The sequence below is a fragment of the Callorhinus ursinus genome, unplaced genomic scaffold, assembly GCF_003265705.2.
Source record: "Callorhinus ursinus isolate GAN/ISIS: 27379988/994484 unplaced genomic scaffold, GSC_fseal_2.0 scaffold2, whole genome shotgun sequence".
Taxonomy (NCBI): domain Eukaryota; kingdom Metazoa; phylum Chordata; class Mammalia; order Carnivora; family Otariidae; genus Callorhinus; species Callorhinus ursinus.
The window spans coordinates 103,923,891-103,989,491 of record NW_027397064.1 but is presented as its reverse complement, the minus strand read 5'-3'; the positions used below and the strand labels follow the sequence as shown (position 1 = coordinate 103,989,491).

General features: G+C 36.2%; 1 long non-coding RNA gene and 1 pseudogene across 2 annotated transcripts; one reads left to right on the top strand and one right to left on the bottom strand.

Moving 5' to 3' along the window:
• The first annotated feature begins 12,591 nt into the window (after positions 1 to 12,591).
• On the top strand, positions 12,592 to 12,715 carry LOC112813175 (U4 spliceosomal RNA; annotated as a pseudogene).
• Positions 12,716 to 29,030: 16,315 nt separating this feature from the next.
• Positions 29,031 to 54,065, bottom strand: LOC141374895 (uncharacterized). 2 transcript variants are annotated; one of them, XR_012382084.1, is made up of 3 exons: positions 54,021 to 54,065; positions 44,714 to 44,815; positions 29,031 to 29,257 (listed from the first exon to the last, which is right to left on the bottom strand). It is a non-coding gene; the product is annotated as an uncharacterized lncRNA (long non-coding RNA). The 2 variants fall into 2 exon arrangements; XR_012382083.1 differs by lacking the exon at positions 29,031 to 29,257 and adding an exon at positions 42,616 to 42,662.
• Between the last annotated feature and the right edge of the window lie 11,536 nt (positions 54,066 to 65,601).

Below are 65,601 nucleotides of genomic sequence, written 5' to 3'. Positions count from 1 at the left end.
GCCAAAAATAAGGATAACTACTATGAAGTGTTACTATATGACTCTAAAAATGAAAAATAAATTTTTTATAAAAGAGATTGGTAAGATGTTGGTTGAAAAAGGGAAAAAGAAAAATTCAAAAAAAAATAGTTAAAAAAATTAACTTTGAAAGACTAATGAATCATGGTAAAAAAAAAAGCCATGTATTCTATGTGCAGTATTCCCCTAGTGCTGGAGTTCTGCCATTCTCATTGATCAGTAAACTTGGTCTTGGCTGGGTGTTCATGCCGATCTTCTGGGGGAGGGCCTGTTGCTGTTGTTCCCATATGTCTTTGCCAGAGGCGGAATTGCCCCACCCTTGCAGATCCGGGCTAAGTAATCTGCTCGGGTTTGCTCTCGGGAGCTTTCGTTCCCTGAAAGCTTTCTGTACTGCTTTGGGGGATGAGAGTGAAAATGGCGGCCTCCGAATCTCCACCCGGGAAGAGCCAAGAACTCAGGGCCCCACTCCTCAGTGCACCCCCAGAGAAAAGCAGTCAGTCACTCCTGTCTCCCTGGTCTCTGACTGCTCTCGGTGCTCACCCAGCCTGTGGCTGAGCATTTCTGTCTCTGGCACCCGTCAGTGTGGAGTCTGGGGGAGGAAGGGGAGTCTCCCCAGATCTGCCACTTGTTGGGTCTCTGCTGGAGGATCAGTGGCCCGACTGTGCCGTGGATCACATTTTATGGCAACTCTGAGCTGAGAGCCCGCGCATCGGCTCCGTCTCTGCAGCCGGCTTCCCTGCTCCGATACCTGGGGGCTCTGCCACATTCAGGCACCCCCAGTCTTTCTGTGACCCCGAGGGTCCTGAGACCACACTGTCCCATGAGGGTTCCACTCCCCGCTTAGCCACTGGAGCGACGTCCCTCAGCGGAGACAATTTCTAAAAGTTCCAATTTTGTGCTCCGCGGCTCTATCACTTGCCAGAACTGGCTGACAGAGGCCCCCTCCCCAGCCATCTATCCTCCTGAATATTGCCTTGTATTCACATCTCCACACATCCTACCTTCCAGAAAGTGGTCACTTTTCTGTTCAGAGAGTTGTTATTCTTTTCTTTGATCTCCTGTTGAGTTCATAGATGTTCAGAATGGTTTGATCTCTATTCAGCTGAATTCCTGAAACCAGACAAAATCCAGGTCTCCTACTCCCCCGCCATCTTGCTCTGCCCACCCTGACTTTTCTTTATAACCTTAACTACTCTCATTTCAACTTAGAGTCTAAAAGCTTAGAGCTCATTGTTTTGGACTGTTTGACTTCTCTTTTCTCCTGATGGGTTGACAGTCACAGATCTTAGAGCCAGTTGATATGCTTTAACAAATCAACATCAACAAAATGGCTTGGAGGTCCTTTGGTCCGCTACCTGGAGTTCTGTCCCAGGCATGATGTTGATTGACTCTGGACTTTTAGGAAATTGAAACTTAGTACTCATGGTCTCCACATCAGGTCAGCCCATGTGAATCATACACTGATCATCTTCTCTTCTTTCAGTAAATGGAAGATTACCTTTCCTGGCTTGGCTGCTACATTTTCACAAAATTAGTTCTCTTTTTTCACTTATTAATATCCTTGACTAGAAATCTCATCTTTTTTCTAATACTAGGGTGGGGGGCAAGGAATGGGGATGACAGGGCTTCCTTCCTGCCCCCAAACTGCTATCTCCAGTCCTTTTTGGGACAACATTGCCACGCACATATCTTTGCTCCTGAGTCTACTCTGTATCCACCTTATGTCCACCTCTGAATTTGAGTTCTCTGCTTATTTTCCATAGACACACTTCTGAGAGTTGGTACTAAGCTCTTACCAAGACCTTTTTTAATGTCTATTGCTCACCTCTTCATTCATTGCTACTTCTCAATATTGAGGGAAGAGGAAAGGAGAGAAAATAACAGTTGGGCATACACCAACTGCCAGACACTGGTCTTCACATGCATTATTTGTTTTAAACCTTATCACAACTCTAGCTGTTAACTGTCAACTGTCACCCCTTCCCCTATTTTTGTCACTTGCTGAGAGATTATATTCTCTACTGCATCCCCAGTGCCTACCAAAGTGGCTAGAACATAGTAGAATCAGTGACTATACGCAGTATGATAAGTTTATAGAACATTTAATCTTGAGAAGTAATACTTGGTAAATCCCTGTAGTTCTGAAGTGATATGGCAACTGTATATATTCTAGCATATTTCTGATACTTAACAGTCAAAGTTACCTGTAAATTAAGCTAAAAATGGTGCTTCTCAAGTGCTTTTCATGATATTCCATTTTGCTGCCCTGTTGGGTGGCAAATGATTCCATGATACAATAAGATTGGGTAACACTGAGTTCAATAAAATCAAACATATTCATTTATTGCAGGATGTCTCAGACCCTTTATTTTGCTAGATTGTATGTTATACTCTAAGAGACAACATATTTTCCATATTCTCTTGACTTCAGGGCATTATCTGGAATTAGTGTCCCTTAGAACACAAATTAGAAAAGTCTGCTTTAGTGAATGTATGAAGATCTAGTTCAGTGGAAACTATAATGTACAGGAAAGGACTTAAATCATTGCTGAAGTTGATCTAACTCTCGAAAAAGATGCCACAGGCACAAACTGTACTCAATCTTCCAATCTTAGACTGCCATTGGTGAGCATAATAGAATAACTTTCATTAAATTCCTAATTTTATCAAAACTATCTGGATTGTTTGCAGAGCTAAATCTGCAGCCAGGATATGCCTATGGTTTTCTAATTCAACAATGAGTGAGCATGGTGGGTGGTAGACAGGGAATGATTAACAAGCAGTTTGAATAACAAAACTAAATATAGTTCCTGTTTTTTTTATTTTATTTAAGTAATAATTCCCTTCTGTTTCTTTATAATGAATTCTTTATTCCCCCAAAAGTCAATCCTCAATTCTGATGTTTTTAAAAAGAAAATATATGCCTTCTCTCAGGTTGAAATTGTCAAAAGTTTTTGTTATTAAAGAAAAAACTACCAATGTTATCTATTAAACACTGATTATTATAAAATGATATCAAGAACTGATATCACTTGTGGGTTTAAGTGTTTTTCCTCTAAAAGAACAATATCTTACCTGGTAAGCCAATTACTTTTGCTCACCTATAAATAGAGGGTGTGGTTTAGACACTTTACATATAATCTTATAAAATCTAGAATGCATTATTCTAGAGGTTGTGACTTACCTACATTGACACAACTTTTCAGTGATAAAGTAATAAGCTATATGCAGATATATTCTAGAGACATCCATATTCATACATCTGCAATAAAAATAAAGTGATGGCTAGAACTATAGCAATAATGGAGTGCAATTATGGTTAATAGGGAGGATCATCTATACTATCCCTTTATTCTTTTTTTTTAAAAGATTTTATTTATTTGAGAGATAGAATGAGATAGAGAGAGAGCATGAGAGTGGGGAGGGTCAGAGGGAGAAGCAGTCTCCCTGCTGAGCAGGGAGCCCGATGTGGGACTCAATCCCGGGACTCCAGGATCATGACCTGAGCCGAAGGCAGTCGCCCAACCAAATGAGCTACCCAGGCACCCTATACTATCCCCTTATTCTTTTACAATCATCCATCATTCAGCCAGCTATGCTTTGAAATAGTGATTCTAAAATTTGGGAGTGTATTAAAATCATCATATGCCCTTGTTAAAAATTCAGATTCTTAGGGCTTGAAACAAAAATTTCTGATTCTATGGTTCTGGGAAACATTTCGATAATAACATCATATGCTTCAGATGCCAAAAGTCACTCACAATTTTAATGGAATGTGTAGACAGATCATCAAGAGTCTCAAGTTTTACATAGTAATAAAACAATGTCACGAACACTTCAAACATTAAATGGAATAATGTTTATGAGATTCTTATGTGTATATGGCACATAGTATGGTGCCATAGAGACACTATAACAAAAGTTAGTTTTGTACTGTTCAAGTATGTATTGACCACTGGCTATGAGACCAGCACTTTTTCTGGACCTCTTAGAGATACAGGTGAAATATAGACATAATATAGCCTTTTGCAGAATTTTCAGTTTTGGGAGGGAGGCAGGAGGGCTGCAGACGGATGTGCTTTTTTCTTCCACTGTTTTCCACATACCTCTTAAGGCAATTCCTTTCTTCTAATGGTTTTGACCAAAGACCATGCTATCACTTTATTTTTTTAATGAAGATATATTTACTTACTTTAGAGAGAGCATGTGAGTGGGAGGAGGGGCAAAGGGAGAGAGGGAATCTCAAACAGACTCCCCATTGAGGGTGGAGCCCTATGCAGGGCTGATCTCAGGATCCTGAGATCATGACCTTCGTCAAAACCAAGAGTCAAATGCTCAAATGACTGAGACACTCAGTTGCCCTGACAAATATACCTTGCTGTCGCTCTTGACACTGTCCTTTTTCTCATATTCTATGTTGAGTATATCTGCACTATATCCAGAATCTGACCCGTTTTAGTCCTTCCACTGTCCCCACCCTTATCATAACTAGAGTTCTTGCTCCCTGTAGTCTGCTCTCACAAGGCAGCCAGAACCACCATATTAAAACCTATCAGCTGTCAGGCGACACCACCTCTCTGCTCAGTTTCCTCCACTCTTCTCATGTGACCCAGAAATAAAGCCAAAGCCACTAATTTTTTAACTGTCTGTCCCCACTCCCTCTCTGAAGTCATCTTCAGGTTTCCCCAGCTCCCTGTGCTCCAACCACACCATTTTCTTTGCTGTCTTTAGATGAGGTCTGGCTAACCCCAGTGCTATAGCATTGTCTTTTCTCTGGAATGTTCTCTCTGACACATGAATGGCTCATTCTTTCATCCTCTTAAAAGTATGGGCTCACTGTCAGTTTTTAGGGAGTCACTCGCTGATTACCTTATTTAAAATTGTAATCCCTCTGTGTCTGACACTCCTTGTCTTTTCCCCTGCTTTATCTCCCTTCCCCAGTAATTACCATTTATATTAAATACTATATGGTTTACTTCTTTATCTCACTGGGGTTATTTCCTCTCCCTCTCCCCTACAGAATATAAGCAAAGGAGAGTAGGGATGATTTTGTCTGTTCAATTTAGTGATGTATCACTAGCACATAACAACAGAACTAAACACACATAGTTATCAGACTAAATATATGAAGGGAGAAATACATGAATGTCAATAAATAAGTGAATTATAATAAATAAAATAAATGAATTATGAAAAATAATTGCATTTATTGGTGGTCAATATTTTCCAGATACTATACTCAACAGTTTATATACATTATTTCTTTTAATCTTGACAATAATCCTTTGAGCTGAGTATCACAAAGTAGGTATTTATAGATGAGAATCAATCTCAAACATGTTAAGTATCTTCTGTAATAGAAAGTCGTGAAGCGGGTATTTGAAAGGAGACTCATCTGGTTCCAATGCATATGCTGGCTTTTCTGGAGGAAGTTACTCGATATCCTTGGAAATAACCTAGTCAGATCATATAGTCATGGATAGGCAAGGTCAAAATCTTCTGGTCTAGTAAATTTCTTTAATTGACTTTAACAGAAGTTACATGATTGAACCAAAATATCGGTGTTTAGGTCATATTCATGAAACCTTATGTATTTTTAGATAATATTGCCAAAGAAGTTTTATTAACTGCTAATTTTCCACATTGCTACATCTTGTGGAGTGTGAAAAGTGTATTAACAAATCTGTATCTCCATTTAGTGTTAATTAAAAGAGTAGAGATTAACCTCATGGAAGACTGTTGTAGAAACTTGTCATTGCATCACTAGGCAATAACTGTGCTTGATTGATTAAAATGTAAGTATTAATCTGTATCTATTTAATGTTTCTCATAATATATCATTAAGGACCTGTAAGATATGGCATGTGAAGCTTGTGTAGATTTGCCTGTTCATATTTGCCCAACCCATATGGCAATATTCTAATCGACCAATTTTCAGATATTCTGGGTTCATTCTCACTAATATATCTTTGTATTAATTATCTCCCACTTGAAGTTCCTGACCCTTTCCTTGAATGTCCATCCAAATCTAGGGTCTTCCAAGGTTCAGTTAATACCGTCTCATTATCTAGAAACTTCCTTTGTTGTTGTTTTAGTTAACATTAACATCTTTCTTCTTTATTATCAGTTACATATAATATTTCCCCGCCTCAGTTTGCCTTCCATTCATTCACACTTATTCATCAAAATTATTGAGTTCCTACTCTGTATGAAGCTCAGAATTGTCTCAGATGCCAGCATGAATATGACACAATCCCCACCTATATAAATTGTACAGCTGTTGGGCAGGTGTTTAATTTTCTTCAGTTAATCATTGTTTGGACATCTACAACACTTTATATTATTTTATTCAGTATGTAAAGTGAATAAAATAAAATATATTTCTTGACCTTCGGGAGTTAACAACCTAATGAGAAAGAAAGACACCTATGATCACAGTCTGATTCAGTTAGTACTATTGAAATACATAAGACTGATGTCAAGAGCAGAGAAGAACACATGACACATTTTGGGAAGGGTGGGCCAAGAAAAGGAAGAGAGGGTGATACCTGAGTTGAATTTTAAAGCAATCATTAGAGTAAACCCAACTAAGGCTGATAGAGGTGGGATATTTCACAGGCTGAGAGACAGGCTGGTCTTTGGTTTTTATGTTTTTCCCCCTCCAACCATAAGAGATATTAAGCTCTCAATGAAGAGAGAGCTTAATAATGGTCTATCTCAAATGGTAGCACAATGCAAGTCTTACTGTTAAGTACTCAATCACTATTTTCTGAGTGACTGCTTTAAATGATTAATAAAAGTGTTATTTATGTAAGGGAAAACTATGTACTAGCCTTAGCTTTTTGAAAACACAACTAACAAAACTAAAGCTATACTTCCTGTCCCTATGTAGGCAAAAACAGAAAGAAAAAAATATCTTCTTCTATTGTGTTAACATATATTCTGGAAAGAATGAGAGAAGAAACTACTAAGTCAATGTGATATTTGTTGTCTAAGTTTCTGACTATTTAAAAAATTCTTCTGGGGCACTTGGGTGGCTCAGTTGGTTAAGTGGCTGCCTTCGGCTCAGATCATGATCCTGGGGTCCTGGGATCGAGCCCCACGTCCGGCTCCCTGCTCAGCAGAGAGCCTCCTTCTCCCTCTCCCTCTGCCTGCCACTATGCCTAATTGGGCTCTCTATCTCTCTGTCAAATAAATAAAAAAATCTTTAAAAAAATAAAAAATTCTTCTAACCTTGATTTAAAGTTTTGTTTTCTCTATTTAGTGACACCATATGTGAGCTGATTTCTTTGCAGTGATGCTTTCCTGTCACCTGTGGTTTTCTCCTAGTAGGGTCAATTGCATGTAACCTTCTGAGAATACACGGGGACAGGGAAATGAATCTATTCCCAAACACATTTGGCAGCACAAAGCCTTGAAAAAGACTCCAGGATAAGAACATGTCCCTAAAATACCTCACCATTATGTTATAGTCCTTTTACTTTTTCTGTTTGGCTTCAGTTTCTGCCACATGCTGTCGAGTTAGGAGGCAGAAAGTCTGGTTCTGGCTAAGGAGCTAATTAGTTGTGTAGCCCTTAGCAAGTCACTTGACCTCCCCAGGTCTCAGCAAATCTTTATCTATAAAAGGAAGAATAAGTTGCTAAGATTCTGATTAGGAAACTATATAAAAATTTCTCTAGAAGATATTCCTAGTCTTCTCATTCCCTTGTGTTCTCAGACTGTCTGTTTTGCTTAGGTGTTAGGTGTACCAGGAATCTCAGTGAGAATAATGCCATTTACTTCTTTCAGACTCCTTTCAAGTATCTTTTCCTTTAGAAGGCCTTTAGGACTCTCTGTCTACTGTAATTTTCCTTCTTGGTGTTTCCTTCAAGACATTTTATGTGTGGCTGTCCTTGTGTTGTATTGATGTGTCTGTCTCTATATGATACCCTCACTTCTGTTGTAAATGCCTTCACATGGGAACTCTGACTCTTCATCATATCCCATATATGCATAACCAGTAGCTTCTTAGTAAATATTTCATAGGTGAACAAATGAATGATATAGTATTTCCTACACTTTGAACATATATTACATGCACTATAATATCTCTCCAATACATTAAAGAAGAAATATTTTATTACATTTCCAGTTAGTTCCATTTTCAACTTCAGTATCCTAATATTGCATTATTGCTAAGTTAGATACTTATTTTTTTCTCTCCAACTATGTTTAACATGGGAGATTGGTCACTAATCAGTATAAATGTGTCTATTATCAAATTTCATATCAAAACTATGCCAGTTGAGCCGAGTTCTGTGGATTTTAGAAGAATATACATATTTTGTTGCTTTCTTTTTTTTTCCCAGAAGACTCTATGGTTGATGAGAGAGAAGCAACAAAGCTCTTCTTAAACCAACTCTCTGGTATGTCATATACCCACATCTTTGTTGTGTGTGTGTGTGTGTGTGTGTGTGCACATGCATGCACGTGTGTGTGTCTCCCCTACTGGTGTTTGAGTTCCATTAGAGCCTGTGTGATCATTATATATTCAAAAATAATAAAAATAACAATATTAAGATCCAACAAGAAACCAAATACTGAGTGTTCTTCATAAATGAAATAAATCATATAATCATAGGCCAATCTAATTCATTTTCAGAAATCTAGTTAAGAGAAAAAGTCAACTTGGATTAATTGGCTTAATGGCACAGGAGGAATTAGAGGCTCCCATTGGTACCTCACTGGTTTATGCTGACAGTATGTTTTAAAATAAAGTGTATTACTAGAAAATTGAGGTATAGTAAGAACAATAGATCAGGAGAGGATTGTCATTAAAAAGATAGTTTGCTTACTCACAGATCCCAAGGGCAGGAGTGAATATCATGGCATGGGGGTGGAAGGGGGTCATGGAGCAAAAGGGGAATCACCAGGATTGGTATAAGGCAGAAGAAAAAGGGAGAACTGTGATTAAGAGCTTTAGTTGTGATTTATGCAGGAAAAACAGGTAAGGCAGTGTAAGCAGTTTTAGCATTGGCTAATTTGAATAATTTCAACAGGCTTTCTGAAGCCTGGCAGCTGTCCCCTGTTGTCTGGTACCTAGTATAAGTGTATAGTGGCTGGAGTTTGAGAGCCTGATAAAGGAGGTGGTTGGGGTGTGAATTCTGGATTGGTTGATTTTGTATTTGAAAATTATGGCCTTGAGAGGAGGGCTCCTGAGGAGGAAGAGAGCCATAAGGGAGACAGGAAGTCAAGGGCAGGAAACTGAGGCATATTATCATGTTGTCCCAGACCAAGTGTATCCAGCATATCCATGTACGGCAGATGTTAAAACATCATTTTTACAGAAGCTAGAAACATGATCAACACACTGCTGTCCGAAGTGAATGCAAGTTGGCTGAAGGGCAACAAAGACATAATACCCAGACTCTCAACCAAAAGTTTCCCTTTACATTGGCTTGATGGCCATGATGAGCACCTAAAATTTTTCATTTTATACTTTTTTTTGATTCACAAAACTATATACAGTGAAGAGAAAGAAAGAAACATAATTGTATTTTGACTTCTTACCTAATTTAATTCTCCCATTTCTGAGACATATAGAATAAATTTGACTAATGAAGACACTAAAGTGCAGAATAGTTAAATGATTTACCCCAAATTCATACAATAAACAGCTAATAGAACTTAACTCAAAAGCTTGTTTTTCTATAGGATTTTACCTCCTACATTCTGCTTTTGCAATCAAAAGGATAACATATGTTCTCTTAGCATGCAGAACATTCTCCGCCTTCCATGAGTAGTGTGTTTAGAGTGCGATTTTAAATGAAATGTAGGATTCAAAGGAGTTTAAAATATGAATATCATTCACAAAGAATATAGAGTCCATCTGGGAGACAAAGTATATATGTGACTGTTATTGTTAAGTCATCTGTTTACTTACATACTGTAGAAAAGTAAACCTGTATATCATCTTGAAGTTAGTGCCCAGAATTTCTCTTTCTTTTAGAAATATTATTAAATGATGCTTGGGGGAGCAGATAAAATCTAGGAGCCTAAGTTATCTCTAGTTTAGACAAAAGAACAAAGATTCATATATGAACAAATTATCCAACTAGAAATGGGTACTGAAGCCTGGGGATTAGAAGAGAGGATTGAAACATGGGGAGGAGAGAACATGCAAGAATCTATACTTCGAATTTGGGAAATGACAGTGAAATTTTCATTGAAGTATAATTGACATGTGGTATTATATTAGTATTAGGTATACAGCATAGTGAAATGACAGCTATATACATTACAAAATGACCACCCTTATAAGTCTAGTTACCCTCTGTAACATACAAAATTAATACAAAATTATTATCTATATCCCCCATGCTACACATTACATCCCATGACTAATTTATTTTATAACTAAAAGTTTGTACCTCTAACCTCTTCACTCATTTCACCCACCCTCCAACCTCTTCTCAGGAAACTATCAGTCTGTTCCCCCTGTCAATGTTTCTGTTCTTGTTTTGTTTTGCTTGTTTGTTTTGTTTTATATATTCCATATGTAAATAAAATCATGTGCTATTTTTCTTTCTGTGTATGACTTATTTCACTTAGCACAATACACTCTAAGTCCATCCATATTGTCACAAATGCAAGATTTCATACATTTTTTGTGGCTGAGTAATATAACATTCCATATATATAAATGAAATATATATGTATTTTTTTCATTGTTTTTTTTTGTAGTTCTTCATTCCTTTATTCTTCTCTTGCTCTCTTCCTTTGCAGTTTAATGACTTTCTTTAGTGTTATGTTTAGATTTCTTTCTTATTTTTTTGTGTATCTATTATAGGTTTTTGGTTTGTATTACCATGAAGTTCATATATAATATCACATTATATATATATGCATATATATACACACATATATAATATAGCATAATAGCATATATAATATAATATATAAATATAAAATATATAACATGTAGTGTATTTAATATATATTAATATTATATATATAATATATATAATACAATCAGTCTATTTTAAGTTGAACCACATTATAAAAGCACTGCTTTTTACTCCCCTGTGCACATTTCATGTTTTTGATGTCATATTTTACATCTCTTTATTTTGTATATCCTTTACTTATCATAGTTATAGTTGATTTCACTATATTTGCCTTTAGCATTCATGCTAGCTATATAAGTGGTTAGATCCAATACATTTACTATATATTTACTTTACCAGTGAGATTCTTTTCTTTCATATATTTTCTGGTTATATCCTTTTCTTTGTAGCTTAAAAAAAATTCCTTTAACAATTCTTATAAGGTGGGTGCCTGGATGGCTCAGTTGGTTAAGTGATTACCTTCAGCTCAGATCATGATCCTGGAGCCCCAGGACTGAGTCCTTGCAAAGTCACAACTGAAAAAATCTGCTGATAGTCTTGCAGGGTTTCCCGTGTATTAGTTATTTTTCTCTTGCTACTTATAAGGTTTTTTTCTTTATCTTTATCTTTTGACATTTTAATTATAATATGTCTTGGTGTGGATCTCTTTGGATTCATCTTGCTTAGTACTCTCTCTGGACTTTCTGAAGCTAGATGTCTATTTCCTTCCTTGGGCTAGGAAAGCTTTTAGCCATTATTTCTTCAAATAAGATTTCTGCCCATTTCTCTCTCTCCTCTCCTCTGAGACTCCTATAAAGTAAATGTTAATACACTTGATGATGTCCCACCAATCCCTTAAGATATTATTGTTATTGTTATTATTAATTTCTTTTTCCTGTTCTATTTGAGTGATTTCCATTACCCTGTCTTCTAGGTCACTGATCCATTCTATTGTATCATTTAGGTGCTATTGGGAACATATTTCTTTATTTCTTCATTTTGCTTGATTCTCCGTGTTTCTGTGTATTATGTGAAACAGCTCTCTCTCTTTGTCTTGAAGGAATGGCTCTGTGTAAAATATATTCCTTATCATTTAACCTTTCCATAGTGCTTGGTTTTCTCTTGTGTTCACTCTGCTTGTTTACAACTTGTGCGGTCCAGCAATAAAATTCTCCCTAGTGATTTGAGTTGGATACTCGAGGGGAGTCCTCTATGTGGGCTGATGAACTTGTTGGCTCTGTTGAGATTGCATGAGCAGCATGGGGAGGCAGGACTTCTCACCTGCTATATCTATCCATTGGGGCTGCATGAGTGGTGTGTGGTGGGGAAGGACATGTCTCTTCACTTGCTGTGCCAGTTGGAGCAGCACAAGCAGCAAGGGGGTGTGGATTTGCTCACTCTCCATGCCTGAAATACTGCATCAGTGGTGGGGGGAGCAGGAGGATTCACCTGCTGCTGTTAGGTCATTAGAGTGAAGGTGCAAAAATGGTGCCCACCAACCTCAGTGCTGGTAATGTAGAGGGGGCCCAGAAATACGTCATCTACCATAGTTCTGTTTCTGGAGAGTCCCAACAGACTTCTGCCCCTATGGCAGTTTAGCAAGTGATTCTTCTTTACTTACAGTCTAGGCTCTTTTCAAACTGCTGCTTTTTGTCTTGGGTCCTGATGGAAATGGGTCTGCACACAAGCCCTTAAAGAGCAGAAACTTAGCTTTGAGCAGTGGCAGTATCATAGCCAATGAGGTTTATCCAAGGCACGATTATTGCTAATTGAAAGAGCAGAAACTTCATTCTCTACAGCTCTTGAATGTAATCTTCATAGCTTTCCAAAGCCAGATGTTTTGGGGGCTTGTAAGAACTGAGGGTTGGAGTGCCTGGTGTGGTGTTACTCTGTAGAAGAAACTCCATTTATATATGTTTGTTTTTTGAGATTCTTACAAATTGTGGGTTGCTACCTCAGGGGTGGAGTTGTGAGTACAAATGTTTCTCTGCTTCTCCTACCTATCTCAGTGTGGTCCTTCCATCCTTTGTTGTAGAACAGGTGTTCGGAAAGTTCTCAAGTTCTTTTTGAAGTAAATTTTCCATATATAGCTGTGTATTTGTTGTGTCCACTGGAGTTGCTGAGCTCAGGATTTTCCTATTCCACCATCTTAAACCACCTTTAAGGGTGATTTTTTTAATCATAGAAATGTCTAATATTGAATTTACTGCAATATAATCTCTTCACATCACTAAGTTTTGAGTAGTTCAGTGGCAGTCAAAAGAAAAAGCCTAACAGCAGGGCTGATTGAAAAGGGGCCACTGGGACTATAACCTTGAGTTGACACTTTAGTAATGTATTCAGGAGGAAAAAAAAACTCAGAATCAGAATAAACATAAAACTATCATATTGCTGGGGATATATAGAAATTAGGAACATTTCAACGGGGAATAAAATGAGAGTGTGAAGAATGCGCTATAGGCTATAACAATGTGGAAATTAACATCGGAGTTAATCTATCTCACTATAACCTTAACAATATGCTTCACAAATTCTATAATGAATTTTGAATGTTTATCAGATAAATTAAGTCCTTCAGTGGTGTTCTGCCTTGTCAAGTTTCTCCAAAACCTAAACATTAGATGAAAAGAAATATTCAGATTACAATATGGAAATCTAGGGCATCTCAGCAGCCCAGAGATTGCATGAGCAGCATGGGGAGGCAGGACTTCTCACTGATTCCAGAGCTGGTCTGTAAATATCTCTATCCTTCTACACTAAAGCAAATATCAATTGCTCAGAAAATCTTCATGCTTATCTCTACTAGACTCGAGGGTCTGCCAGACCATGCTGTATGTGCAGTCATTGCTGAACCCTCACTGCCAAGCAGAATGGTAGATGCCTGGCAAAAGAGCCAATGCCAAATGGTGACTGAACTGAATTATGTTGGGGTTGGGTAGACTTGACAAAGTGACCAGATTAAAGGGGGCAGTCAGAGGTAGAATTAAATTCTTTCTGAGTTAGCTAAATATAAACACCCAACACTTGTTCTTCTTCTGTGAAACTGTTGTTCAAAGGACCACTTTGAAGTTTATTCAAAAACAGGCCAGGGGTGCCTGGGTGGCTCAGTAGGCTAAGCATTGGATCCTTTGTTTCAGTTCAACTCCTGATCGCAGTTGAGCCCCACGTTTGGCTCCATGTTCAATGGGGAGTCTGCTGAGATTCTCTCTCCCTTTCCTTCTGCCTCTCCTTCCGAATGATAAATAAATAAATATTTAAACAAACAAAAAACAAAACAGACCAGACTCTCTGTTCTTTGAAACTTTAACTTTTAAATTTAATTTAATTTAAATAAACAATTACAATCATTACCAAATATCACTTATGACTGTAATTTTAAATGATTTCTATTTTCCTGCTTTTTTGTATGCCTGAAGATGTTTTCTTTCAAAGTTGGAAAACAGCCACCTCTTAGAATCTTAGCAGATTGGCAGGAAAGAACTTCACTAATGAATAGGGGCATGTTGTAACCTTGGGATCAACTCTGGGTGAAGGCTTAAGATTGTCTCATGTATTTTTTCCAGAATCGTCTTGTGTAGAACTGTGTGTGCTTTACAAACAATCCCTCATGTACACAGTGGCTTTTAAAGATCTTAATTTCCCAAAGTCTAACTTCAATTCCTTCTCAGGGCCTTACGCGTTTGATTGTATTTCTCTAGTCACAGTCTCTTGTTTCAGGTTTCTTCAGGTATTTATAGTCCTCCTGAAGCTGTCACAGATGGTGTTGTCAATCTCTTCTTTCCGTGGACTTTCCCAGCCTGAAATCTGAGCTGTGTTGCCTTTCCTCATCTAAGCTCCCAGTCAGGCAAAACAAACAAGTCCCTAAGGCACACCATGGAAAGTTTAGATTTTTGAAAATAAACTCTTCTCTGCTCCTTCCTGTCTAAGAGAGGGAACCAGGAATTGGGCTTCTTCTTCATCATACCACAGGAGGGAGGGCATGTGCTAAGAGTGAATAAAATTTCCACAAACTTTCCTATCATTTGTATGTAGCCATTTTCTTTCTTTCTTTTTTTTAAGATTTTATTTATTTATTTGACAGAGAGATAGAGAGAAGCACAAGTAGGCAGAGCAGAAGGAGGAGGGAAAGGGAGAAGCAGGCTCTCCACTGAGCAAGGAGCCAGATGCGGGGCTCGATCCCAGGACCCTGGGATCATGACGTGCACTGAAGGCAGACGCTTAATGACTGAGCCACCCAGGTGCCCCTGTACCATTTTCTTTTTAAAAAATATTTTATTTATTTATTTTTAAAGAAAGAGAGAGAAAGTGCATGAGCAAGGGGAGGGGCAGAGAGAGAGAGAGAATCTTAAGCAAATTTGCACTGATCATGGGGCCCTATGTGGAACTTGATTTCAGGACCCTGAGATCATGACCTGAGCTGAAATCAAGAGTAAACCAGGTGATGGGTATTAAGGAGGGCATGTGTTATGGTGAGCACTGGGTGTTATACGCAACTAATGAATCGTTGAACACTACATCAAGACTAATGATGTAATGTATGGTGATTAACATAACATAATAAAAAAAAACTAATGATGTACTATATGTTAGCTAACTGAACATAATAAAAAAATTGAAAAAAGTTATTTATCTAGGTAACAAAAGTATAGTATCTGGAAAAAAAGGTAGGTTTCAATCAATTAGGAACTATTTTTTAAATAAGTTAGTAAATGAAGAGGAAGAGCAATACTGTGAGAAAGTCATGCAGCAGTGAAGTCTTAAAGAAGAAAAACTAGGATTGGCAGGTAGATCAGGACTTCAATAAGGGATCAGGGAAGGCTTCAGGAAGAAGTCTTGAAGAGTGAAAGATAATTTTTATTGGCAGATTTGTCAGAGGGGCTTTCAGTTAAGAAAAAGAAGACAGGGAAATCTATTTTTAAGGGAAGAATTTGCACAAAAACGTTAAGTATATTATGAATTAGCATATATATGAACATTATTGTGTGCTTTAGGAGACATTGAAATTTTAAACTCTTTTAATCCTTAGAAGAAGCCTATGAAGTAGGTACTATTCCAATTTCATAGTTAAGAAACTGAGGGAGAGAGGTGCACCTAGGTGGCTCAGTTGTTAAGCATCTGCCTTCAGCTCAGGTCATAATCCCAGGGTCCTGGGGATCAAGCCCCGCATCTGGCTCCCTGCTCGGTGGGAAGCCTGCTTCTCCCTCTCCCACTCCCCCTGCTTGTGTTCCCTCTCTCGCTGTGTCTCTCTCTGTCAAATAAATAAATAAAATCTTTAAAAAAAAGAAACTGAGGCAGAAAGAGTCTAAGTAACTGGCCAAAATTACACAGTAAGTATGGAGTGGCTGGGATTTGAATCCACAATCATTAAAAAAAAAAAAGTCTCCAGAAACCATCTCTGAAGAAACACAGGCATCACACTTGCTAGAAAAATACTGTAAAACAACTGCTTTAGTATGCTTAAATAGCTAAAGAAATACATTGATAAAGAATCAAAGAAAATCATGAAAATTACATAAGAAAACAGATGTCAACAAAAAGATAAATATTATTTGAAAAAAGGAGATGAATAGAAATTCTGGAACTGAAAAATACAATAACAATTTAAACATTCATGAGGGAGGGATCAAATAGGCTGAAGAAAGAATAAGAAAAACTGGGGATAGGACAATTAAAATTACTAAGTCTCAGAAAAGAAAAAAAAAGAAAAAGAACAGTAATATGGGATGAAGTGATTGTGAGTTATGATCAAGTCAACCAATACATACATTATGGTAGGAGGAGAACAGAGACAGATAGGGGCAGAGACTATTTGAATGTAATAGCTAGAAACATCCCAAATTTGAGGGGAGACATGAATCTTCAAATCCAAGAAGCTCAATGAAATTCAAGATAAACCCAGAGACCACACAGAAACATACTAAAATCAAACAGTTTGAGATACAAAGCAAAGAGAGAATCTTGAAAGGTACAATAGTAGTAACTTGTCACTTAAAAAAGTGATGTTTAAGAAACATCAGCAGATTTCTCAACAAAATCCTTGGAAGCCAGAAGGCATTGAGGTGATCTATGTTAAGTGAGTTAAAGAAAAAACTATCAACCTAGAATTCTGTATCTGCCAAAACTGTCCTTCAAACATAGAAATTAAAGCATTTTAAAAATATAAAAGTTGAAGGTTTTCATTACCACTACACTTGAGCTACTAGAAGTACTAAATGTAGTCCTTCAAGTTGAAATGAAATGAAACTAGACTGTTAGTCACGTGAAAATATGAATTCTCTGTTAAAGGTATACATACATGGACAAATATAAAAACCAGTAAAATCATAATTTTGATTTATGACTCCACAATTTATCTTATACAAAATTTTAAAGACAAATGCGTATAGAATACTGTAAAATCTCTATTAATGGGTGCATATGTATAATGATGTAGTTTGTGACATCAATATCATAAAGTGCAGGGGAGTTTGAACTGTCAGTAAAGTTTTTATATGCAATTAACTTAATTTGGTATCAATTTAAAATAGAGATTAAAAACTTTAGAATGTCATATGAAATCTATATGCCAATCTTTATGATATAAATAATATATCTATAGACTATATGCAAAAAGAATGAAAAGGGAATCAAAATATGTCACTACAAAAAATTTAAGCAAATAAGAAAGCAGTAATAGAGGAAATGTAGGGTAAGAAGCTAAAAGACACACACAGAGCAAATAACAAATATCAAAAGTAAGTTCATTCCCTATCAGCAGTAATTTTAAATGTAAATGGATTAAATTCTCTAATCAAAAGATGTAACTGGATGGATGAATAAAAAATAAGACCCAACTACAAGCTGTCTGCAAGAGTCTAACTTTAGATCTAAGGACATGCATAGGTTGAAACTGAAAAAATGAAAAAAAAGCTCCATGCAAATATTAATTAAAAGAGCAGGGATGGCTATACTAACATCAGACAAAAGAGTCTCTTGGTCAAAAACTGTAGCAAGAGACAGAGAAAGACATTATTTAATGTTAAAATTTGTAAATTAACTAAGAAAATATAGCAATTAAAATCGTACTTATACTAAAAATTAGAGTTCCAAAATATATGAAGTAAACCCTGACAGAATTGAAGAGATAAATAGACAGCTCTACAATAATAGAAAATGACTTCAATACCCTACTTTCAATAATGGATAGACCAACCAGACAGAGTATCAATGAAAACATGTGACACAATATTGTGTACAACATAGTGTCATGTTTATCTGAGTTTAGAAGAAAATATCCACCTAAGTATTAACAATGACTATACTATATAAATTTCTGTTTTCCATGTTTTCTGCAGTGAATGTATATTATTTATGAAATGAACAAAACTGATGTTAAAAAATAAGTATATAGAGGGCGCCTGGGTGGCTCAGTCATTAAGCATCTGCCTTTGGCTCAGGCCATGATCCCAGGGTCCTGGGATCAAGTCCCACATTGGGCTCCCTGCTCGGCGGGAAGCCTGCTTCTCCCTCTCCCACTCCCCCTGCTTGTGTTCCTGCTCTCGCTGTCTCTGTCTCTGTCAAATAAATAAATAAAATCTTAAAAAAAATAAGGATATAGAAGACTTAACACTACAACCAATTAAAACTAATAGCATTTGACAAAATTCAATACCCTATCCTAATTTTTAAAAAAAGCCATACAAACCAACCAACCAAACAAACAAAAACTACTCAATACACCATGAATAAAAGGAAACCTCCTTAACATGATATAGGGAATTTTTGCAAAATCCCACAGTCATCAGAGTTGAAAGATGTTTTCCCTAAGATCAAGAACAATGTTAAGTGTGACTACTTTTGAGTTCTATTTGATATAGTACTAGATATTATAACCAGATCATTTAGGCAAAAAAATAAATAAATAAATAAATAAATTCAAATTGGAAAGGAAGAAGTAAAATTATCTCAGTTTGCAAATACATAATCTTATAGGCAGAAAACTCTAAATGTTCTACACACACACACACACACACACACACAACTGGAAAAAAATAATAAATGAATTCTGTGAAATTCAACACAAAAAATTCAGTTTCATTTTTATACACTAACAGTGAACAATCTGAAAATGAAATTAAGAAAACGATTACATTCATAAGAGCTTCAATAGGAATAAAATACTTAGAAGTAAACTTAACCAAGGAGCATACTTATACACTGAAATCTATAAAATGTTCCTGAAAAAAATTTAAGGTAAACACTAAATGGAAAGACATCTTATGTTCATGGGTTGAAACACTTAATATTGTTAAGATGTCAATAGTACCCAAATGAACAAATTCGATACTAAACCTATCAAAAATTATATATTTTTTGCAAGAATAGAAATATCCATCTTAAAATTCATATAAAGTCTCAAGGAATCCTAGGTAGCCAAAACAATCTTGAAAAAGAGCAAAGTTGGAGGCCTCACACCTCCTGATTTATATACTTACTACAAAGCTATGGTCATCAAAAGGGTGCAGTGCTAGAATAAAAAAGACATATAGACCAATGGAATAGAATAGATTGCCCAGAAATAAAGCCTTACATTTATGGGCAAGTGATTCTCATCAAGAGTTCTAAGACCATTCAATGGGAAAAGAACATCTTTTTAAATAAATGGTGTGGGGAAAACTGGATATCCACATGCAAAAAAAAAATAGGATGAGTCTTTACACTATACACAAAATGGCTTAAAGACATAAATGTAAAAACGAAAATTCTAAAACCATCAGACAAAAACAGGGAAATCTTTATGACACTGGATATGGTAACAATGTCTTGGATATGACAATAAAGGCACAGACAACAAAAGAAAAAAATAGACAAATTGGACCTCATCAAAATGTAAAACTTTTGCACATCAAAAGACAATATAAACCGATTAAAAAGGCAACTCCTAGAATTTGAGAAGACATTTAAAAATCACGTCTTTTAGGAATTAATATCCAGCATACACATAGAACTTCTAAAACTCAACAGAACAACAAAATTCAAAAGTGGGCAAAGGACTCAGATAACAATTTGTCCAAAGAAGATATATTAGTGGCTGATAAGCACATTAGAAGATGCTCCATATCCCTGCTCATTAGGGAAATGTAAATCAAAACCACAGCAAGATACCACTTCACACCCACTGGGATGGATGGTTATTATAAGACCAAAAAGAAGAGAAAATAAGTTTTGTTGAGTGTGTGTAGTATTTGGAAATGTTGCCTACAGCTGGTAGGAATGTAAAATGTTGCAGCTGCTATGGAAAACTGTGTGGTGGTTTTTCATAAAATTAAACATAGAATTAACATATTACTCAGTAATTTCATTTTGAGGCTTGTACCTAAAATAGTTAAGAGTATGGATTCAAAAAGATAGTTGTACACTCATGTTTATAGCAGCATTATTCTCAGTAGTCGAAAGGTAGAAACAACCCAGGTATTCATCAACATGTGAACTGATAAACAAAATGTGGTATATAAAACAATGGATTTTATTTAGCCTTAAAATTAAAAAAAAAAATCTAATGCATTCTACAACATCAATGAACCTTAAGGATATCATGCTAAGTGAAATCAACCAATCACAATGGTACAATAATTCCTCTTATTTGAGATATCTAAAGTAATAAAAACCATATAGAGAGAAAGTAGAATGGTGCTTGTCAGGGGCAAGAGAAAGGAACAATGAGTTGTTAGTGTTTAATGGGTACAGAGTTTCAGTTAGAGAAGATAAAAAAAATTCTGGAAATAGATGGTGGTGATGGTTGCTAAAAAAATGTGAACGTACTTAATGCCTGTGAACAATTAAAAATGGAAAACCTAAAATCACAATCCAAAAATGTAACTCCTATAAAGGAGCTTATAATCTATTGGGAATTGCACTCACACACTTTCAGCACTGGATGATGGAAAACGATAGAATAGTAATGATGATGTTTTAAACAAAGAATGAGTTTTCCACCTAATAGCATTCAATTAAACAAGCAAACACATAAACAAAAGAAGCCCGTAGATTATATTTAACTTGCAAGCCTTAAATTTAAGTCTAGACTCACATTTTTTAAAAAGACACACCACAGTTGTGAAAGGTATGTAGGTAATTCTTGCAGAAGAAAAACTGTAGTGATACAATGTTGAATGCATTCAGAGTGAAAGGGCGGGGGCGGGGGGGGGGGGGGGGGGGGGGGGGGGGGAGTCAGGTTTTCCAACCAGGCTGGGTTCCACTACTGTGTCCTACTGGATTGTCCAATCCTGCTCCCTTCTGTATCCAATGCAGTGCAGATCAGTCTTTCGCTGGATGGGCAAGTAATATGTATTAGATTGTATGTATTGAATTCCATCTGTAAAATCACTCTTGGCTTCCATTCCTGATTCAATTCCTTGACAGCTCATCCTGCTTCTCAACAGCTAAAGACCTAAGCTCTAAATTGACAATTCCCCAAATCAGCCTGAAATCTTTTAATGTGACAAAATTTCAACATAAATGCTGCTCTCATTGTGCTCCATTCTGGGCTCACATGGGCAGCTCTCTGGGGTTAATAATGTGATATAAAGAGACATTTTTTTTCAGTTTTTATAGTTTAAAGGGTCACTGTGTAAAAGCAGTGAAATTAAACTCCCAGAGGTACAATTCAGGCATGAACAGAGCTGTACCATTATTCATTCAGTTCTACCATTCTTTAAGCAGAGATTTTAAACTTATTCCTTCCTATTTCTTTGTCTGTTAATAAAGAAAATTATAGAACTCCCTCTATACTTGATACTTCACTATAATGACACTTGAAATGTACTGATTAGACCATTATAGAAAGGACCTTAGCAATCTTGCCTCCTGTCTGTTCCAGAAAAAAAAAAAAAGTCAAGACTATCAATGTGACTGTTAGAAATGATGTCCAAGAGGTACACACAAGAGCTTTCTGCCTCTCACTCTTTATGTTCATTTGAGAAAAACCTTTAGAGGAACAGCGTGCCCATGAATCCTTCCCACCCCTCCCTGTCCATCAGAATTAATATAAAATGTATTTCTTGATTAGACCCACCTCTCTTTGGGGTCTTTTGCATGACTCATTCCCAGAGAGATTTCTTCCCTCAACTCTGTACTTGCTTACCCACATCATATGTGTCAACATTTGAATGCAAGTAAGAGGTAGTTTGAGCTTGTAGACACTGCTTTGCACTGAGTTCTTTGATAAGTTTTATACTATCACTTGCCATCCTGTGTTCTTGGATATCTAATCTGCTAATTCATAGAAATATACTTTTGACCAATACCTAGCTCTTGAAAATATGTTCAAATTTAAGAAGAGAAAGAGTATAGGAATCTAGTCACTGAGTGTTTAGGATTATAAGCAGCATAGATTTGGAGAGATTTAGGGGCAAAGAAGCCTTTACAAAGTGGCATGCTAAAGCTAGCCTCTTTTCTCCAGAAATCAATGTGGCTTCAATGAAACAATATACGTAAAAATCTTATTAAAATTGGTGGAAATCCAATATTAAATAACTTGATAAACATGATGATAAAGTATTTAAAATAAAAAGTTGGTATGAAGTCAGTAAGGAATAATTTATCTCTGATATCTGTGCACAGCTTGGTTAAATATTAGGAATAAATATGAGTTTTATATTAGTTTTCTGTCTCTGATATTCTAACCTCCCACTTTGTCAATGTCTTCTATCTGTGTAAAAAACGTGACTGAGAGAAGGAAAAGCAAATCATTTGACCCAAATTAGCTAAGATATTTTGTACTTCAAAATCAACCCATGTTTGAAATTAATGACTATAATAGTCACCGTTTACTGACCACCCTCCTACTTCTTCAAACATCATCTTGGAGCTCTGTAGAGTCTTAGAAGCCCATTATTATATAATTATAACTCCTGCCTCTCTGATAGATAAACCATGGCTCACACAATGAACCAAGCCATGCACAGACATCACAGATAATACAAAGCAGAAATTGACTTTGAAAGCAGAAGTGCCCATGCTCTTTTTGTGACACCTGCTTTAAAATAAAAGCAAGTGGCCTCTTTAAATATTATAGATTTGAGTTTTATGAATTCAGTATTCATTTTAAGGGCTCTTTATATAAATTGTTCCTAAATATTGAGACTATTAAAAATAGAAAACTAATTCCATTCTGAAACACAAACAGAATATCTAGGAAGAAAATGAGCCTATTTAAAGAAATGATGACTGAGAAAGGATTATAGAACCACCCTGGGCTGGTAATTATCTCTGGAACTGCCAGCTTTCTTTAAGCAAACAGACTGGATAGAGATTATACAACTCAAAGAAAATCACACCTATGGAACACTTAAAAGAGACTCCTGGACTGTGCCTTTCCACTGTTTGAAATGTCTAGGGCTTGGAGAACATTTGGCGTGCATTTAGTGTCTGTTTCTTTCTAATGCTGAGACTTATTAATGGAGTGAATCAGATATAAATTACTGACAATCCCCCTTCATACACTAAATCCAGAGATCCAGCACATGATCATGGCAACAACTTTGTAATAGAGGTACATCTTTTATATGCATTTTCTTTCCTATGTGAAAGTTGGAAGCACGGAAAACAAACCACATGACCTCAGAGTAGGCTTTTTGTTTGCTTGTTTTGGTCTGTGTCCAGAGCCCACGTGTTTTACCACTATTGGTAAAAAATCAAGTAGAAAATCTGGTGGGTAGTTTTATGAAAAAAATCTATTGGATGTGAGCATAAGAAGACTCAGCCCTATTCTCTACAGAATTAAGGACTTTTAATTTTTTTTGAATGGGCATGAATTGATCTGTGCTATAGGACAAATAACCTGGCTGGATTTTGTGTAAGAAGGGATACTTGTTAAAAGGCCATCTTTCTGGGGCTTATGTGGTACAAAGAGACCTAGAAGAGGAGGATAGCAAAGGATTGGAGAGAAAAGGGGAAAGACATCATAAAATTGAAGAGCCTTGAAGAGTTGGTGCATGTTGAGTGCAAAATACAAGGGAGAAATGCAATGAGCAAGATACTGAAGTCTTGCTTTCAGGTTATTTTCAGGTTATTGGCCTATATAAGAAAGATGCTGTGCTAAATATTATGCTGGGCATTACCAGTGTACAAAAAAGTATGAGACACTGACGATTTTTGCTCTCTCCTTTTTCTCCTTTACTTGTGTCTGTCCCTTTTTCCCTTCAATTTTCTCTTTTTCTCTTCCTTCCTTCTGTTTCTAATTTCCCTTCTCACCTTTCACCTTTCTTTATTCTCTTCCTCTTTCTCGTTCATCCTTCCTGCAAAATATGTATGTAATTATTTTCTACTCTGTGCCAGTCACTATCCTAGAAACCAGGAGTTTAGTGATAAATGTGACAGAGTAAGGCATCCATATAAAGTTTGCTTTATCGAGGGAGATGAGAAAATAAATTAATTTAAAAACCAAATAAGCAAATTGCAAGTACTGACATGTATTTGGGGAGAAAAAAGAGGAGGAAAAGCAAACATGATGACAGAGAATGTAGGTGCAGCTTTATAGATAAGACAGTTGAGAAGGACCTCTTTGAATTTCAGGAATATTCTCCAGCATGGCTAACATACAGGCATATATGTGGTAACTGTGAATTAGTGGTTCTTGACCAGTTTTCTTTTTTTGTTGTTGTTGTTGTTGGTGGTGGTGGTGGTGGTGGTGGTGTGTGTGTGTGTGTGTGTGTGTGTGTGTGTGTGTCGTTTTTTTTTTTTTTTTGGTGTGTGGGTTTTTTTGTTGTTTTTTGTTGCTTGTTTTTTCCTTGGCCACCCTCCTAAAGCCAGGTAAAAGACTCTGGGTCCATTACACCCCTCTTCCTATATTTTAGGGAAGTAAGAACTTACTGATGCCAGAGAATTAAAAAAAAAATCTATACATTTACAGGATAGCAATTATACTGGAACAGCAATAGGAAATCTAATTCTGCAAAAATATTTTTTTCAAATTTTTTATTGTTATGTTAATCACCATATATTACATCATTAGTTTTTGATGCAGTGTTCCATGATTGATTGTTTGTTCATAACACCCAGTGCTCCATGCAGAACGTGCCCTCCTTAATACCCATCACCAGGCTGACCCATCCCCCCACCCCCCTACCCTCTAGAACCCTCAGTTTGTTTTTCAGAGTCCATCATCTCTCATGGTTCGTCTCCCCCTCTGACATACTCCCCTTTTCTTCCTCTCCTGTTATCTTCTTCTTTTCCTTTTTTCTTAAAATATGTTGCGTTATTTGTTTCAGAAGTACAGATCTGTGATTCAACAGTCTTGCACAATTCACAGCGCTCACCGTAGCACATACCCTCCCCAAAGTCTATCACCCAGCCATCCCATCCCTCCCACCCCCAACCACTCCAGTAACACTCAGTTTGTTTCCTGAGATTAAGAATTCCTCATATCAGTGAGGTCATGTGATACATGTCTTTCTCTGATTGACTTATTTCACTCAGCATAACACCCTCCAGTTCCATCCACGTCGTTGCAAATGGCAAGATCTCATTCCTTTTGATGGCTGCATAATATTCCATTGTGTATATATACCACCTCTTCTTTATCCATTCATCTGTCGATGGGCATCTTGGCTCTTTCCACAGTTTGGCTATTGTGGACATTGCTGCTATAAACATTGGGGTACACGTACCCCTTCGGGTACATTTGTATCTTTGTGGTAAATACCCAGTACTGCAAAAATATTTTAAAGTTCATTTATATATAGCTCTAGGAATTGATAACCGTGACTACCTTAAACCAATCTTAACAATGTATATTTTCATAAACTGCAGGCATTTTATTTATAAATGTGTACAAGAGGAGGCATGCAACTTATAAAAAAATTGGTGTTCCTAATAAAATACACAGTATCAGCCTTCATTAAATGCTAGAAATAATACAAGTTTCAGTTAATAAATACCAAATTTTAGAAAAACTAGCTTAAGATGTTAATGTTGGTCAAATGTTATAAACATCCAGTTGTAAGAGAAATAAATTCTGGATAACTAATCCAGATAATCCAACTAGTATACAGCAGGGTGATTATAGTTAATAATACTGTCTTATGTACTTGAAGATTGCTAAGAGAGCAGCAACTTAATTGTTCTCACCAAAAAAAGGAATTGGTAATTATGGGAGGTGATGGGGGTGTTAACCAACCCTACTGTGGTAATCATTTCGCAATATATAAATGCATGAAATCAACACACTGAACACTTTAAACTTGCACAATGTTAATTATATCTCAGTGAAGCTGGGGAAAGAAAAAGAAGTTAATGGTAAATTGCTCTAAGGAGAGAGTCTATTCCAAAAGAATCCTCATCCTTGTAGAGGATTGCAAGGGTAAAACTAGCTTTCCATTTCTAGAAAAACACTATCTGTCCAAAAATTTCTCAAATTTGGCATTGCAGATACCACTTTTAACGGGTGCTAATGAATATTCCCAGGGAATCAGGATGATAGTAATTTTATTAGAGGAAATGCTGTATTCTCTATCCCAACTTGCCTGTTCACATGGATGGTCATTAGCATATCATAAGTGCTGAGAAACATCTTTAGTAAGAAATAAAATAAAGAATAACTCTATTATATTCAGAGTGTCTCAAACTGACATGAACATGTTTTTAATTTTTTTTATACATGCTTTAGTATTCTTTTGAACAATATTCCTGGGGACATAGATTGGGCCAGCTGTTTAGTTTAATCTCTCTACTTTAGTAGGTATTTTCTCTTCCTTCTAATTGGTATTGTAAGGAATGTATTTGTCTTTATATTCTTCAAGGCTACTTTTTCCAAACACAGGTTTTGTTCATTCTGTATTATCACTCAATCTGCTGCTTCCATGTCCGCATTTTCGTTACTGTATCAGACCAATGGAAAGACTCTGGAGGCCACAAGTTGACAAAAAGATTAATAATCTTGGGGCGCCTGGGTGGCTCAGTTGGATGGGCAACTGCCTTCGGCTCAGGTCATGATCCTGGAGTCCCGGGATCGAGTCCCGCATCGGGCTCCCTGCTCGACAGGGAGTCTGCTTCGCCCTCTGACCCTCCCCCCTCTCATGTGCTCTCTCTCTCTCTCTCTCTCATTCTCTCTCTCTCAAATAAATAAATAAAATCTTTAAAAAAAAGATTAATAATCTTATCTTTCCCCTACCCATCCCCCAAATATCCAAATAAATAGACTAAGACTAAACCAGATTTAAAAAATATTTTCCCCTGGAGGTTTTAATAACAAAATTCTCACTATTTTGGTATCCTTGTTCAGCTGGTATACTAACTGTGTGTTTCATCTGCCAGTAGAAAATGTACACCGCTCTGTATCTCACATCCTAACCGTTATCCACTTAGGTTCACAGTAAAACAAATTCCAGCTCATGGACTTCTAACCAAGAAGAATTTATTGGGTGGCAATATAGTTGTATGGTGCAATTAGATATTGGATTTGAGCCTACATTTATATAGCAAAGACCCTATTATTACTTAAGATTTCATCTTGATAAGAAAGGGTTTGGGAATTCTCATGGAAATGTAGGAGGCTCCAAAGAGAGAGAGAAGAAAAAAATAAAGAAAACTTTGGGAGGCTAAAGCTTTACTCTCAAAGCATCTTTAAGTGCTGCTGCTGTATGTGGGGGGTGGTGGGGAGATAGAAAGAGTTCTGTATGTATATAAATATCAATATGTATTAAATAAATAAAATATAAAAATTAAAAAAAACACACACACACATATCTTGCTGGCTGATCTGCTTTCTTCCAGCTGACCTCTGTCCACATGGTATTTCTAAGCATGTGAATATTTCCATGTAAATTCAGAATGACTACCAGCTACTCGGGTTTTGCTGTGTGAGTTATATCTAACTCTCCACTCCATTGCTCTGACCACCAATTTCCCAACCAATTCCACAGTACAATGGCATGATTATGGTCTACTTTCAGACTTATAACACAACAAGGCCAAAAAGGTGCTATGTGACCTGCTTACCTCAGTGATTTCATTTCCTTCCACTTTCTATTTCTGGCACCTAGAACTTTTGTTGTCCCTTTAATGAGCCAAGGATACGTCACCTACAAAATCATTACAATTATGGTACTCTCAGTTAGTGTTAATTTTCCCTCAGATATTCATATAGTTTATTTCCTCACTTTTTGCAAGACTTTGCTCAGTATTACTTCCTCAGCAAAACGTTTCCTGATAACCAAAGGAGAATGTTATCACTAACTTTTATCTTCTATTCAAATAGAATTTAAATTTTATATGTTTGGGTACTTTGCTTTTTCTTTTTTTTTACTTCTGCCTTTCTAACACCTAGAGCAGTGCCTGAAATATGGTAACTACTCAATAAACACTTTTTAATAAATAAGTGAATCCTCTTAAATTCAACACAGATGCCCTTTGCAATGCTGTTTTCTTGTCAGCAGACCCTATATAAACTCTGAAGAAAAACAGTGATTTATATTTCAAACTTGGTTGAGGTATTGCTTTTCTGGGACTCTTTCCTGACACTACCACAACACTAACCAAAACAAAGGACTTCCTCCTTATCCCCTCATGCCCACCTCCTGTACATTTTCCTTATGTGGCAGCTCTCAAACTATAATAAAATGTGTTCATCTGCCTGTGAAATCTTCAGATGTTAATTTTAATCTATGAAACACCTTAGAAGTTAATTTGATCCTATCTCCCCTTATATACTTTGTTCCCAGCACAATGCCTGGCCACTTCTCTAGTACTTAAAAAAAAAATGGTTGTGGACTTGAACATTCCAACAAGAAGTACAACAAAAGATCACATCTTTCCATTCATAAATGTAATTTGTTGCAACTCCATATGTGCTTTTGCTAGAAATATAGACACACACACACGCACACACACACACAGCAGTAGTGACACGTTTTGGCAAATGCCTTCCTCATAATTATTTCAGTAACAGGACATGTGTTTAGGCTAATTGGGGAAGTGATAGCAAAATGATGGACAAGGAAGCTCTAAAGCTTCATTCTCCCATGAAAACACTATAAAACAATAAGAAATCGGCTGAGGTAATGTGATAGAAATTCTGGCAAACAGTGAAATGTGTATAATAACCAATTGAATACCTGATAAAGAAAAGGCCATCTTAAAAATAAAAGGAAAAAATGTGGCATCTTTATTCACATTTGCCCCACAATTTTTCAGTGTGGTAAGGCATAGCCTTGTTCTGGAGAAGGTGATAACCCAGTTCCTTGCAACAGTAGTGAGCCAATCAGACTTTATTTTCAAAGTTTTAACATGTCTAAGTGCTTCCTGAAAGACAAGTTTCTGGCATGCTTAACTCAAATCTCAAGCAGAGAAAAGCAAACACCCCCTCGTCATGAGAGCTATAGGAGCACTGCAGACACCTGGAATAAAAGATCAAGAGATAATGGTTAGAGGAATACAGTTGACCATCTGATGCCATGAGATGCTGGGCTGAGATATCTGACACTTATGTTGTTCAAAAACAGTCATATATATGGGGAAATTAAGAAAGATACATGCAGACACAGTAAAAAAATTATGTTCAGAACATATTTGGGAATGTTTCAAACATTCCCAAACATTGGGATCCCTAGGCTTAGAGAAGGCCCAGCCAGAGATGGACTGCCTTGGCATGGAACCAATCTGCAAAAACTAGGAACTGTGGCTACTGTTTTCTCAATCAATAATTTTCACTAAACACACACACACACACACACACACACACACACACACACACACAAACACTACAAAGAAACAGGAAAGCATGATTCAATCAAATGGACAAAACAAATTTATAAAAATCTACTCTGAGGAAGTATAGACATTAAAATTACCAGGAAAAGACTTTAAAACAAGTGTCTTAACTTTATTTAAAGGGCTAAAGGAAACATAGAAAAGAACTACAGGAAATCAGGAATACAATGTATGAACAAAATGGGAATGTCAACAAAGAAATAGAAATGATAAAATGAACCAAACAGAATATCTGGAGCTAAGATAGCATAATAATTGAGTATTTTGGGTAGTCAGATAAAAATAATTAGTAAACTTGAGGACAGGAAAATTAATATTATTGAGGCTAAAGACAGAAAGAAAAAAAAGAGTGAAGAAGAGAAAAAAAGGGACTTATGGCATACTATAAAAAAGATCAATACAGAGAGGAGCAAGATGGCAGAGGAGTTGGAGACCTAAATTTTGTCTGGTCCCAGGAATTCAGCTAGATAGGGATCAAACCATTCTGAACACCTACGAACTCAAAAGGAGATTGAAGAAAAGAATACCAGCAACTCTCTGAACAGAAAAGCAACAACTTTCTGGAAAGTAGGACATGTGGAGAAGTGAATCCGAGGTGGTATTCGGGAAGATAGACCACAAGGGGAGGGAGCCTCTGTAAGCTGCTACTGGCAAGTGATAGAACAGCAGAGCACAAAATCAGAACTTTTAGAAGTCTGCTCCACTGATGGAGGTCGCTCCAGTGGCTAAGCGGGGGGTGGAACCCTCGTGGGACAGTGTGGTCTGAGGACCCTCAGGATCACAGGAAGACCAGGGGAGCCTGAGTGTGGCAGAGTTCCCAGGTATCGGAGTGGGGAAGCTGACTACAGAGACGGAGCAGAGGAGTGGACTCTCACTTCGGGGTTGCCATAAACTGTGATCCGCGGCACAATTGGGCCACTACTCTTCCAGCAGGGACCCAACAAGCGCCTGATCCGAGGAGACTCACCTTCCTCCCCCAAGAGGAACGGTGTGGGAGCGCACTGCAGGAATATGCTGAGTTTAGAGACTCCAAACAGGGTAGTGTGCCAGAGATAAAAATGCTCGGTCACAGGCCAGGTGAGCACGGAATGCGGCTGGAGACCAGGGAGAAGGGAGTGATTGACTGTTTTTCTCTGGGGGCTCATTGGCTCCAGGGTGGAGATTGGGAGGCCACCATTTTCACTCTTGTCTTCCAAAGCTGTACGGAAAGCTTGCAGGGAACATAAGCTCCCAAGAGCAAACCCGGGCAGATTACTTTGCCAGGACGCCGGCAAGTGCAAAGCAATTCCGCCTCCGACAAAGACATTTGAGAACCACGGCAAAAGGCCCCTCCCTCAGAAGATCAGCAAGAACAGCCTGCCAAGACCAAGTTTACTGATCAATGAGAATGGCAAAACGCCAGCAATAGGGGAATGCAGCACATAGAATTCATGGCTTTTTCCCCATGATTCTTTAGTCTTTCAAAGTTAATTTTTTTTAATTTTCTTTCTTTTTCTTTTTGAATTTTTATTTTTCCCTTTTTCAACCAACATCTTATCAATCCTTTTTTTAAAAAAAAATCTTTTTTATTTTACATTTTTAGAGTCATATTCTATCCCTTCATAGTAGTGAACCTAATTTTTGGTATATATATATATATATATTAGTTGTTCTCTCTTTAAAATTTTGGGATACAGTTTCTTCTAACAGACCAAAATATACCCTAAATCTCTAGTGTATGGCTTTGTCCTAGTCTCCTACCTGATCACATTTTGTTTCTTTTTTTTAATCCTCTTCTTTCTTTTTTAAACCAACTTCTTATCAATTCCTTTTATAAAATCTTTTATAATTTTCATCTTTACAGTCATATTCCATCCCTTCATTGTATCAATGAATTGTATCAATCCTTATTTTTGTACAATATAAGTTTTACTTTCTTTAAAATTTTGGGAGGCACTTTCTTCTAACAGACCAAAATACACCCAAAATCTAGAGTGTCGCACTGTTCTATGCACCAGCCTGATCATATTTAATCATATTTTGTTTTTGTTTGTTTGTTTTTTCTTTTATTATCTTTATTTTTTTCTTTTTTCTTTTTTCTTTCTTTCCCTTTCTTTTCCCTGGTTTCAGATCTCTTCTGATTTGTTTAGTGGATATTTTTCTGGGGTTGTTGTTACCCTATTAACATTTTGTTCTGTCATTCATCACTTCTCCTCTGGACAAAATGAAAAGATGGAAAAAAGTTACCTCAAAAAAAGAACAAGAGGCAGCACCGACTGCCAGGGACCTAATTAATATGGACATTAGTAAGATGTCGGAACTAGAGTTCAGAATGACAATTTTAAAGATACTAGCTGGGCTTGAAAAAAGCATGGAAGATATTAGAGAAACCCTTTCTAGAGAAATAAAAGAACTAAAATCTAGGGGCGCCTGGGTGGCTCAGTCGTTAAGCGTCTGCCTTCGGCTCAGGTCATGATCCCAGGGTCCTGGGATCGAGTCCCACATCGGGCTCCCTGCTCCGCGGGAAGCCTGCTTCTCCCTCTCCCACTCCCCCTGCTTGTGTTCCTGCTCTCGCTGTCTCTCTCTGTCAAATAAATAAATAAAAAATCTTTAAAAAAAAAAAAAAGAACTAAAATCTAACCAAGTCAAAATCAAAAAGGCAATAAAAAATGTAGGCTCTAACTGCTAGGATAAATGAGGAAGAAAAGACAATTAGTGATATAGAAGACGAAATGATGGAAAATAAAGAAGCTGAGAAAAAGAGAGATAAACAACTACTGGATCATGAGGGCAGAATTCGAGACATAAGTGATACCATAAGATGAAACAATATTAGAATAATAGGATCCCAGAAAAAGAAGAAAGAGAGAGAGGGGCAGATGGTATATTGGAGCAAATTATAACAGAGAACTTCCCTAATTTGGGGAAGGAAAGAGGCACCAAAATCCAGGAGACACAGAGAAACCCCTACAAAATCAATAAAAATAGGTCAACACCCCAACACCTAATAGTAAAACTTACGAGTCTCAGAGACAAAGAAAAAATCCTGAAAGCAGCTTGGGAGAAGAGATTTGTAACCTACAATTTTAGAAACATTAGATTGGCAACAGACCTATCCACAGAGACCTGGCAAAACTGGCATGATATATTCAGAGCACTAAATAAGAAAAATATGCAGGCAAGAATACTATATCCAGCTAGGCTGTCATTGAAAATAGAAGGAGAAATAAAAAAGCTTCCAGGACAAACAAAAAATTAAGGAATTTGCAAACATGAAACCAGCCCTACAAGAAATATTGAAAGGGATCCTCTAAGCAAAGAGAACCTAAAAGTAACATAGACCAAAAAGCAATACAGACAAGATACAGTAACAGTCACCTTACAGACAATACAATGGCAGTAAATTCAAATCTTTCAATAGTTACCCTGAATGTAAATGGGCTAAATGCCCCAATCAAAAGACAAGCAGTATCAGATTGGATAAAAAACAAGACCCATCAATATGCTGTCTGCAAGAGACTCATTTTAGACCCAAAGACACCCCCACATTGAAAGTGAGGGGATAGAAAACAATTTACCATGCTAAAGGACACCAAAAGAAAGCTGGGGTGGTAATCCTTATATCACACAAATTAGTTTTTAAACCAAAGACTGTAATAAGAGATGAAGGACACTATATCATACTTAAAGGGTTTATCCAACAAGAAGATCTAACAATTGTAAATATCTACCCCTAACATGGGAGCAGCCAATTATATAAGCCAATTAATTACAAAAACAAACCCATCGACAACAATACAATAATAGTGGGAGATTTTAACACCATCCTCACTGAAATGGACAGATCATCTAAGCAAAAGATCAACAAGGAAATAAAGACTTTAAATGACACACTGGACCAAATGGACTTCACAAACATTCAGAACATTCCATCCCAAAGCAACAGAATACACATTCTTCTTCAGTGCCTATGGAACATTCTCCAGAATAGATCACATCCTAGGTCACAAATCAGGTCTCAACCAGTACCAAAACATTGGGATCATTCCCTGCATATTTTAAGACCACAAAATTCTGCAAATAGAACTCAATCACAAGAGGAAAGTTGGAAAGAACTCAAATAAATGGAGGCTAAAGAGCATCTTACCAAAGAATGGATGGGTCAACCAGGAAATTAAAGAAAAATTAAAAAAAATTCATGGAAACAAATGAAAATGAAAACACAACTGTTCAAAATCTTTGGGATGCAGCCAAGGCAGTCCTAAGAGGAAAGTATGTAGCAATACAAGCCTTTCTCAAGAAACAAGAAAGGTCTCAAATACACAACCTAACCCTACACCTAAAGGAGCTGGAGGAAGAACAGCAAATAAAGCCTAAATTCAGCAGGAGAAAAGAAATAATAAAGATCAGAGCAGAAATCAATGAAATAGAAACCAAAAGAACAGTAGAACCGATCAACGAAACTAGGAGCTGATTCTTTGAAAGAATGAACATGATTGATAAGCCCCTGGCCAGACTTATCAAAAAGAGAAGAGAAAGGACACAAATAAATAAAATCGTGAATGAAAGAGGAGAGAGCACAACCAACACCGAAGAAATACAAACAATTATAAGAACGTATTATGAGCAACTACATGCCAGCAAATTAGATAACCTGGAAGAAATGGATGCATTCCTAGAGATGTATAAACTACCAAAACTGAACCAGGAAGAAATAGAAAACCTGAACAGACCTATAACCACTAAGGAAATTGAAGCAGTCATCAAAAATCTCCGAACAAACAAAAGCCCAGGGCCAGATGGCTTCCCAGGGGAATTCTACCAAACATTTAAAGAAGAAATAACCTATTCTCCTGAAACTGTTCCAAAAACTAGAAATGGAAAGAAAACTTCCAAACTCATTTTATGAGGCCACCATTACCTTGATCCCAAAACCAAAGACCCCATCAAAAAGAACTACAGACCAATATCCCTGTTGAACATGGATGCAGAAATGCTCACCAAAATACTAGCCAATAGGGTCCAACAGTACATTAAAGGATTATTCACCATGACTAAGTGGGATTTATTCCTGGGCTGCAAGGTTGGTTCAACATCCACAAATCAATCAATGTGATACAATACATTAATAAAAGAAAAGACAAGAACCATATGATCCTCTCAAAAGATGCAGAAAAAGCATTTGACAAAGAACAGCATCCTTTCTTGATCAAGACTCTTCAGAGTATAGGGATAGAGGGTGCATACCTCAATATCATAAAAGCCATCTATGAAAAATCCACAGTGAATATCATTCTCAATGGGGAGAAACTGAGAACTTTCCCCCTAAGGTCAGGAATGTGGCAGGGATGTCCACTATTACTACTGCTATTCGAAATAATTATTAGAAGTCCTAGCCACAGCAATCACACAACAAAAAGAAATAAAAGGCATCCGAAATGGCAAAGAAGAAGTCAAACTCTCACTCCTTGTAGATGATATGGTACTTTATGTGGAAAACCCAAAAGGCTCCACCCCAAAATGCTAGAACTCATACAGGAATTCAGTCAATTGGCAGGATATAAAATCAATGCACAGAAATCAGTGGCATTGTTATACACCAACAACAAGACAGAAGAAAGAGAAATTAAGGAGTCGATCCCTTTTACAATTGCACGCAAAACGATAAGATACCTAGGAATAATCTAACCAAAGAGGCAAAGAATCTGTACTCAGAAAACTATAAAATACTCATGAAAGAAATTGAGGAAGACAGAAAGGAATGGAAAAACCTTCCATGCTCATGGATTGGAAGAACAAATATTGTGAAGATGTCAATGCTACCTAGAGCTATCTACACATTTAATGTAATCCCTATCAAAATACCATCCACTTTTTTCAAAGAAATGTAACAAATAATACTAAAATTTGAATGGAACCAGAAAAGACCCCAAAGAGCCAGAGGAATGTTGAAAAAGAAATGCAAAACTGGCGGCATCACAATTCCAGACTTCAAGCTCTATTACCAAGCTGTAATCATCAAGACAGTATGGTACTGTCCTAAAAACAGACACATAGATCAATGGAACAGAAAAGAGAGCCTAGAAATGGACCCTCAACTCTATGGTCAACTAGTCTTTGACAAAGCAGGAAAGAATTCCTAGAAACATTGCCAAAGGCAAGGGAAGCAAGGGCAATAATGAACTATTGGGATTTCATCAACTTAAAAAGCTTTTGCACAGCAAAAGAAACAGTCAACAAAACCAAAAGACAACCGACAGAATGGGAGAAGATATTTGCAAATGACATATCAGATAAAGGGCTAGTATCCAAAATCTATAAAGAACTTACCAAACTCAACACCCAAATAACAAATGACCAAATCAAGAAATGTGCAGAAGTCATGAACAGACATTTTTCCAAAAAAGACATCAAAATGGCCAACAGACACATGAAAAAGTGCTCAACATCGCTCGGCATCAGGGAAATCCAAATCAAAACCTCAATGAGATATCACCTCACACCAGTCAGAATGGCTAAAATTAACAAGTCAGGAAAGGACAGATGTTGGCGGGGATGCAGAGAAAGGGGAACCCTCTTACACTTTTGGTGGGAATGCAAACTTGTGCAGCCACTCTGGAAAACAGTCTAGAGGTTCCTCAAAAAGTTGAAAATAGAGCTACCATACGATCCAGCAATTGCACTATTGGGTATTGACCCCAAAGATACAAATGTAGAGATCCAATGGGGTACATGCACCCCGATGTTCATAGCAGCAGTGTCCACAATAGCCAAGCTATGGAAAGAGCCAAGATGTCCATCGACAGATAAATGGATAAAGAAGATGTGGTATATATATAAAACACATATGTTTTATATAATGGAATATTATGCAGCCATCAAAAGGAATGAAATCTTGCCATTTGTAATGACGTGGATGGAATTGGAGTGTATTATGCTCAGCTAAATAAGTCAATCAGAGAAAGACATGTATCATATGAACTCACTGATATGAAGAATTCTTAATCTCGGGAAACAAACTGAGTGTTGCTGGATTGTTGGGGCTTGGGAGGGATGGGGTGGCTGGGTGATAGACATTGGGAAGGTTATGTACTAAGGGGAGCACTATGAATTGTGTAAGACTGTTGAATTACAGACTGGTAATTCTGAAACAATAATACATTATATGTTTAAAAAAAAAGATAGCAGGAAGGGAAAAAATGAAAGGGGAGAATCAGAGAGGGAGAGGAACCATGAGAGTTTATGGACTCTGAGAAACAAACTGAGGGTTCTAGAGGGGAGGCGGGTGGGTGGATGGGTTAGCCTGGTGATGGGTATTAAAGAGGGCTTGTACTGAATGGAGCACCGGGTGTTATATGCAAACACTGCATCAAAAACTAATGTGTATGGTCATTAGCATAACATAATAAAATAAAAAAAAGAACAATACATGCATTATGGAAGTCTCACAAGAAGATGTGAGAGAGAGGAGGGGAGGCAGATTATTTCAAAAAATAATGGCAGAAAACATCCTCAAATTAAGGAAAGATGGATCTTAAAATCCAAGAGACTCAATGAAATCCAAGTGGGATAAACCCAAAGATACTCACACTAAGATGCATTATAATCCAGCTTTCAAAAAATAAAGACAAAGAGAAGATCTTGAAGGCAGCAGGAGACTAGTGATTTGTCACTTAAAAGGGAATCTTCAGGAAGATTATGAGTAGATTTCTTAGCAAACCTTGAATGCCTGAGGACAGTGTGATGTTATGTTTAAAGTATTGGGGGGAAAAAAGATTCTCTATCCCGGGAAACTTTCTTGAAAAAATAATGAATAATTTAAGTCATTCCTAGATAAACAAAAGCCTTGTCACTAGGGAAAAAAAAAACTACACAAAAGAAGGCAGTAATAAGGAAAATGAGGGGCAAAAAAAAAATGTAAAACAAAAAATAATAAAATGGCAAAAGTAACTTCTCTTTATTAGTAATTACTTTAAAAGTAAATCGATTAAAATCCTCTGTCAAAAAACTTAAATTGATGACGTGTTAAAAAAATCCAACTCTATAACGCTCACAAAAGGGCTAATTTTATATCTGAAGACACAAGTAGGTTAAAACTGAAAGAACGGAAAAAGACCCATCACATAAATAGTAAAAGAGAGGGCACACAGGAGAACTGGCCTCTATACTAATATTAGACAAAATAGACTTTAAGTCAAAAACTAGTATAAGAGACAAAGAAAGACATTGTATGTTTATCAAAGAGGCAGTAATCAATAAAATATGAGAATTATAAAAATATATACACCCAACATTAGAATACAAATGACTGGGAAGCAAAGCCGAGCAGAACTGAATGGAGAAATGGAGGTTTTTGCATAAACATTGAATATCCTACTTTCAATAATGGATAGAATTACCAGATAGAAGATCAATAGGGAAATAGAAGACTTTAACCACACTACATGTCTAACAGACACATACAGAATACACCACCAAACCACAGCAGAGAGCATAATTTTCTCATGTGTACATTGATCATTTTTTTAAGAGACCATGTGTTACAGCACAAATCAATCTTAATACATTAGAAAAGATTGGTATTTTTCAAAGTACCTTTCTATATCACAATGGCATAAAATGAGATATCTAAAAGTAGGAATACTGAAAAATTCACAAATATATGGAAGTTACACAACACTTTCAAACAATGAATGGATCAAAGAAAAATTATCTGAAGAATTAGAAAATACCTTAAGACAAGTGAAAATAAAAGACAACATACCAACTTACTGAAGCCAGTGTAAGTAGTTCTAAGAAGGAAATGTGTAAGAAATATCTCAATTTATAAACCTAAATGTGTACCTTCAGGAAGTAGAAAAATAGTATCAAGCTAAAATCAAAGTAGCAGAAGAGAGCAAATAACAATTAGATCAGAGGTAAGTAAAATAGAGAATAGAAAAACAGGAAAGAAAATCAAGGAAACCAAAAATTGGTTCTTTGAAAAGATTAATAAAATTGACAAACTTAATTAGATTTAGTAAGAGATAGAAGACTCAAATTACTAAAATCAGAAGTGAAATTAGGAATATTACTACCAATTTTACAGAAAGAAAAAAAAAAGGACAGCACTATGAGTAATTATTTGCCAGTGAATTGGGTAACCTGGATGAAATGGACACATTTCTAGAATCACAAAAGCTATCAAGAATGAATCATGAAGAGGGCGCCTGGGTGGCTCTGTTGGTTAAGCGACTGCCTTCGGCTCAGGTCATGATCCTGGAGTCCTGGGATTGAGTCCCACATCGGGCTCCCTGCTCAGCAGGGAGTCTGCTTCTCCCTCTGACTCTCTTCTCTCTCGTGCTCTCTCTCTCTCATTCTCTCTCTCTCAAATAAATAAATAAAATCTTTAAAAAAAAGAATGAATCATGAGGAAATAGAATATCTGAATGTACATATATCTAATAAGCAGAGTGAATCAGTAACCAATACCCTGAAAGATATCTTGGTGGCTTCCAGTTTGGGGCAATAATGAATAAAGCTGCTATAGAAATTTGTATGAAGATTTTTTTTTCTTTTCGGGCACAAGATTTCAAATCAGATGAGGACAAATCAATAGGAAGACAATTGCTGGATTATATAGTAAATCTACATTTAGCTTTGTAAGTACCAAAATATCTTCCAAAGTGGTTGCATCATTTTTCATTTTCATTCCTACCAGCAGTGAATGAGAGTTACTGTTGCTCCTCATCCTTGCTAGCAATTAGTATTTCCAGTTTTTGTTTGTTTGCTTGTTTTAGCCATTCTAATAGGCTACAGTGCCAAATTATTATTTTAATTTGCAATTAATTAGTGGCTGACAATATTGAACATCTCTTCATATATTTATTTCCCATCTGTACAACACCTTTAGTTAAATATTTTTTGCCCATTTTTTAACTGAGTTATTTATGTTCTTATTGTTGAGTTATAAGTTATCCCTATATTCTGGAAACAAACCCTTTATCAAATATGTATTTGCAAATAATTTATCTGAATCTGTGGTTTGTCCTTTCATTCCCTTAATAATATTCTTTCTTAGAGCAGAAGGTTTAAATTTACTAAAATTCAAATTATTTTTTCTGAAGGATCATGTTTTTGGTGTTCTAGCTAAAAATTCATGGTGTATATCCACACAAAGGTTGGTATCTTTTTAAAATTCTCACTGTGAGAACTTGGTGGGGTGTCTGGAGGTAAAACATGCGAAAGTGTAGGGGCCCCCTTTAGACTGTAGCCTCAAGAGTTTCTCATTCTCACACTAATCCTACACTCAGCTTCCAGCTATTTATCAAAATTACCAATCAAATGCTCCTATTAGTTGATTCCTCAGTAGCTTCTGTTCCACCTAAGTAGTTCTCAGCTGTGACTCCCTGGAGGTGGAAGTTTGCCCTGCAGCTATAATTTTCTGGTGGATCCAAGAAATGTCAGAGATTTTCCATTCATCTGGCTATTTCTTACAAGGATATGAGTTATGACTTCCATGCCCTTTACTCGTCAGAGCTGAAGCCCTCTATTAGATTTAAGCTTTATGAGAGCAAAGATGATTTTTCTTAATTACACTGCATATCCAGTAGCTAGCACAATGCCTGGCACATAGCAAATACTTAGTAAATATCTTAAAAAATAATGTATTAGGGGGATGTATAGTTACTGTTCAATAGGTATAGAGTTTCAGTTTTACAAGTTGAAAAGAGTTATGGGAACAGATGGTGGTGATAGTTGCACAACAACATGAATCTGTTTAATACTACTGAACTGTTTACTTAAAAAATGGAAAAGATGGTAAAATTTTTGTTATGTGTATTTTACCACAATAAAACAAGAAAACAATGAACATCTTCTCCTCATCTTCCCTTCCATTTATATAAAATTTAAAAAAAATGCATGTATGTACATTGTTAATTATAAAAAAGGATACATATTTATCATAGAAAAATTGGATAATACTGCTGATAAAGAAAAAATAAGAGACTTTTCCAATCTATGTGATTTTATTTGTTTTTAAGATTTTATTTATTTATTTGAGAGAGAGAGAGCAAAAGAGAGCATGAGCTGGGGAGAGGGGTAGGGGGAGAGAGAGAAACAAACTCCCTGCTGAGCTGGGAAACTGATGTGGGGCTTGGTCCCCAGACCCTGGGATCAAGACCCGAGCTGAAGGCAGATGCTTAACTCACTGAGCTACCCAGGCACCCCAAATCTATGTGATTTTAAGGAAGTGTAAAAACCGATCAGTTTTATTTTTTTTATTTTTTTTATTTTTTTTAAAGATTTTATTTATTTGACAGAGACAGACACAGCGAGAGAGGGAACACAAGCAGGGGGAGCAGGAGAGGGAGAAGCAGGCTTCCCGCTGAGCAAGGAGCCTGGTGTGGGACTCGATCACAGGACCCTGGGATCATGACCTGAGCCGAAGGCAGACGCTTAACGACTGAGCCACCCAGGCGCCCAACCGATCAGTTTTAAAACATTCTAAAATTGATTGTTAAAACCGGTATGAAAGATTTTTTTCTTGTACTGTCATCAACATTGAGCATCACTCTGAATAAATGCTCATTTGACAGAGAAAGAGAAGCCCACTGTTATTTAATCTGCATTTCTTTTATTTCTAGTGAGGTTTTATGGTCCTTCATGTTTTAGGCCTTTTTTACTTTGAGTCTGTGTGTGTGTCACATACTGTCTTTTTCTCATTTAATATAGGAATGTGTCTCTTCCTGATTTGTAAAATTGTGTTAAGAATATTAATTTTATTATGTTAGCAAATATTTTTCCTAATTTCCTTTGTTTATAGTGCATTTGGACATAAGGAAGCTTTCTATTGTTATATGGAAAAAATATAATTCATTGTTTAAAAAGTAGTAATACTGGGCAGTGAATGAACAGAAATATCTAAGTCTGTTTAAATATATAAAAAACATCCATTTATAAACAGAAAGAGCACAATTCCTGAAATCATCTTCATTTGGATAGGATAGTACCCAATCATGCACAAAATACATTATTAAATATTAATATGAGAACAGCAAATAAACGAGAGACTGGAAAGAGACGCTTTTGTTTTTTTGAAACTTATTTTTTAAATTGAAAGAGTGGCACAGCTGGTTAATTAAATTTGAGCAACACAGCTCCCAGGGTTAGAGGAAACCTCCATACAAACAATGTAGCCATTCTGAGACCCTGGACATGGTGCCATCCCCAATTTAGGAGGCAGTTATGTATATTTGTTGAATGTTAAACATAGGAGTAAGTGTGAAGCCAAAACATGCCATTAATCTCTTTACTTCTGATGAATTATTTTGCCTATTTTGTAGCTAGGACTCCCATTTGGAGATCTACAGGACAAAACTGGGTTAGGAACACCAACCCAAGCATAATATTTTTGAATTATTTGTATGAAAACATCATGATGTGGCCTTTTCCTGCAGCATCCATATATATATTTATATGTATATATATATATATATATATATATATAGGAATTTAGCTGTGCTTATTATACAAACAAAAGGAAATCTCAGAATGCACATAGTGTCTTCTTTTCCCTAATTGCATATGAATTTGTATATCACTAACTTAATTCTGCAGAACCAAGAAAGAAAGAAATAGAGCTAGCCAAAAGGCTAGCATTAAGCTAAGTTACTCATATGCATTAAATTAGAGAAAATAAACAGTGAGTGGAAATCCCATGTCCCCTGGGGACATAAGACTCAATCTGGGAAACCATGGATTTTGGAGTTAGTAGATGTTTCCAGTCACAGTTGTTTATGACCTAGTTAAATTGATTTTTCCCCTTATCTAGAAAATAAGAAATGTATCAAAAATGCTTTAAAAATTAAAAGGCATATGTATTATTCAAATACTCAATAGGCACATAGTAGGCCCTCTGTGATTGATAGTTGAATAATAATTCCATTCAAATATAGGGCGGGACTGGATCAGAGAAGGAAAGAAGATTATGAGTAAAGTAAGAAGAGTCCAGTACAAATACCTGTATGGACTTGTGTCCTCTTAAGCTTTCTTGTCCTTCAATTATATTTCCTGTGGATGGTGAGCCAAGATTAATGGTGGGCATCAATCCCAAGTTATTTACACTAATGTGGTCCTAGAGAGCTAAGTATGTTTCAGTGGCACTGCAAGTACACATATGAAGCTATTATTTCAGCAAATATTTAATGAACATTTTTATAAAATGAGTACTTATTCCAATTATTGCTTAGCTTCTTTCAATTTTTAGAGTGGGGTTTTATGAAGAAATGGACACAAGTAATGTGCACATAAACACACACATCTGTGGACACAGATGCATGCATATTTGGACGTAGTAATCAGATCCTGAAAAATACTGGTTTTTACCTGTTTCTTCAGAAACATGGAGCTAATTTTTATCAAATTTATGTTTTCTATCACCAAGAATGCTTAGTGATCCAAAAGGATAATTTTGGACAACTCATATTACATCCGACCTAGCTACTTTGCCTTAAACTTGGAGAAAAACATTATGAAAAGCTTGGCTCACATCTTACAGATATTATATGAAAGAATGCCACACATAGAGCCTATAATCCTAGCTGATGGTGCGCTGAAATCACTCTGACTGGCGGCTGGAAGATGAGGTTTCCCACACTTAGGTGTCATCTCAAAGGGAGAAAATTCTTTTCTGGATTTAGAACAAGGTTTATTCACAGCCAGAATACATTTGAGGCTTCTAAATTCATTCTTTTAAATCACTTAGAAGAATGCCTCCCAACTGAGTTCATTTCAGAAAGCTAGAGCTGAAAGGGCAACATATGGTTATTGGTCATTTACAGTAGAAGCTCTCTGAACTGATTTCCACTTAATAATTCACTGCATTAATCTACACTGCATAAACCTCCTAGACTGATGTTAATGGAATCCTGAACACTCCCTGCTAGTAACTCCTTGTCTAATATGGTTGCATTATTCTCCTCCAACTGGATGTGGTTGTTTCCAAAATTTTCTGTGCTTTATGTAATTTAAATTAATATTACTTGAACAAATTCCAAATGAGTGCAATAAAAAAACAGCTTTATTTCCTTCTGTATTCCTCTCTGTCTCTCTTTCTCTCTCTGTTTCTCTGTCTGTCTGTCTCTTTCTCTCCCTCCTTCCCTCCCTCCCCATTTTTACATTTTATGTTATAAAAACTAACTTGATTATTTGGAAAAGCTTGACATGGAATTGACAGAAGGTTGCTGTCTGACTTTCTTGCTAGGGTGGGCATACCACAGTCCTATTGTTTTGTGTTCTTTTGGTATCTTTTCATACAGCATAGTAGATCCTCAATACAGGTTTTTGGAGTGGATTATATCTTAGGGAATGGTGCCTGAACCTTTATATTCTATGCATTATTTTAACAGCACCTGATAATGGATTTACTTAATTTTGATTCCATTTTTTTTCTCTAATTTCATCTTATTTTCAATCTTGTTTTCCCTTCGCCTTCATGCCCTCTTCTCTCCTTCTCTGTCCATTCCTTTGTTTCATATAAAACCTTCTTCTTTTTCCCCTTCTTTGTTAATGGTTTCTGGAATTTACATTTCATTATGATAAACTAGCATGGTTCCAAAAAAAAAAAAAAATAAAAGCCCTGGACTGTGAATGAAAACACCCTGGGCATGGTCTCATGTTTGCCACCAATTTGCTATGAATCTAGGCAAGTCAGGTAACCTCTACTGCATGTAGGTGTCCCCATCTCTAAAATACAGAAGATAATTTATTAATCTTTGCAGATACTACATAGCTCTGATATGCTAGTACTTTGAAAAATTCTTACCTAAAAAAGAGTTACTGTGAACAATTACTTTTCCAGCAATAGAGAAGCAGTTTTGGTTAGAAACTGAGTTTAAGAGACAGATAGGACTTCTAGATTAGATCTATTGAAATAAATGAAAAATCTTGTGTATTCAGTTCTCTCAAGAGCTGTAGAGCTTTGAACTTGCCTTTGGCCATTGGCAAAATAAACAGATGCTGTCCACAACAATGGTGTTCTGGGGTTCCCTGCCTCTCCCTTTGCATGGATTTTTATATTTATTGAGCCTAAATTCCTGTATGGCTGCCTGCCACACACTTACCTGATGATTCGAGTAGTATTTTCCTTGGCTAGTAAGGTCTCCATTTCATTGTTCCATCAACACTGAACAGACCGAAGTAGAGTCAGGATCGAAATTTAAGGCCTACAAAAAACATTTCCAGAGATGACAGGATCAGACCATTTCTATCTATATTTTATTATATTTTTGCCATTTTTCACAATTATGACATTTCTGACAACAAAATGAAACTGCTAAATTCAATAAATACACCTATGGAGAGCTATTGGTAGTCAATCTTACAACTACACTGTAAAAGGCCTTAGAGGAAAAAAAAATCAAATTTAATGGAGACAGAAGGATTTTAGTTTTTCCAAAATGATCAAAAGTGTCTTTCTCAATTGCTGCATATCTAGGGAAAATATCATTTCTTTGTTGTTTTATATCCACAATTTATTTGGAAATAAATATCAGCAGGCCTCAAGCAATAGTAAGGTAGAGAGCACAAGTTAAAGAGGAAATACTTTGAAGTTCTGCCTCATCAGTAAGTGATAAATAAACAATATATATTTTTAAGTCTCTAATCTTAAATTCGTGAATACACTCACAAGCACACATATATACATTCATAGACAAATTCTGTATTTCATATGGAAGTTTCTGATACAATTCAAGGATACAGGCAAGCGTGATCTTAGGATATACTCATCTACAGTATTTATACTCATATATTCATATACTCATGTAGATATACACATCTACAGTATTTAGTAATCATACTAATCAAAAGTATTTAAAGTCTGTTTGTAGAGCACAGACTTTTCAGAAAATGTTACCCCTCTGCTCTTTTTACTTAAACCAACTTTTCTAGGAACTTCTTTTCTGACAGTTTGAGATGGCCTCTGTCCTTTCCTAATGTGCAGTACATACCTATCATTAGATAATATTTTATATTATTGAGCTTTTTCATTTTCATTACAGGATAGATATATGCTTATGTTAAGAACAATACAGAAAAATGTGGAGCAAAAGTAATAATTCTCCATCAGCTCTCTTCCTACTTGCCCAAGCCCATTTCCTCTCTTCAAACACTAATTTTGAAGATATTTACACCATACAATATATCATTAGTTTTTTTTTTAAGATTTTATTTGTTTATTTGCTAGAGAGAGAAAGAGAGTGTGACAGTACAAGCAGGGGGAGTGGCAGGCAGAGGGAGAAGCAGGCCCCCCGCTGAGCAAGGAGCCCAATGTGGGACTAGATCCCAGGGCCCTGGGATCATGACCTGAGCCGAAGGCGGACACTTAACTGACTGAGCCACCCAGGCGTCCCCATCATTAGTTTTTGATGTAGTGATCCACAATCCATTGTTTTTGTATAACATCCAGTGCTCCATTTGTATGGTGACTAATATAACATAATAAAATTAAAAAAAGAGAGAGAGAAAAAAAATAAAGATATCTACAGTTAATAGGACTACATTTTCCCAAACATTTTTGTTCTAGGCACACATGAATCTCAGCATTTGTATTTCACTGTCACTCTGCTTTTAACATAAAGCTTACCTAACTTTCTGTTTCAATATATACAAACTTCATACATTCTTTTTAATGACTCATTATTCCTAACAATAGCTATATTATTATTTATTTTACTATGTTCAGTTTGTTCTATCATAGATTATTTCCATGTTTATCTGCATACATATTTCTCTGGACAAACTCTGAAAAATAAATTTCTAAGTCAAAGGCTAAGCATATTGAAAATCCAAAGTGGCTGAACTAATTTTTATTCTGCATGTACAATTTATGAAATAGCCACTCTATTTCCACATCCCCATGACAACCCTCAATATTACCAAACTTTGACAAATTTTACCAATCTGGATAGACTTTGTTAATTTAATTTGCTCTTTCTTAATTACTAGTAAAATGGGGCATCTTTTCACATATTCAGGCCTTATGTATGTTTTATTCTGTGGAATTGTCAATTTTTATCCTTTGTCAATTTATCTTTTGGTTTATTTGTTGCCTTTCTTTTTTATTTGAAGAACTCATAAATTTTAGATATTAATTCTAGTATGTGTTAGCTCTATTGGAAGAAAGTATTTTCTTCCAGTATATAGCTTTTGTTATTTATTATTTATTTATTTATTTTACATTTTGCTGTTCAACTCTTAGTTTTTTATATAGTCAAATCATAACTTCTGAGTTTTTGTCTTGCTCACTAATATCTTAGTCATGTACAAACTCAATGCAATTTACAAAATTTTTCTTGATGTTTTATGATTCTATATTTTACATTAGGTTCTTTTTTTAGATTTCATTTATTTATTTGAGAGAGAGAGGCAGAGATAGTGAGAGAGAGCACAAATGGGGAGGAGAGGGAGAAGCAGGCTCCCCACAGAGCAAGGAGCCTGATGCGGGGCTCAATCCCAGGACCCCGGGATCATGACCTGAGCCACCCAGGTGCCCCTTACATTAGATTTTTAATCCACCCTCTATTTATATTGACTATAAATAAGGTAGGAATTGATTTTTTTTCTGAATATTGAACCCAAGAAGCTTCCATTTCATGCTAATTTATACAGTGACTTTTAAAACAGCAAACCCATTAGAATCGGAAGAATTTGATTCAAATGTCCTATTTTCAACATAAAATTGTAATGTATACAATGAAACAAGAAAGTTTGACCCATTCAAAGTAATGTAATAAATCTATGGAAAATATACTTGAGAAAACTAAGATACTGGAATTACTAGACAAAGACTTCAAAACAACTGTCTTAAAGGTGTTTGAAGAGCTAAAGGATGACATGGACAAAGAAGGAAAAATGTATGAACAAAATGATAATATCAGTAAAGGGATAAAAATAATAAAAAGAAGCCAACAAGTAATTCTGGAACAGAAAAGTCAAATAACTGAAGTGGAAATTATACAAGAGGGATTCAAAAGAAAATTAGAGAATTTGCAAGAGTCAGCAAACATGAAATAAGATGACAACTGGAATTACCAAGTCTGAGCAACAAAAAGAAAAAACAAATAATAATAAAGAAGTGAAGAGAGCCTAAGGGATTTGTGGAATTCCACAGCACAGACCAATATATACATTGTAGGAATCCCGGAAAAAAAAGAGAGAGAAAGGTGGCAGAAGAATATTCAAAAAAATAATGTCTGCATACTTTCCAAATTATATGAATGACACTATTCTACAAACTCAACAAATCTAAAGTAGAATAAACTCAAAGATACCCACACCAAGGCACACTGCAACCCAAATGTCAAACATCAAAGATTAAGAGAAAATCGTGAAAGCAGCCAGAGATAAGTAACTCACATAAAAGGGTTTGTCAATAATGTTTTCAGTCAGTTTCTCACCAGAAACCTTGGAGGCAGGAAGTGGGTGGAATAATATATTTAAAATCTTGAAGGGGAAAACAAAAACAAAAACAAAAGAAAGAAACAAAAATCCGTCACTGATAATTCTATATCAACAAAGTTGTCCTTCAAAACTGAAAGAGAAATTAAGATAATCCCAGATAAAGAAAAGGCTGTGTGAGTTCATTACCTCTAGACCTGCTTTATAAGAAGGCTAAGGAAATCTTTCAACTTCAAATAAAAGGATGCTAGAAATTAATTCAAACCCGTATAAATATAAAAAGATCTATGGTAAAAGTAAATACATAGGGAAATAAAAAAGTGAATATTGTTGCAATTTTGTTTTATAACTCCACTTTTTATGTACTATAGAATTTACAAATTTGTAAAATAATTATAAATCTGTCATTAGACACATAATGTATAAAAATGTAATTTTGGGTTATACCTTTATACCCAATAACACAAATGGGTAGGGGACATAGTTGAATAGAATTACAGTTTTGTATGCAATTGAAGTTAAGTTGGCATCAATTTGAAATAAATTGATACAATTTCAGGATGTTATTTGTAATCCTCATAGTAGCAAGAAACTAAATATCTATAGAATATCCATAGAATAAAATGATAAGGGAATCAAGATGTATCACTGATAAAAAAAAAAAAAGAAAACAACTAAAAATGAAAAGCAGTAATGGACTTAATGAAGTTCAAAAACTATAAAGCATACACAAAACAAACAGCAAAATGAAAGAATTAATTCCTTCCATATCAGTAATTGCTTGAAATGTAAAAGTGTATTTTTTGCAGTAAAAATGCAAATACTGGTAGAATACACAAATGCTCATGATCCAAGTCTGTTATCTACAAGAAACTGCTGTAGATCTAAATAGGTCAAAATGATTTAAATAGATAAAATACATTGAAAGTGAGAGGATGAAAAAGATATTCTATGCAAACAGTAACTAAAAGACAGCTGTGGTGACTATACTACTATCAGACAAAATAAACCTTATATCAAATATTTTTAAGAGACAAAAGGATATTTTATATTAAAAAATTGTCAATTCACCAAGAAGATATAATAATGCATCAGACATCAGAGAACAAAAAATACATAAAGCAAAAATAGAATTGACAGGAGAATGAATTCTACAGTAATATGTAAAAAACTTCCATACACTACTTTCAAAAATGAATAGAATATCTAGTGAGAAGATCAATAAGAAAATAGAGGACCAAAGAAGTCTATGAATAAACTATACCTAGTAAGCATACATAAAACACTCTACCAACAATACACTTTTTTTTTCAAGTGCACAATAAACATTCTCCAGGAAGAGCAAAAAACAAGTTAGGCCACAAAGAAGTCTAACATTTTTAGGCCACAAAACACATCTCAAAAAATTTATAGACATGGAAATCTTATATAGTATCTTTTCTGACCACAATGGAATGAAACTAAATTCAACAGCAGAAAAAAACAAAACAACAACAACAACAACAAAAAAACAACTGGACAATTTGCAAGTATGTGAAAACTAAATAACACACCATAAACAACCAATTAGTCAAAGACAAAATCAAAAGAAAAATTAGAACATATCTGGAGACAAATAACATGAAAACACAAAACACAACATGCCAAAATTTATGGAATACAGTGAGTGTAGTGATAAGAAGGAAATTTATACCTGTAAATACATATGTTAAGCCTAAATTTACACCTTAATGAACTAGAAGAAAAAAAGAGCCAACTAAAACCAAAGCTTGCAGAAGAAAGGAAATAAATAAAGCTTACACCAAAGATAAATATGATTGAGATTAGAAAATCAATAGAGAAAGATCAATACAACCAAAGTTATCTTATTGAAGAGAACAACAGTATTCTTAAAAACCATTAGCTAAATTGACTAATAAAAAGGAAAAGATTCAAATTTATAAAATCAGAAATAAAAGTTAGTACTTCTCTACTGAACAGAATTAACAGGGATTTTAAGAATATAATTTAAACAAATTTATGCCCAGACATTGGATAACAAAGATGAAATGAACATGTTCCTAGAAAAATACAAAGAATACAATGTGCCAAAATTAAACTCTGAAGAAATATAAAATTTTAATAGATCTACAAATAGTAAAAGGATTAAATCAGTAATCAAAACCTCTCAATAAAGAAACACTTTGGGCCAAATAGTCTCACTTCATTTAAAGATTTAACACCAATCCTCTTCAAACTCTTCCAAAGTATTGAATGGAATAGAACATTTTTCATTCATTCTATGAGGTCAGCATTACCCTGATCTGATCCCAAAGTTACACAAAGGCATTTCATGAGAAACAAATAAACAACAACAACAACAACAACAACAACAAAAACTATAGAGCAATATCCCCTAAGAAAGTTGATTTATTTTGATGAAGTCCTAATAGTTATTTTTGTTTTTGTTTTCCTTCCTTCAGGAGACATATCTAGAAAGAAGTTGCTATGGCTGATGTCAATGAGGTTACTACCTGTGGTCTCCTGTAGGATTTTTATGGTTCAGGTGTCACATTTAGGTCTTTAATCTATTTTGGGAATTTATTTTTGTGAATGGTGTAAGAAAGTAGTCCAGTTTCATTCTTTTGCATGTTGCTGTCCAGTTTTCCCAACACCATCTGTTGAAAATAAAAAGCTTCTGCACAGGAAACAATCAATAAATCTAAAAGGCAGCCTACAGTATGGGAGAAGATATTTTCAAATGGTGTATCTGACAAAGGGTTAGTATCTGAAATATATAAAGAACTTATAACACTCATTGCCTAAAAAAGAAAAATTCAATTAAAAATGGGCAGAAGACATGAATAAACATTTTTTCAAAGAATACAGTCAGATGGCCAACAGACACATGAAAAGATGCTCAACATCACTGATCATCAGGGAAATACAAATCAAAACTACAATGAGATATCACCTCACACCTGTCAGAATGGCTAAAATCAACAACACAAAGAACAACAGGTGTTGGCAAGGGTGTGGAGAAAGGGGAACCCTCTTGTATGTTGGTGGAAACTCAAACTGGTGCAGCCACTCTGGAAAACAGTATGGAGGTTCCTCAAAAAGTTAAAAATAGAACTACCTACAAACCAGCAATTGCACTATGAAGTATTTACCCAAAGAGTACAAAAATGCTAATTCAAAGGAGTATATGCACCCTGATGTTTATAGCACCATTACCTACAATAGCCAAATTATGGAAAGAGCCCAAGTGTCCATTGACTGATGAATGGACAAAGAAGACGTGATATATATATATATATATATATATATATATATATATATATATATATAATCCCCACAATGGAATATTACTTAGTCATAAAATGAATGAAATCTTGCCATTTGCAAGGACATGGATGGAGCTAGAGAGTATTATGCCAAGCAAAATAAGGTGGTCAGAAAAAGATAAATACCTTATCATTTCACTCATATGTGGAATTTAAGAAACAAAACAAATGAGCAAAGGGAAAAAAAGAGAGACAGAGGCAAGTCAAGAAACAGACTTTTACCTATAGAGAAAAAGCTGATGGTTACCAGAAGGGAAGAGTGGGGGTTGATTGGGGGGAATGGGTTAAATATGTGATGGACATTAAGGAATGCACTTGCTGTGATGAGCACTGGGTGTTGTATGGGGGTTGAATTACTATATTGCATACCTGAAACTAATATTACATTGTACATTAGCTAACTGAAATTTAAATAAAATCCTAAAGAATATTCACTTAAAAATTAATAAAATGTTAGCATACCAATCCAGCAGTGTGTTAAAAGGATTATAATCATGGTGAAGTTGTATTTATTCCTATAACACAGGGAGGTTCAACATATGGAATTCAATAGATGTGATATAGTACATTAATGGATTAAAGATAAAAATCCTACATTATACTCTAAATTGATACAGAAAAAAATGACGTTTGTTGTGATGAGCACTGGGTGTTATACTCAACTAATGAATCGTTGAACACTACATCAAAAACTAAAGATGTATTATATGTTGGCTAATTGAACATAATAAAAAAAAGAAAAGAAGAAAATAAACTGACAAAAATTCAACATCTTTTTTTTTTATAAAACTTTTCAACAAACTAAGAATAGAAGAAAACAGCCTAAACATGATCATATATGAAAAACTGACAGGTAATGTCATGCAAAGTTGTGAAAGAATGAAAGCTATCCTCAAGTTTAGGAATAAGACAAGGATGTCCACTTCTGCCATTTCTGTTCAACATAGCATGGGAATTTTTAGCCAGGGCACTTAGCTGAAAAAAGAAAGAGAAGAGAAGAGAAAAAAAGAAAAGGAAAAAAAAAATAAAGAAACTTCCAAACTGGAATTAAGTAATTAAAATTTTGTTTGCAGATGACCAGCTCTCATATGTGGAAAACCCTAAAGATGCCGTTAAAAAAAATGTGGGAGTTAATAAATTCAGCCAGTTTGCAGAATACAAAATACAAACAGAAAAGTCAGTTCTGTTTCTAAACACTAACAATAAACAATCTGAAAAGTAAACTAAGAAAGCAATTCCATTTACCATAGCACCAAAAAGAATGAAAACTGTAGGAATAAATTTAAGGAATTGAAAAGGCATACATTGAAAGTTATAAACCACTGCTGAAAGAAATTAAAGAAGACATAATAAATGAGAAGATATCCCATGCTCATAGATTAGATTTAATAGTGTTATAATGAAATTACTGCCCCAAGTGATCTACATATTCAATTCAATTTTTATCAAATCCCATTGGGAATTTTGTATATAAATTGAAAAAAAAATCCTAAAATTCACTCTCAGGGGATCTGGAGTAGCTAAAAAATATCTAGAATAATGAACAGATTTGGAGAACTCACACATTTCTAAATTTCAAAACTTACTAGAAAGCTGCAGTAGATAATACAGTGTGGTACTTGTATAAGAAAACACATATACCAAAGAAATATATTTGGGAAACCAGAAATAAACCTCACATATATGGTCAAATGATTTTCAACAAGGGTACCAAAATCATTCAATAAAAAAGGACAGTCTTCAAAAAATGATGCTTAGAAAGTTGGATATCTACATGCAAAAGCATACATTTGAACACTTACATGATGGCACACACAAAACTTAGATGACAATAGATCAAAACCGTAGAATAAAAACTAAAAGTTTAAAATTCATACACACATGGGGGAAAATGTTCATAAAATTGAATTTGGCAATGATTTCTTGGCTTTGACAGCAAAAGCCCAGGCAACAAAAGAAAAAAAATGATAAAGTGGACCACATCAAAATTAAAAAGTTTGTGCATCAAAGGCCATCAAAGGGCATTGTCAATATTGGGGAAAAAAACAATCAATGTAATGGGAGAAAATATTTCTAATCTTATATATATTAAATGTTATTATCCAGGCTATATACAAACTCCTCAAACTCAACAGCAAAAGCAAAGAACCCATATTAAAAATGGGCAAAGAATGTAAACAGATATTTCTCCAAATATGATAATCAAATGACCTATAAGCTCATGAAAAGATGTGCAACATCACTGGTCATTAAGGAAATGAAAATAAAAACCATGATATGATACCATGTCATCCCTATTCGGATGACTATTATCGTTTTTTTTTTAAGATTTATTTATTTATTTTAGAGGGAGAGTGAACATAAGGGGGGAGGGGCAGAGGGAGAGGAAGAGAGAGAATCCCAAGCAGACTCCCCACTGACCACGGACCCCGACTCAGGCGGGGCTCCATCTCACCACCCTGAGATCATGACCTCAGCCGAAATCAAGAGTCTGATGCCTATCCGAATGTGCCATCCAGGCGCCCCTAGGATGACTATTATCAACAAAATGGAAAATACCAAACCTTAGTAAGGCTGTGGAGAAATTGGAATGCTTAGGGTGTCACAGTTTTGCTGTTTCTCAAAAAATTCAACATTTAATTACCATGTGATTCAGCTTCTGGTATATACCAAAAGGAATTGAAAGCAGGAACTTGATCAGATGCTTGTGTTCCAAAGTCCATAGCAGCATTACTCACAATAGCCCAAAGTTGAAAACATTCCAAACGGCCAACAACAGATACATAGATAAGCAAAATGTGAAATATGTATACAAGGAAACATTATTCAGCCTTAAAAGGGTATAAAATTCTGACACCTGTAATCACATATATAAACCCTGAAAATGTTTGCTAAGTGAAATAAGCTAAACAGAAGAGGTTGAATATTGTATAAGCCCATTTGCATGGGGTAAATCCAAAGAGGCATAAAATAGAGTAGAGGTTATGAGGTCCTGGAGGGAAGGGGATATTGTGTAATCGGTACTGAATTTCTGCTTGGAATGATGAAAATCGACTGGAAATAAATAGTTGCACAAAACTGTGAATGTGCAGATTACTCTTATAGCAAAGTCCCAGGAGAGAGAATAAAATACAAACAAGCACTGAGGTGGGACACTGCCTGTGATAGGAATCCAGTCTAAATAGGGTGACAAAGAAGAGTTAAGGCCACATTAGTGAAGACAGAAAGGTAGGGAGGGGCCAGGTCATTTAGTGTCTTTTCGCCCGTAATCGGGTCTTTGTGTTTTCTCTAAATGAAATCAAAGTTCTTAAGGGCTTTTAAGCAAAAGGATCCCATAATATAATATACTCTTTTATGTTTTAAGAGAATAGTGCTAGGTCATACATTGAGAAGGAGTGCAGGGCGGCCATGTTGGGAAAAGAGATAAGTTTAGATGTTATTGCCAACATTCCAGACAAAGGATGACTGAGGCTCCAATTAGGCTGGTAGCAGAGAAGTTAGAGAGTAGTTGGCCTACAAGAACACAATCTGAAGGCAAAGTTCACAGTATTTGCTGATGGTTTTAATGTATAGCAGGAGTAAAAGAAAGGAATCAAAGTAATTCTGGGTTTTTGGCTTTAAACAGCTAGTGAACTAAAGTTTTCCTTTACCAAAATGGGGAATAACAGTCAGGGAGAACTTTTGGAGAACCCCTGTACTTATAAAATATTATCTACTGGTGCTTATGTATTCCAAAAAATCTTTGTCACGGTTCCTTCTGTCATGAAGCTTGGCAAGACACCATCATTATTATACATCCTGGTTAGTCTCTATAGTTTACAATGACCTCCACAGCTTTGCAATTCTGGATAAACCTCAGGAGCTTATAAAAGCTGTCTAGTTAGGAAAAGAACCTGGCTCCATTTCTGAAAAAGAAAAATAATATATATAAATATAAATATTCTCACATAAGAAAGGAATCCAGTGTTGCTCCCATTATCCCTTAGCTTCAATTCTTAAGGGAAAGTTCATGAAACTCTATGATTAAATGAACCTGCTAGTTAATCTGAGAGCAGAAATATGAGATGTGTGCCCACAGGAAGAGGAATCATAGTTGTCTTTGGCTGAAGGAGAGTGTAAGGGAGATCTTGGGAATGGAGATGAGGGAGCAGAATAATCCCTATTTCTCTCAGAAGCAAGGAATTCAAAGATGCAAGTAGAGATGGCTTTGTGTTTAATCCATTCTTAGGTGTTTTATATTTACCCAAGCATCATTTTGGTGATAAATCATTGGCTTTTTATCTATTTGACCCATTGATATAGGTAAGTCCCTTCTTAAATATTCATTGCCATTTATACTTCTCAGTTATAATGGTTCATGCTTTGTACCTTTGTATGTATGGTGTGCATGTGATCCGGCTACCTTCATTTGTTTTATTTATGTTTTATTTATAATTGGGTGTTTATATCCTTATCTGTAGAATGCAGATGGTGTGCATGGAGCTAGTGAACTCCCTCCACTGCAGACATATCTTAACTCCTTTCCCTAGAAATAAATGGCATGATGTTATTATATGTCAACAGCATGCTTTTGCCATTCCTGTGTGGATTCCAGTGTTTAGGGGAAAGAGTGCTATCTTGCAGTGGCTGATGGAGCTTCAGTTCAGGGTCACCATGCAACTAGCCCCAGGGAAGCCTGCTATGTCAAATGCCAGCATGTTTGTGAAAATGCCATAGCTGATCTTTGTAAGGACATGGGAAATAAGCCAGTGGGCACAGTAGTTAGGGGTATAGAGCTGCTTCTGATATTACATGGCTTTGAACTGTTGCCTCTCATTTGATGCCTAGCTGTGTCCCTGTGTTAACTAATGAAAAGATCAACTGATTCAATCTTGCATATCACACAACTGGGTTTGTTTCCATCTCAACTGCCTCAACAATATTTCTCTTTCCACCAGGCATGAAGTTAGTCAGAGCCATTTATTGAGTTCCCACAGTATGTATAGACACTTGAAGTGATGTATGAGTATTAATCGCAGCAGGCTGCTTTGAAGGAGGTATTGAATAAATTATTATTTAATTAAAGCTCAAATCAAGGCTGATAATAAAATGAATGTCTGGGCAGTTGGATGGTCCCTGCCTGATCCAATTGGACTATAATTATATATGGCCATGGACAAATCACTTCACTGGAACATAGATGCCTGTAAAAGTGACTTGCCCCAACTAATGGCTATTGTAAATCAGGAGATGGTGATAGCTAATCAGATGGAGACCTTCTTATAGTGGGGGGCTTGAAGTTTTGTGAAAACAGGTCCCAACATTGGACAAAGTGAAGATATATTTTCTTCTTTCTCAAGGCATCATGAACGAAGTCTTGAGCAATGTTACCTTGAGTTTCTTCATTTTTACTATGACGATACTGGCTTATGGATGGATGAACGTTCCATGTGGAAAAGGAAGTGAACTTGGAGTCACACAGATATGGATTTGAATCCAGGCTTTTCTATTTAATTGCAATATGATCTTGGGCAAGTTACTTAAGTTTTCTGACCCTTAGTTTTCATATTTATAAAGAATATATAATAATGTATATTGGCATGAAGTACTGAAATTGGAGATAGAATATGTAGAATACTTATAATATGTTGAGATCTAAATACATATGTTAGTTGGTTGCTATCTGTCTTATAAATATGTTATTTATTGCTAAAAATAGTCTAAATTACTGCAATGTTCGATTATGTTTCAACCCTAGGGCTTGGGGGTTTATTTGGAACAGTACCTGGAGTTATTACTTTAACTAATGTGCTTTAACAGAATCTGTATTAACATTTTTAATTAAATCTTTGTTTTTTTTTAGAGCAGTCTTAGGTTCTCAGCAAAATTAGAAGGATGATACAAAGCTTTCTCATATATGCCCTGCCTCCACACATGCATAGTCTCCCTCATTATCAACATTCCCCACCAGTGTACAGTTGTTACAATTGATGGATTTACAGTGACATATCAAAATTACTCAAAGTCCATAATTTACATTGCAGTTCCCTGTTGCTGCTACACGTTCTATGGGTTTGGACAAATATATAATGTCATGTCTCCATTGTTATTATGTAATGTAGAGTATTTTCAATGCCCTGAAAATCCACTGGGCTTGGTCTATTCATCCTTCCCTTCCTATGCCTTACCCACGAACCCTCACAACCACTGATCTTCTTACTGTCTCCATAGTTTAGCTTTTTCCAGAATGTCATATAGTTGGAATCATAAAGCATGTTGCTTGTTCAGACTGACTTATTTAATAATATACATTCAATGTGTTATGTTTTTTGTATTGCTACTGCATACTTTATTAGATATTTGTTAACATAACTGGATAAGTATCCTCAAACCAAAAAGGATCATAATTTGATAACCAAACACAACCACTTTAATTTTATAATTACACATCATAAATATTTTCACATGTAATTATTATCAGATATGAACAACCACTTGACTTGAATCACAGCCTGATAGTTCGCTGAGTAAATATGCTGAAATATATTTTTGTTAGACATTTAGATTTTTTTTAATTTTATACTCTTACCAATAATCTTGTTAATACTCACAGGATTTTCAAAAAAACCCACATATTTGTTGATATGAATAATTATATATAGGTGTATGAAAATAAAACAAAATTAAAGCACCCTTTACTGGGGATATGTTAGCTTAGGTTGCAGACTCTCACTGGTGGAACCAGTGAAAATGATGAGGATGGGGATCCCCTGTCTTTCAGAACTATTTCCTTGCTGCTTCTGCCATTCTCTCCACACCTTCTCCATACCTAGAAGAAAAGTCCACTCAGAAATTCCTGCTATTCTGTCCATTCATCACATCTAGCCCATAGCTATGTTTCCAGTGATGTCTCTAATTTAATGGTTATGTTTGACCCCAGAGATATTTCAACTTTGATTTTTCAATGGTCAGTATTTTAGCAGCGGTTTTGATGTTTTTTTTTTCTGTATTTAATAATTGTTTTCAACATTTGATATGTTAAATATTTTATCTAGATCCTTAAGTTTTCATTACTTATATGCTACATTCATGTACTTATTCTCTTTTTGAAAGAAGGATCTAGTAACCTAAGAATGCTCATACATTTTCCTAAATATTTTAGTATGTTTAATTTTCCATAAGAAATAGAAAATGAAATAAGTCTCACTCCCTTGTGTACTTCAGCCCACCACTGTCTTAGTTTGGGAACTTTGCAGAAAGCAGAACAAGCACAAACTGCCTTTAAATTGAACCAGAAATGCTTAATGCTAAGTAGCCTGTGTATTGTGGCTGCTCATGGCTATGCCTACTTGAGGATTTGCTTTCACTGAAAATAAAATAAAAAAACAATTTTCCAAAAAGCACACTCCACAAAATGTACTGAAGTTTGCCTGTAGTTTATAATATGCCTTGTATTAATTTACTGGCCAATTTAAAAATGAAACTAATAATCAACTAAGTAATGCATAAAGTTATTTTTCCTTAAAGTCTTAGAAATGACACCTTTGCTAAATGGCCTTCTTCAGCCATCCTATTTCTCTTCCTTCTTCCCAATGTGACCTAGAATTAAACATACATTTTTTTCAAAGGATTAATTCTTCACAATGACTCTATTAAGAACATCTTGTACATTCTAAAATGTCAAAAGATTCTAAACTGATCTTTCATTAAACAATTATGTTCAGAATGATCAGGTCAGATTGTGGAATCATTGGAATTTACCCCATTTTGCCATGAAAAACAACTACTGAATTTGCTTCTTCATCAATATTGTATTCTATCAGGAAAAAAAATGTTTATTGCTAGGTGAGGTTATTTCTGTTCAGAGAAGATTTTGCTCAGTTAAAAACAACCAATCGCTGGCACCTATATAATCGAGACATCATATTGCAACAGTTTCAAAATATGAAACTGTTTTTTGTGCCAGGTTACTTTATTTTTTTAATTTTATTTATTTATTTATTTATTTATTTATTTATTTATTTATTTATTTATTTTTAAGTAGGCTCCATGCCCAGTGTGGAGCCCGATGTGGGGCTTGAAATCACAACCCTGAGATCAAGATCTGAGGTGAATCAAGAGTCGGATGCTTAACCAACTCAGCCACCCGAGGGCCTCTGTACCAGGTTACTTTAAATAAAGCAATAAAAATATTATAGGTTTGATCTTTTAAAAAATCATGAAAACACTTGTGGTGAGCATAGTATAATGTATAGTGTTCTTAAGTCACTATATTGCACACCTGAAATTAATGGAACATTGTATATCGATTATACTTCAATAAAAAAATCATGATAAAAGTCAGATGTATCGAACACATGGCACAAATTAGAATGCAGAAACAATAGAGTTCTAGACAAGTTATTGATACTGCTTTTTATGCATACTAAGAAAAGAAAGTTAAACTCACTAAGGAAGATCATGGAGTCATTAATTTTTTTTCCTTTGTGATGAGATAACATTTGGAAGATTTTTTGGAAAATTCTATCATACTTTAACCAAAGTTATTAATAATCAAAACCTACCACATTACAAACCACTCTTAGAAATAAGGTGAAGAAAGGTAGTAATTGTGGTGACTAGAAATGTAACGCATGGAAGAAGGGCTCTTATGACATGGCCTGCACTTTTGTCATTGTCACTATTATATTTAGCACTTTCATCAAGAATCTAGAAGGATGTAGAAAGCCTGAACTGCAAAACAAAGAAAGCCTGAAATGCAAAACACAAGGGTAGAGGTTGTTTAAAAAATTATCAGAACAATGAAAACAAAGTGTAGAAAATGTCACAATGGTCTGTAAGACTGAGCTAAGCCAATCCAATGATTTACAGTTAAGTCAAACAGTAAAAAGGTAATTTTTCTGAATTGGCATAAATATTGAAGTATAAGTAAATGTGAATGTTAAAATATATATTGTATATATATAACTAGTAAAGTCAAGAATCAAAGGCCTAAAAATTGCAATTTATTTACAAGGAAGGAAATGTATGAAATCCAATGAGAATGCTGAGTTTATACAGATCCAAATGTGGGGAAAGCTTGGGAGCAAGTAGATATGCAGCAATAAAAAATAAGAATGTGAAAATAATCCTCTCTCTACTGGAAACTAAAGACAGGTGATATTCATATACCACTACCTCTGAGGAAGGATAAGGACTGAAATTTCTTTTTTTTCTCAAATTTTTAATATATTCTTTAATAATAGGATAGATCTTTAAAAAGCAGTTTTACTTCCTTTGCCTTTGTGTGTGTGTTTGGGGGAAGACATAGCACAGAAATTTGTCTGTATTTCCTAAATAGTACACGAGGGCAAAGAAGGGAGAATAGGAATGCCACCAGAGCACATCATACATAACAACAATGTGCATTTCTTCTTCACACTTGTAATATTGATACTCTGCTTTTCATTGGTTATTTTGTTTTTTTCTGATTTTTAAAAATTTTATTGTTTTGTTAATCACCATACATTACATCATTAATTTTTTACGATTTATTATTATTATTATTATGTTATGTTAATCACCACACATTAAATCATTAGTTTCTTCTTTTATGATTTTTTATTATTATTATGTTATGTTAATCACCACACATTAAATCATTAGTTTCTTCTTTTATGATTTTTTATTATTATTATGTTATGTTAATCACCATACATTACATCATTAGTTTTTGATGTAGTGTTCCATGATTCATTGTTTGCGTATAACACCCAGTGCTCCATTAAGTACATGCCCTCTTTAATATGCATCACCAGGTTAACACATCCCCCCATCCTCTTCCCCTCTAGAACCCTCAGTTTGTATCTCAGAGTCCATAGTCTCTCATGGTTCGTCTCCCCCTCTGATTCACCCCCCTTCATTTTTCCCTTCCTACTATCTTCTTTTTTTTTAACATATAATGTATTATTTGTTTCAGAGGTACACTCTGTGATTCAACAGTCTTACACAATTCACAGCACTCACTATAGCCCGTACCCTCCCCAATGTCTATCACCCAGCCGCCCCATCCTTCCCACCCCCTACCACTCCAGCAACCTTCGGTTTGTTTCCTGAGATTAAGAATTCTTCATATCAGTGAGATCATATCATACATGTCTTTCTCTGATTTATTTATTTTGCTTAGCATAATACCCTCTAGTTCCATCCACGTCATTGCAAATGACGTTTTTTCTTGATGGCTGCATAATATTCCATTGTGTATATATACCACTTCTTCTTTATCCATTCATCTGTCGATGGACATTTTGGCTCTTTCCACAGTTTGGCTATTGTGGACATTGCTGCTATAAACATTAGGGTGCACGTACCCCTTCGGATCCCTACATTTGTATCTTTGTGGTAAATACCCAGTAGTGCAATTGCTGGATCGTATGGTAGCTCTATTTTCAACTGTTTGAGGAACCTCCATACTGTTTTCCAGAGGGGCTGCACCAGCTTGCATTCCCACCAAGAGTGTAGGAGGGTTCCCCTTTCTCCACATCCCCGCCAACATCTGTCGTTCCCTGACTTGTTAATTTTAGCCATTCTGACGGGTGTGAGGTGGTATCTCATTGAGGTTTTGATTGGGATTTCCCTGATGCTGAGTGATGGTGAGCACTTTTTCATGTGTCTGTGGGCCATTTGGATGTCTTCTTTGGAAAAATGTCTGTTCGTGTCTTCTGCCCATTTCTTGATTGGATTATTTGTTCTTTGGGTGTTGAGTTTGATAAGTTCTTTATAGATTTTGGATACTAGCCCTTTATCTGATATGTAATTTGCAAATATTTTCTCCCATTCTGTCGGTTGTCTTTTGGTTTTGTGGACTGTTTCTTTTGCTGTGCAAAAGCTTTTTATCTTGAGGAAATCCCAATAGTTCATTTTTGCCCTTGCTTCCCTTGCCTTTGGCGATGTTTCTAGGAAGAAGGTGCTGTGGCTGAGGTCGAAGAGGTTGCTGCCTGTGTTATCCTTTAGGATTTGGATGGACTCCTATCTCAAGTTTAGGTCTTTCAACCATTTGGAGTCTATTTTTGTGTGTGGTGTAAGGAAATGGTCCAGTTTCATTCTTCTGCATGTGGCTGTCCAATTTTCCCAACACCATTTGTTGAAGAGACTGTCTTTTTTTCCATTGGACATTCTTTCCTTCTTTGTCGAATATTAGTTGACCATTTCTTTTTTTATGAAGACAGGAATTAACTGAAAAAAAGGTCTGGATTTCATGAGTTCTCTAGAGTTTGGAATGGAGAGAGGAGGCTGAAATATCTGGAGAATGTGCTACTTGGATTCAGTGAATAAAAACCATGGAATTGGTTGGCTGTGGAGGCAAGAGAATGATTTTTCCCAGAATAGAAATGTGCTGCCCTGGTGAACAGGCAGTAGCACTTGGACTAATGACAGTCAGAATTGAGGCGGAGGTCTAAGGAATGGACTCCACCTAAAACGAGGGTATCAGCTATGGCTCTTGATGGAGAAAAAGTGGGATGTCCTTGCCCTTTAGATGGCAGCAGGGGGTATTTTCAAGAATGGGTTTGGAAAATGTGTGCAAAATAATCCAGGTAAACCCAGGATTCAGTAAGTCATGAATCCATGAATGATGGAATGGCCCCCTGTGGCATCTTTGGAGACATGACAGTGTTCTTTTCTGTTGAGACAGGTGTTAGCACAGGGAGGAAGTCACCAAACAAACTTGATGGGAGGTTGCAGAAATGACAAGAGTTTCTTCAGAAAGACTACATGCTATTCCTTGATACTGAAGATGACAGTGGCAAGAAAGCATATAAGCCTCATGAGATTTGATGCCTGCAGAGGTCATGAATTTCCCTTGGTCAATTCCCTGTGACTCTGGCCCTTTGTACATATCCTGGGCTGCTGAATCAGCTCCCCAGCCACAGATACAAGAGGAGACATCTAAATGTAAATGTGACATATCAAAGACAATTATCCTTACTTTGTTTTAGGAGCAGACACTAAATCTTAACAGTTATCTCATTTTAAGAGGATGAATGAAGATGGAAAAAATAATATTAAACCAAAGGAAATCTTCAATTATGTCAAAGAGGCAAAACATAACAATAAAAGGCAGAAGTACATTTTTTCAAGAGCTTCACTGTAGGGAAGAGGAGTAAACTTTAAACAGCATCTGTTGTTGGGCGCCTGGGTGGCTCAGTCGTTAAGCGTCTGCCTTCGGCTCAGGTCATGATCCTAGGGTCCTGGGATCGAGTCCCACATCAGGCTCCCTGCTCGGCAGGAGACCTGCTTCTCCCTCTCCCACTCCCCCTGCTTGTGTTCCTGCTCTCGCTGTGTCTCTCTCTGTCAAATAAATAAATAAAATCTTTAAAAAAAAATAAAAAAATAAACAGCATCTGTTGTTATCTTAGTCAAATTTATGGAGCATGGATTCTACAAAATGAGAGATAAGATAGGATAACAGTGTGAGGTGAAAAGTTAATTGAAAGGCAAGCAGAAATTTAAAACAAATAAGCTAGATAATATAAAGAATGTTATAAAATCAAATATGCGTCAACATAATTATAAAAAATTCACATTACACATATCCTTAAAAAGGATAATTCAAAAAGCAAATTAGTGATTTAATGGACATTGCTGTGTGTGTCTTTGCCTCATCAAAAAGCACCCCTTAAATTTGGAGAGATCTCAAAATGAGAGAGAGGCAAAGCCCTGTTCCTCTTAAAGAAGGGTCCATATCCCCCCCTCTTGTGTCTGCCACGTAGTGAGGTCATGTAGCTGAAGTTAGCCAAGTTGATAGCACGGCTCAGGAATTTGAATGGGATATTGCCCCATAGAAAAGTTAGGTTTTTTTTTTTTGGGGGGGGGGGAGATTTCTAGTAGATCCAGGATTCAGTAGTGTGGCAGCAAAAGTCCTGGAGAGCAGAGCCCCAGAGGACACTCTTGCATGTCCAGGAGCATTGGCAACAGTTACCCAGGTGAGTGTCCAGTGGCCAGGGTGGTCATGCAGTGTCTACGTCAGATGGTCTCTGGTCATATTCTTATCTGTGCTTTGCTACCATCTGTTCCTGCAAACTCTTTGTGTCTGGTTCACTCATTGCTTCAGGGAGCAATTTCAATATTTGAATATGCTTTATACAAATACCCTTTCTGCTGAATTTTGTGAAAAGTTCATTTCTGTTGTCTAAAACCAAGAAATTTGGGGCGCCTGGGTGGCTCAGTTGGTTAAACGACTGCCTTCGGCTCAGGTCATGATCCTGGAGTCCCTGGATTGAGTCCCGCATCAGGCTCCCCGCTCAGCGGGGAGTCTGCTTCTCCCTCTGACCCTCCCCCCTCTCATGTGTTCTCTCTCTCTCATTCTCTCTGTCTCAAATAAATAAATAAAAAAAAAATCTTAAAAAAAAAAAAAAACAAACAGGGTGGTGGAGCAAGATGGCGGAGGAGTAGGAGACCTGGATCTCGTCTGGTCTCAGGAATTCGGCTGAATAGGGATCAAACCATTCTGAACACCTACGAACTCAATAGGAGATCAAAGAGAGGGTAGCAACAACTCTCTGAACAGAGAAGCGAGCACTTTACTGGAAGGTAGGACGTGCGGAGAAGTGAATCCGAGGCGATATTTGGGAGGATAGATGGCGGGGAAGGGGCCTCCGCCGGCCGCTCTGGCAAGTGATAGAGCCACGGAGCACAAAATTGGACCTTTTAGAAGTCGGCTCCGCTGAGGGACGTCGCTCCAGTGGCTAAGCGGGGGTGGAACCCTTGCGGAACAGTGGGGTCTCAGGACCCTTGGGGTCACAGAAAGGCCGGGGGAGGCTGAGTGCGCCAGAGCTCCCAGGTATCAGAGCGGGGAAGCCGGCTGCAGAGACGGAGCTGAGGCGCAGGCTCTCAGCTTGGGGTTGCCATAAACTGTGATCCGTGGCCCAGTCGGGCCACTGCTCCTGCAGCAGGGACCCAACAGGCGGCAGATCGGGAGAGACTCCCCTTCCTTCCCCGGGGAGGAGCGGTGTGGGAACGCACCGCAGGGATCTGCTGGGTTTGGAGACTCCACACGGGGTCGGCTGCCAGAGATACAAACGCTCGGTCACAGGCCAGGTGAGGACGGAGTGCGGCCGGAGACCGGGGACAAGGGAGTGACTGCTTTTCTCTGGGGGCGCACTGAGGAGCGGGGCCCCGAGTTCTCAGCTCCTCTGGGTGGAGATTGGGAGGCCACCATTTTTGCCCTGGTCCTCCAAGACTGTACGGAGAGCTTGCAGGGAACAAAA